Source organism: Salvia miltiorrhiza, chromosome 8 (genome assembly GCF_028751815.1).
Source record: "Salvia miltiorrhiza cultivar Shanhuang (shh) chromosome 8, IMPLAD_Smil_shh, whole genome shotgun sequence".
Taxonomy (NCBI): Eukaryota; Viridiplantae; Streptophyta; class Magnoliopsida; order Lamiales; family Lamiaceae; genus Salvia; species Salvia miltiorrhiza.
Window position 1 is genome coordinate 23,302,270 of NC_080394.1, and position 70,731 is coordinate 23,373,000.

Consider the following 70,731-nt stretch of genomic DNA (forward strand, 5'->3'; position numbering starts at 1 on the left):
ATATATATATATATATATATATATATATATAGGGAAGGCTAAAATAAGAACGCTTATTAAAATATAAATTAAGAACCATTTTCAGCCCTTAGATCATCAAGATCTACGGTTGATTCATCACCTTGTTGGATATATTCATGGTCATGAGTTCGAATCCCAAAGGTAGAAAAAAATTATTTTTTCGATATTCATACCTTTATACAGTTTATTCATGCGTGTTATACATAAAATTCATGCATTTTTGCTGGTTCGTAATTCTTAAAATAAGGGTGGTTTATTGAATAACCACCCCCTATATATATATATATATATATATATATGTGTGTGTGTGTGTGTGTGTGTGTGTGTGTGTCCAATTATATGCTTAATTATGACGGCGACCAGACCACTGTGAAAAAAAAATTGACAAAAAAGATTTAACTGAAATCTAAATTGGTAGCAAAAGCTGATTAAATCAGTAGTTCAATAATTATCACGCTATATTTTAAAATTTGTATGCAAAATCAGAATTTGATAAAAATTCAAAATTTTACGGATAATTAACCCTAATTTTTAAGTAGAAAATATCACAGATTAAAACACATTAAGAAAAATCATTCATAGTACTTCTTTATATATTATGTATTTATTTATTTATAACAATAAAAAAATGTATTATATGTCTTTATTAATACGTGACATTTGTGAAAATTAAATAATCAATACATATTTTGACACCCTCTATTCCTGCAGACTTATCTTAGGGGTCAAAATCCAATATGTAGTATTCATACCATCAAGACATGATCAGACACCAACAAAAACTATAGATATGTAACTAGATTTGACAGTCTTATACAACTTTTTGTGACGTTGAAACTCACATCATAGTCATACACACACATACATATACCAATCTAGTGATCTTTCGGCATATTCCCATAAACACTTAACTAAGTTAACATACACATACCAATCTTACAGCTTCCATGTACCACCACTAGTACCACTCTTCACCTGAGAACAGCCCTTAACAGCAAACTTCATAGAGAGAAGCTCCCAGTTCTTGACTTGCTGCACCCAAAAATATCAAGACATGAGGCGATGGAACGAGTCAGCAAAGGCAAAAAAAACACAGTAGTAAACCAGCAGCACCATGGATAAGAGAGAAGGGGAGATTTTCGCCAATGCGCTCTTGAAATCTGCATCCTTGATGGTCAATGGTACGCCATGACCTCCACCGGACAATGTTGGCCGATCAATGGCGGCCTTAGCAGCTTCTCTCATCTATTGTTTAAAGAAAACATACGCTTATCAGAATTTCCCTCTTACCATATCTAACCAGGAAAGTTATCAAAATATTAAACTGATTTTATCCCACAAAACAAAAGGATGCATGATGTTCTTTTTAGGTTAAACCAAGGAGGAACCGCTGCTGCCAGAGCAAGGGTCAAACATGGCCGCACACCCCAAACATCACTCAAGTACGTGATAACAAGAGCACAAGCTGCCGCTCCACGTCCGGTAAAAACCAGCACACACGAGTCAAAGCATCGAAATAGCTTGCAGCGCCATCCCAAAGCCAACACGGTCTTGCCTGTCATGTGTACACGCCGGCTGGTGCAGGTGAGAAAGCACCAGCCGCCGACAGATGCTGGGGCGCTGGGCGCATGCCAAGCAACCACCTCCCCTTTATAATAGCTTGTAGAAAAAAAAGGCTAGTCACAGCAATAGACACTAAAATTCTGATAAGAATGAGACCATACCAAAGCAGATAGATCGTTGCCACTGAAATTTTCACAAGCGACACCTTTTCCTAGGGCCATCAGGTCCACATTGGCATCTATTGGTTTGTGTCGAGAAAGAACTTCCAATATCGCTCCTCGTTCTTCTGGACTAGGAGGAGGAACATACAGAATCCTATCAAAGTGTGTTTGGATGAGCGAAAAATGAGGCACCATTTTTAGCCAGCCCATATGTCTGCAAGATAAGAGACGACAACATAAGGGCACATGAAACAGACCATGAGCATTTCAGCAAAACATTATCTAGCTTCTTGAATCATGAAGCACCTCGTACCTACTTGTTGCACCAATCACGTAAACACCTCTCATCGATACTTTTGTATCACTGATGAACTCTGACATAAGCTGCAATAGAATATACTATCATCCTTTTTAGCTAAACATGTGCATATGTTGAATGAGAAATGTAATACTAATAGCAAAGGCAACATTGGAGAAGTTCCATTTGTGGACCTGTCTAAACTCTGACAAATGCCGTTTGTCTTCGTCGTCACATGGGGTCACTACGTCCAACTGATAGAAAAGGACACCGGGATAAGAGATAGAAGCCATTCAATAACACTGAGATTAGTTAAGCACTATGTAGCAGACAAATTATTAAGCACTAGGTTAGAGTATTTGCTGTTTGTTTGGTGGATTTGACACTAAAAGTCTAAAACCAAACCAAACCGCAAAATATGGTTTGGTGATTTTAGTAGACCAAACCAAACCGTATAAATAAGGTTTGGGGCGGGTTGGTTTGAGGTTAACAAATATTTTTCATTGTCCTCCCTTAATAACTATGTTAGATGGACATGAGTACAGGTATCCGACAAGGGTGCGGATAGAGTGTCAGATACATTTTGATAAGAAAATTTTAGGTACGGGGACAACGTCCTATCTTTGGATATATGGGGATACATCAAACACAAATGATAAAGAGCATTCTTATCATGCAGTAGCATGTTGTGAACACCCTTTTTCATCATTTTGTATCTTGATCAAATCTTATAGCTTTTAGTCCTAATTTTCTTCTAGGGTGAGTTCACTATGGTTGTAAATTTATCACAAGAAAAGGAGGAATAAAAAGAATATCTTCCTTTAAATCCCTCCTCTTTTTTTCCCTCGTTTTCTATATAAAAATAAATAAATAAATAAAATCACCCTTTCTTATTCCTCATGATAAAAAACATTAAGGACAGTAAAAAAAATAAAAAATAAAAAATTGAGGTCACGAATAAAAAATGGCCAAGTTGAGATCATAAACTACTATTAACCCATCAAAAAAAGCATGCGTCTTTGTATTTGCCAGTGACTCCTAAGATGAGTACATTTTGGAAGGCTTATTGGAAGCATTTGTATATTAGGAATAATAAAATTATCAGCAAAAGGAAACAAAGTAAAAGGAAGTACCTCATCAAAGAAAATTATAGATGGAGGGTGAGCTCTTGCATAACTGAATATATTTCGCACCAATAACCCGATCTCATCACCAGATTTCAATAGTTCAGGGGCCTTTATGGAGAACAAAAGTAACACCATAAGAAATCAATGATCTTTTATGGTTACCAACTAAATTAAGATAAAATGTAACCAAAGAAAGAACCTTGATATGTAGGAAATTAGCTCCTGCTTCATTAGCCAAAGCCTCGACAATCAATGTCTTTCCACAGCCAGAAGGACCATAGAGAAAAAAGGAGGTAATCAAGTTCAACTGAAGACCCTATAAAATGAGAAAGCTTATTAAAGAAAATGCTATCCTACAAGAGTCAGAGCAAGAAAAAAGATATTTGGTCAACTGACTAGTTTCTAGAGATACGAAACTCTACATACAAGCATGCAGAAACTTTACATATAACCTATTCAAGCTTATTTTCACAATTTATAAGTTGGTTAGAAGCTTAGTTTACCAAACACTTCTCAAAGCTTATAAGTTTGTACGAAGTGGCTTAATAGAAGATCAACTATATATTAGCTCAATGAACCCATGAAAGGAAAATACCTAAACAAAGTGTTGTGACGGAATAGGATTAAAGAGCACAATCAAACAGAAAATGTAAAGAAGACACAGATTTAAGTGGTTCACCAATTTGGCTACATCCACGGGCATAGAGGAGAACAGATTTTATTATTCGGCTAGGGTTACAGACTACATATCACAAGTATATATAGTAATGAGATAAAACACCCAAATTGGGCTTAAAGCCCAAAACTGCATACCGTTGGCCGTACATTTTGATCGAAGAGGGAAATTCAAGACATATCAACACAAAGTTCAAGAAACTTTAGAGTTTATACCCCTAAGTTCCTAACTATATGATGGTAATTGAAGGCTTCCGACAAGGTTTTGAAAGGTGTTTTATGCCTCGATACGGTCTGAGGTGTAAATCATTAAAAAAAAACATGAAAATCATAGAAAATATAATAAAATATATGAAAACACATAAAAATCACAACTAGTTATAAGTCTTTAAACCATTTCTCGATTTATGCGTGTCATCCTTGCGCAAGGGCCATGCTAATCTTCTCAGTATCGTTCCAATTTTATCGGATGTCCCCAAAGGGACTTATAAGTCTTTAAACCAAAGCAATATGAAATTATAGAATTAAAGTCTAATTAAACAAATAACTAAAAAAAATCAAATGTAGAAGAAGTTCAAATCATCTCCAACTCCATCTGTCTCCACTCTCTTTATGATCTTCAAAATCATCGCATGAAAGATAGAGAGTGAGAGCAGGAGAGAGTTATCCAGTAGTCTGCGTAGGTTCTGTTCACATTTCTAGACTTGTTTCATACCCTTTATTTTTCTTTTCTTTTTAAGTTCGTAATTAGGGATGTGTAAAAACAGCAAGAATCAGATTAAGGCTAAAAAAATTAAAGCCAACTAATTTTCAAGCATTAAAAGCCCAAAAAACTAGAAAAGGTGACTTGGAAAGCCCTAAAACGTGAGGCGTGGCCTCGGTGCACCTCGACCTCAGAGGCGTTCCGGGCACCTTGCGCCTTTTAAAACCATTCTTCTTGCTATAACTCAGATCAGCAAATAGGAAAGAAAGGAAGTACCTTATAAACTTCAGGAAACTTTATGTGCTTAACTACATGACGTTCAAACTCCACTTTCAAAAATTGAAGGCCTCCAACATCATCCCACTTTGCCAATGGTACAGTGGAAAAAGCTTCCACTTTAGTAGAAGGCTGAACCACCTTAAGTGCATCCTGCCATCAGTTAAATGGAAAAATTACAGGAACATATAGACGACGAAGCGCAGCTCAATCTCAGTTGGTTAAACGGTTCCCTCCAACCATTAGGTTGGGGGGTGGGTTAGAGTAACAACTGAGGGGAAATGGGGAACCATTCCTCCTTTAAGAAAAAGAACAAAAAACTTACGGGAACATCAATCCTCCTTTAAGAAAAAGAACAAAAAACTCACGGGAACATCTCCAAATAAGATTCTTTCGAGGGTACAAAAATGAAAAATAATTTTATATCCATTATCAATACTCAATTCTCTTTTCACCAACTTGTAGAGAGAGTACAAGAATAAGATTACCATGAAATGTCCCATGGTTATGCTGAGGTTCTCTAATTCTTCATCAGAAAACGGTTGCTTGTAACAATCTTTAGACCGAACCCCCACCCTTTGTTTTTTGTAAGCCTCACTTATTCTCTTGTCCATGATTTTATTTACAGCAATCCTACTAGCCTCTTTTACGAGTGCTACCAAATCTCCTCCAACAAAACCCACAGTGCACCTAGCTAATTTTGCAAGATCAACTTCAACCTTAAGATCGCGTGTTATAGTTAATAGTATGTCAAGCCGCCGTGCATAATCATCTGGAACACCTAAATCAATTTCACGATCAAACCGCCGCCTTAGGGCAGGGTCAAGATCATCAGGCATATTGGTTGCTCCAATCATCAGCACATAGCCACGTCTACTATTAGAACTTTCAGAATCAGCATCGTGATTTATAGGTTTGATGGGCCGGTATAGTTCGTCCATGCACGCCATCAACTGGTTCACTGCGCATGGCACTACTCCTCTCTGCAAACTTTCCGTTTTTGAATCCATTGCATCAATTTCATCAATGAACACAATAGATGGTGCTTTCATGTATGCTGTGGAGAGCAACTTTCGAATATTTTCTTCTGGTGCACCTGAACATGGTTTAGAGAAGGCAAATGGGTAGGAAATAGAAACAAAGTATTAATGCTTGTTGCTCAAAGATTAGTTCGATGAAACACAACCCTTATCAAAGTGACAAGTAAGAAAGATTAGTGATATTGAGGTTTAGCTAGCAGGAGATATCGATGTAAATTGGAGGAAGCTACTTTAAAAATAAATAAGAATAATTATCACCTTAAATCCCAAACTATATCCTCTTTATCAAAAATATCCTCAATTATCAAAAATAATTATTTAAATCATGAATTATCAGTTTTGTATAAAAAAAATTCCATGCCCATTGTAAGGCCCCGGAATGTTGACGTGGCTCGTGGATGTATTTTTTTTAAACTGGCATAGTCGCATAGATCATCTAGATTCCACGGACGAAGCAACTTCACCAGATTCTGGAACTCGTTTTCCAGCGCCGCTCGTATGGGTACTTGACGAGCGAGATGTAGTAGAACCAAATCCAATACGGCCGTGTACAGTCGTGACTGATGAAAAAGCCAATGAATATGAGTACGGCCAGGATCGCTTCACAGCACCGAAAAGGAAGGTGACAAAGGAGTTGCCAGCCCGGAACGAGGCGAGGCGGATGCCGAAGTGCTCCAGCATAAGCGCATGAATGATCTCTTTGATAGAACAGCTACTTCAATCCATAAAGGGTTAGCAAATGTCGAAACCATCAACGTCAGCTCACGCCACCACCACCAGGCATCAGCGACTATCTTTACTATTTCAGCCTTTCCTATAATTCTAGAGTAGAATATTTTTAACTAGACGGCAAAAAATGACGTTGCTTTGTGTCATGTTGGTTGAAAGAAATAATTGAAAATTCACTCCATTGCATCTGGTGAACCACGTCAACATTTTGGGGCCGTAAAATGACGTGGGACAATTTTGATACAAAACTGATAGTTCATTATTTAAATAAGCATTTCTGATAGTTTGTGATATTTTTTATAAAGCGATAGATTTATAGTGATATTTACCCATAAATGAATAGATAACTTTAGAAGTTAGCCTAAGTTGAAAAATACAAGCCCTATTTTGTTTATACTTTGGTAGATCTTAAAACATTTGGTTAATCCCAAAAGTGCAATTGATTCCTTGAGACTCGACAATTATCAAAAGGGCTGCAATTTTAATTTTTTTTGTCAGAAAAGACCCCACCGCAGTGCCTTCTATTTCTAATTGGCCATGAACTAGATTCTAGTCATTCTCAACCTGTCCATAAGAAGTGTTCCCTTCTTCATTTGCTCCAGGTAGAGACCAAAGATCTAGAATAACCGATCCAGCAAAGCAACTCAAAAGTTAGAGAAGTACCATTAATTTCTTAATGCTCGTTCCAAGTTTGAAATATCATTTGCACTTGCATTCATGTGATTCCGAATATGGTGAACAATGATGTATAAGACATTAAAAAACAGAGTTGTGTTTGATTGCACAGAGTTCTAGCAAATGTACATAAATTGAGATTTGTGAATAGTTGGCCCAATCACATACAGAATGACCATGGTACCATATAATTCACATGTTCATATATTGCAACTTTCACGCAAATAAGACTCCATCAACAGCAATTATGACATCAACATATTTCTTAGGACATACAAACAAACACATTACACACTTTGCACACCTAACTTATAGTAATTCACATGTTTCTATATGGAAACTTTCACGCAAATAAGACTCCATCAGCAGCAATTACAACATCAACATATTTCTTAGGTCATACAAACAAATGCATTGCACACTTTGCACACATAAGTTATACACAGTCACCTAACACACTACATTCAATCACACCACCATTCCAACAAACACATCACACAATTTGTGCAATCATATTATACCATGCAATCCCTGTACATAAACTGCATTCAATGCCCATCAGCCAACAAACACATCACATAATTTACAAGATCAAGTCATACGACGCAATCCCTCTAAATAAATGCCTTTAGTGGCCATCGAGATTCCAAGAAACACATCAACAAATTTGCACAATCAAATCATTCGACACAATCCGTCTAAATAGACTGCCTTCCATGGCCATCAGGATTCTGACAAACACTTCACACAATCAAGTCATGCAATCCCTCTAAACAGACAGCATCCAATAGCCATCAGGGTTCCAACAAAAACATCACACAATTTGCACAATCAAGTCATACAATGCAATCACTCTAAGGCGTTTTGGTTTGAGTGATAAAGCATAATTGATAAAATAATCCAACTTAATCAAGTGTTTGGTTTGCATGATTGGGCCCGTCATGGATAACTCGGACTCCTCCCTAATCATCCAATTGAGTGATTATTTATCACCCAAAAGTTGGGTGAATTATTTAATCACCCTCCAATCTTATCAATCTTATCTATCCCATCCACCAAACCAAATGCCCATAAATAAATTGCATTCAATGACCATCAACATTCCAACAAGTACTTCATACTATTTGCACAATCAAGTCATACAATGCAATTCCTCTAAATAAACTGCATTAAATGGCCATCATGATGCCAACAAACTCATCACACAATGTGCACAATCAAGTCATACGACGCAATCCCTCCAAGTAAACTGCATTCAATGGCCATCAGGATTCCAACAAACACATTACACAATTTGCACAATAAAGTCTCACAATGCAGCAACCTTGACATAAATAATACTATACCTGAAGCTCCAGACGCCAATTCAGCAGCAGAGATTTCATAGAATGGCACTCCAGCCTCATTGGCAATGGCTCGGGCCAACGTGGTTTTCCCACAGCCCGGAGGCCCATGCAACAGAATCCGGGCCCTGGGTTCGACTCCAAGGTGGCGCAGCACCTTCAACTGATGCAGTGGCATGACCACCTCCCTCTTCAATTCCTCGAGCAATCCACGCATCCCACCTAAATCCTCAAAAATTGGCCGATTACTCCCTAATTCATGCCTCACCCCCAAATCCCCCACAATTTCGTGATTAACCACATCTTCGTTCGTTTCTCCAGTATCATCATCACCATCATCATCACCATCACCATCATCAGCATCAGCAGCATCATCATCATCATTAATTTCATCGTTCTCAGACTGATCGAGTTCCCTAACGTCAGAATCCGACGAGCTAGCAGAGACGGATGCGCTTGAGACCACGATTGCCCCGATCACATTCCGAGCCTCGCCTATTTTTCGCCGTTTACTTGTGACCGGAGACGGAGTAGGGTTGTCCACGGCGTCGCCTCTCCTGCACGGGAGCGGAGAGATTCTCGCGACGCGTTCGATTAGAAGCTTAGTGCTGCGGCGGGAGTAGATATGCGGAAATGCGGAGCGGAGGAGGCTGACCACACGGGCGTCGGTGAGGTTGATTTTGCCGGCGGCGGCAGAATTTATGTGGCTGCGCAGCGTTGCATCTTCCCACGCCCGGAGAGTCGCGGGGCGGTCGCCTTTTACTCGCACCATGCCTGAGTGTTTCGGTGAGTAATGGCCCCGTGGGACGCTCTGTTGTTGTTCGAGGTACTACTCGGTACAAAACCTTAAAAATAAATATTTTTATATTAAAATTATTATTTATTCTTATATTAAAATTACAATTTTTTTTTAACGAACCCAAATTTGATCGTAAAAAATTCTCCTGTGAGACCAACCTCGCCCAAGAGACGGGTCCACCCGTGCCCGAACCTGCTATTCTGACCGCATCTCTTGCCCACCTTAAACCCTAATTTTCAATCATTATTTCACCACTCATTTCCTCTCCCCTCTACCCTTCTCAACCCGTTCGCCACCCCTTCTTCACCTGTCTCTCCTTCCTCCGCCACCAACAACGTGGACACGACCGCCGCCTACCGCAATAACCAACACCACGAAACGCCTCACTTCTGTTGCAGTTGTTGCGACTTTCTCGACACGATCGATAACAAATGCTTCTGCAAATTAAGACCCCGCAAAAAAGAAATGTAGATAAATAGGCGGTGCTCTGATTTCTAAAAGTGCATCACATCAACTCTGACGCCACCATGAAGCAGATGCAACGTGTGCATCTTTTATATATTATATAGATTTTATTAATATACCTATATAAACCTCTAATCCTACCCTAAGGTTGCATTTACTTTGATGGATAAATTTATCCATAGAAAATGAAGGATACCAAAAATTTATGCCTTAAAATGTCTCATTTCTTTTCCAACATTCGACATATAAAAGAGATGTTCACCATTTTTCCTTTCTTATTTTCACTTCAAGATTGTGTGTCAAGACTCAAATGTTGGAAAAGAAATAAGACATTTTAAGGCATAAATTTTTGTTATCCTTTCTTTTCCATGGATAAATTTATCCATCAAAGTAAACGCAGCCAAAACCTGAAATCCAATTTCCTCACTCTCTCCACATGCAGCTCTCTCATCCGCTGCCTCAACTCCTCTCTTTGAAAACCTTGATTTGGCTTCAGTCTTCGGCGCCGCCTCCACCATCTAGGCCCCTCTTCAATGACTTTGCGTCGCCACTTTCTACTCCACTCCACTCATCCTAGTTTTGCCACATGGCTCTCTCATCTTGCGACATCTACTCTTCATTTTCGAAAATCCTACTTTGGGTTAACTCACTGGTGTCGCCTCCACCATTCTCAACCTTGCATCGCCACCCTCTATTCCTCTCATCCCGCCGCATGTAGTGTACTCTCATTTCGTTGCCTCTACTCTTCTCTTTCGAAATCCCTAATTTAGCCGTCGTCGTCTATCCCATCGATTTCGTTCCTTTCGCTGTCGTGGTGAAATGATATGGGAGGGTTATTTGAGCGGCAACTTTGTTCCAGACACCGAAGACTCGGTGTCGAATTGAGGCCCAATGCCGGATGTGGAATTATTATGATTACTTTATGACTAATATGTTGCCCAAGTGGGAGATTGTTAGGAAATTATATATTTCCTATTGATCTGATTATGGGTAACATATTATTATGTAATTATATTAGCTATTTATTATTTGTGGATTTACGTAATCTAATATGAATAAACTCCAAAGACTATGTGATTGATATGGACTCATGAGTAGAGACCTAATACAACTCTAATTAGTTGTTTATGGGTAGCCTAATTAAGTTATATATATAGCTCCACACGGAATCATTCATAGTTATTCTTCTCCCCATCTGGAAGAATATACGCAAGTCCCATATCAGAGGAATAACACGATTTAGTTGATGAAGATCATACTGCCAATCTTGTTCGTAATTCTATCTGTGATTAGGGGTTCCAGATATTGTTCCTGAAGTTATTCCGCATCTAGAAATTCAATCTCGATGGATCCAGGTATTCCGATGATCTCTAATAATCGAGTGCAATGCTAAAGTTATGTTATATGCTTATGTATTTTTCTCCTGTTTCTTCGAAAGACTTTCTCTCCTGTTTCTTCGAAACTATTTATATGGTGCAACCAGAAAACTTTGTAGTTGGTGATTCAAAGTAAATGGTTTGCAAATTAAAGAAATCCATCTATGGTCTAAAGCAAGCATCCCGTCAATGGTATCACAAGTTTGGTCAAGTCATTACCTCTTATGGATTTTAGGCAAATGTCGTTGATGATTGTGTATATTGTAAGTTTAGTGGGAGTAAATTCGTCTTCTTGATACTATATGTCGATGATATTCTTATTGTTAGTAACGATATAGACTTATTGAATAGTACGAAGAGTTTTTTGAAGAGTAAATTTGAGATGAAAGATCTTGGTGTTGCCTCTTTTGTATTAGGTATCCAAATACTAAGAGATTGTTCTCGAGGTATCCTTGGATTATCACAAAAGAGCTATATCAATATGGTTTTAAGAAGATTCGGCATGAAAGATAGTAAATCACTAGACACCCCTATGGTTAAGGGAGATAAGTCCAGCCTTGCTCAATGCCCCAATAATGATCTGGAGAAGAAAGAGATGCAAAAGATTCCTTATGCCTCGGCAGTGGGAAGTTTGATGTATGCTCAAGTTTGTACTCGTCCCGACTTAGCATTTATAGTGGGAGTTTTGGGCAGATATTTGAGCAATCCAGGAATCTAAAATTGGAGAGCAGCCAAACGGATAATGCGTTATTGGAAGAGGACAATAGATTACATGCTTACTTATCGGAGATCAGAAAGTTTGGAGATCGTTGGGTACTCTGATTCCGATTTTGCGGGATATCAAGATAGCAAGCGCTCCACATCTGGATATGTATTCATGTTGGCAGGAGGAGCTATTTCTTGGAAGTTTGTAAAACACACACTCGTGGCTCCTTCGACAATGGCAGCAGAATTTATTGCTTGTTACGAGACATCGATTCAAGCGTTGTGGCTGCGAAATCTTGTCACTAGGCTGATGATAACATAGAGATGCCGCTGAGGATTTATTGCGATAACAATTCAGTTGTGCTTTACTCCAATAGCAACAGAAGCGCCACAAAGTCAAATTTCATTGGTATTGAGTATCTCGTTGTTAAAGAGAGAGTTCAAAATGGACAGATTTCTATAGTACACATAGGAACAAATGATATGCTAGCAGATCCATTAACTAAGGCTTTGGCACCAAAAGTCTTTCACGAGCACACTGCTCATATGGGTGTCACTCATGATGTTGCCTTAGTTTAGTGGGAGTTTGTCTTCTATGTGATACACTTATTTATTTACTTTTCAATAGAATAAATTGATGGTTTTGATTTCATTTTGAATTCAATTAAGTTATCAATTAAGTTATCAGTTTGTGATGTTCTATATTACATTTATAGATTGATCTTGAAATAGACTTGGACCAGTTGGAAATAGACATGATAAAGATTACATATTGCATGTAGTTTCCATGCTACTCACCATATTTGATCTATATCATTAAGTGTATTAGTGTGGTGATTATCGGAGTAAACCCATGATTGTCTAACATGGTAAATTCTGTGATAGTTCCATTACTAATATATAAGATGGACCAGATTGTTAAGGCATAGTCTGAAAATAAATAGCATACAGTTGCGCAACTAAGGAATTATTATGATTACTTTATGACTAATATGTTGCCCAAGTGGGAGATTGTTAGGAAATTATATATTTCCTATTGATCTAATTATGGACAACATATTATTATGTAATTATATTAGCTATTTATTATTTGTGGATTTACGTAATCTAATATGGATAAACTCCAAAGACGATGTGATTGATATGGACTCATGAGTAGAGACCTAATACAATTCTAATTAGGTGTTTATGGGTAGCTTAATTAAGTTACATATATAGCTCCACACTGTTATGGTCCCCAACACACTAAATCATTCATAGTTATTCTTCTCCTCATTTGGAAGAATATACGCAAGTCCCATATCGGAGGAATAACGCGATTTAGTTGAGGAAGATCATACTGCCAATCTTGTTCGTAATTCTATATGTGATTAGAGGTTCTAGAGATTGTTCCTGAAGTTATTCCGTATCTAGAAATTCAATCTCGATGGATCCAGGTATTCCGATTATTTCTAATAATCGAGTGCGATGCTAAAGTTATGTTATATGCTTATGTATTTTTCTAACACTACATCCCCGATGGCCTCTGTCGTCCTTCTCTATCTCTCTGTGGTCAAGCAAAGGCAAATGTCGTCCCAAAAGGCGGTGCCGTTCCTCTGTTTTTTAACAGCAGCGCCACCCGCATGAGCAGCTCCTCCGGTGACTCTAGTCAGTCACCTGAAGCTCCTCCTCGCTTGAAGCAGCCCCCTCCAGATTTTAGGGTTTTCAAATTGTGTTTTAATTTCTATTTCTAATTTTTAATGAAACAACATCGTTCTGTCTAATAAATTGACACATCAATTTCGATTTCGCCACGTAAGCGACGCATTAATTTCGATTTCAACGGAGGCCCTCGCCGTAAGATAATTGCAAATAAATTTTAAATTGATGTATCTATTATTCAAATTAAAAAATGATGATATAAACTAAAAAAAAGGAAAATTAATGTGTATTTTCCGGCTATTACCCTAAGATAAACATGACATCCCAAAAATGTTTCTAAACAACACGAATCAATTAATTATTAATAATATTACTCCCTCCGTCCCGGCTTTTGGTATCCAGTTGAGAACGACACAAGTTTTAATAAAGTGATTGATGTGTTGTGAGTGGAATAAGGGTCCCACATTTTATGTGAGAGTTAAAATAATTAAAGTGGAGTAAGGGCCCCACCTACTTTTACCAAAAATAGAAATGGATACTAAAATGTGGGACGGCCAAAAAAGGAAAGTTGGATACTAAAAGCTGGGACGGAGGGAGTACATGTTTTCCTCTTACAAAAAATATATATTAAATAATCAGACCTTTTTACTGTGCATCTCTGAACAAAAATGATATATTAAATTGAATTTTATTGAAGAAAAAAAAAAGAGAAAAGCAAAATTCTAAGAACTCCTTAATAGCATAATGACGCTAGCAGAAGAGTCGGGCCTCATTAAAATCTTTCTGGCGAAAATCTAGTGGAAAAAACACAGGCAAAGAAAAAAAAATACCCACCTGACCCCACTAGAACCAAATTCTAGCGCACAAGGCCTCTGAACAAAAATGATGCTCCCTCATTCACGATATCATTTCCACATTGTGGACAACACAAATTTTAAAAAATTGGTGAATAGTAGGTGATATTGGTGTGAGTGGAGCTTGGATCCCACTATAATTATGTGGAAAGAAATAAAGTGTTATGTGAACCCTACTACTATAAATGAAAGTGAAAATAATATTGTGATGAACCAAAATAACAAAAGTGAAAACGATATCGTGAACGAAGATAGTATAATTCAACGTTAATAATATATTTATTGAATTAATTAAATATTTAATTATAAATTATAATTCAACTACAAAATCGAAGTACGTCTATAGATTTACATAAATTTTAAAGACAATTTTTATCCAATATATAATACGAAATCAAATGGAGTACTATAATGGCTAATAAGATGAATTGACTTATCTATCCATGACATGACAGCATCATATCAACGGTATACATGTTTACTCATTCCCAATTCCCAACGGTGAATGCTGCAACGGTTTGATATAGTACAATATTAACAATTAAAAACACAATAACGATACACTATTAAATAAAAACCTTACACTCATGTTCCTCTAGTTACATACACTTTCTAACAGTTTCAGAAAAAACAAGTATTGATCCCAATGGCTTCAACAACAAGAAAAAATTATCGACCCCAAGAACTAACAATATAACTTTTTATCCAAAGAAAATGCAAAATTTCTCCACCAAACCTCTGCTAAAAGAACCTCTTCCAGAGGATGGATTAAAGAATCAAAACTATGCTCTCATTCGGCTTTGAAACTTTTCGATAAAAGCTTGTAATACTGTATTTGCTGCACCCAAAAATAAATACGCAATTAAATATGAGGCAACATAAGCATCACAAACGCAAAAATTGGAAGAGATGCAGTTAGTAAAACAGATGAGTACCTTGTCAGACACAGATGGAGAGATTTTCTCCAACGCGCTCGTGAAATGTGCATCTTTGATCGTCCATTGTATGCTGCTACTTCTATCCGTCGATGATTGTTTATCTTCTAGGGCAGCCATAGCAGCTTCGTTCATCTAATGTTGGATTAAGACGAAAACTCTCATCAAAATGCTTTCTTATCACCAGCAAGCATCAAACTTCTTAGCCAGAAGAGAGATATAGAGCCAAAACCCAACAACTATTACACTCCTTATGTGTAGGATAAATAGGGCTAAGAGGGTGTATTGTTGATCGTATAAACTCTTGAGAAGTGTTTAGCAAAATAAGTTCCTAAACAGTTCATAAGTTGTAGAAAGAAGCTCCAAATGCTTATAAGCTGCAACACCTAATAAGCTCCCTAAATAAATAAGTTCTTCAACTTCAACTTATTTTTTCATTATCTTATAAGCAATAATCATTTTACAAAAAATAACCCTACCATGGTTTGTTATTTCCATCATATACCCTTTCAGTTTCATCTCTTTTTAATTTTCTCTCTGGTGCACAATTCTTTCTCTAACTTATAAGATCTAGAGATATTACATCTTATAAGCAGTTTAAACATCTTATAAGTTATTGGGGCTTATAAGCTCTATAAAATAAGCTTAGCCAAACACCATCCAAATTGCAGCAGGATGCAAATGCAGTATGCTTCATTCTGGCTTTCACATGATCAAAATTTCAGCAACACTAATATGTATTCTCTTTGTGCGACAGAAGAAGTAGAAGAAAGCTAAAAGGGGCATACCAGAGCAGAGAGATCAGCGCCACTAAGATTGTCACATCTACTGTCCTTGGCTAGAGCCATGAGGTCCACATCTGCATCAATTGGCTTCTTCCGAGCAAGAGCTTTCAAGATCATTCCTCGTTCGTCTGGACTAGGGAGGGGAACATACATAAGCTTCCCAAACCTTCCTGGTCGGAGCACTGCATCATCCATCACCTCAGGCCTGCCAATCACTCACCAACCTTAGATATGTCAAATAGGGGCAAAGGATAATATATTCATACCTATTTGTAGCACCAATTACATAAACGCCTCTTCTCTGTTCTGAGCCATCCAGCTCTATCAATAGCTGCAACAGAAGAAATCATCTGTTTTAGATAGATTATAGATATTTGGAATAAGCAAAACTTGCACTAAGTTCTATTTACTAGCCTGGTTCAGGAGTCGTTCAACAACCCATCCACCTTCTTGACCTCGTTTTGTTGTCAGCGCATCCACCTGACAGAAAAAGTATGTACAGAGATAAGAGATAACAATCCAATTACCAAAACATACAGAGACAAAGCCGATAAGCAGAAAAGTCAGGCAAAGTGCAGTTCAGGTAAGGTAACTAAACTCAACATTGTGAAAGTTTACCCTATGCCAAACAAGGAAACAATGAAAAAAAATGTCTTGATATATATCGAGAGAGGCCATTCTGCCTTAAAACAGTTTGAAGGATTTTTTATAGTTTATCATGTGCAGATTATTTAGTAAAATTACTCTAGGTTTATAGATTCACAATTTAATAACTTTGATCAAATTTCCAATGTTTAACATTCCAAATTTTGCTAGGTGTGAAATAATAATTAAGGCTGAATTTAAATTCCCTCTAAACGTGTCTTGATTCAACCAGCACTTGTAGGCGTAGCAACAGAACGGTGTACTAGACAAAAGTGTACGAAGAAAATGGATGCCTAATAAATGATGTACTTGAAACATTATATCAGACATGTTGGGACTAATGTCTAATAGTAAAAACAAAAATAAAGACAAAGGGAGTACCTCATCGAAGAAAAGTATGCATGGAGAGCATGTCCTTGCTCGACTGAATATTGTCCGCACTGCCAACTCGCTTTCACCCACATATTTATTCAAGAGTTCAGGACCCTTGACAATAACAAAATGTCAATAAAACGGTATATTTGTTGTCCCTGGTTAAATTTACGTATATATAAACCTTAATGTGTATGAAATTAGCTCCTGCTTCATTAGCCACAGCCTTGGCGATCAACGTCTTCCCGCAGCCAGGAGGACCATAAAGCAAAAAGCCTGTCGCTAAGTCCACTCCAAAATCCTACAAGTAGATAAAATTATACAAAACAACAAACTAGTGTGAGTTACTCAATAAAAGACAATTAGGAAATGCTTTTGCAAACAAAACCTCTTCTTTGACAGGTTGGCTGATTTTTAATTATTTGTAACCAACTCCTTTGTCAAATAGTTTACATGAATATTAAAAAAATAGATTTAACTCACAAAATCCACTTTTCTCAGCTCAATAAGGTAGGAAAAGAAACAAATTTACCTCATAATCTTCAGGAAACTTTATACGTCTAACTATATAACGGTCAAACTCCTTTCTGAGCAAATGAAGACCCCCAACATCATCCCACTTAACATTTGGTATGGCAGAAAATCCCTCTCTTCTAGAAGAAGGTTGAACCATTTTAGCAGCTTCCTACCATCAATTAGAAGAAATGATCGAGTGCATCAATATAATAGTATAAAAACAGAATTATATCAAAATCAGGATTTATACACAGAAAAAAGGATGATGCAAAACACCATGCACTATAACTGAAAACGAAAATCATTACATTTACTTACAAGGAACTTTTTCATTTGGATTATGTTTAGCAATATGGTCAAATCTTGACACTTTGAAGTGATTCACTGATTTTCTTTAAGGTGTGCAGCACACAATGATATGTGGTGTTGAACATATGTCTATGGAGATGCCAAAGCTTTTGCAGATACAAAAGGAAGGTTTATAGGGTCCTTCGCAAAAATTAATACTCCCTCCGTCCCTGAAATAAGTTCATCTTTTTCCTTTTTGGGACGTCCCCCAAATAAGTTCCTCTTTCTTTCTTTCCATTTTTGGACAACTACCCCACCACTAATAATACTTTATTTATTCTTACTTTTCACTTTTTCACCACTCTCAATACTAATTATAACACTTTTTCACATTTTCACCATTCCCAATACTAATTATAACATATTTTTCTCCACTATCAATACACTTTAACATTTTTTCTTAAAACCCGTGCCGTCCCCAAAGAGGGACTTATTTTGGGGACGGAGGGAGTATATAGATACACTGTAGAGGTATATAGACAGATTTAGTGATTGTGTTATGCAAGTTATAAGGCCTAAGTACATGACGCAGAAACGAGAGACAACTACAAACTTTAGAAACCCTACCAGCAAACAGCTACAAAGCTAACTACAAGAGGGAAATTCAAATAGTCAAAAAAATAATACTAATAACACAAGATACCAGTGTTTTTTGTCTATTATCCCATCAGTATTTTCAGAGCTGGGAAGTAAAATAGGGGATTATAAAGTCCATTATCATATTTCCACCTCCAGCTATGTACCACTTTGTCAACCAAAAGACACGATAAGGGCCTCATGTCACAAATATTCTTTTAAGGATGCAAATCCTACCCCCAAAAAAATAGTTCATTAAAAAAAGACAACAAAAATTTACAAAAGAAAATCTTAAACCAACAATTTAACACCTTCAACATTTCATAAACTTGTAAAGTATAAATGAGTACAAATTACCTCAAAATCAGCCATGGTTATATAGAGATTCTCCATTTCCTCATCTGACCATGGTCTCTTCAACCAATCTTCGCTATGAACCTTGTCCTTCTCTTCTTTGGACAGCTCATCCTTTCTCTTGTCTACAATTCTCTTCATTGCAAGGTTACCCGCCTTGTGAGCTAGTGCTGTCAAATCTGCTCCAGCAAAACCAGGAGTCGATCTAGCTATTTTCAGAAGATCTAAAGCACCTTCAACTCTAAGATTCTGTGTTAACACGGACAGTATTTCAATCCTGGCAACTTCATTAGGAACACCTAACACAATTTCACGATCAAATCGTCCAGTCCTCCTCAAGGCAGGGTCCACAGCGTCTGGTCTATTCGTTGCTCCAATCACAAGTACATAGCCTGGTTTGCAATTAGAATTTGCAGAAGCTGCATCATCACTGGCAGGCTCTACAGGCACGTGTGATTCATCCATACTAGTCAACAACTGTGTCACAATGCGTTTCTCCATTTCCCTCTGAGAGTTATCCCTTTTTGAAGCAATTGCATCAATTTCGTCAATGAACACAATAGATGGTGCTGTCCTGTATGCTTTTCTGAACAACTCTCGTATATTCTCTTCTGATGCACCTGTACAGGTTCACAAACAAAAACATAAATTTCTGCACAACTCAACCTCAAGAAAGGTGAACTACATCCTTGGAATCCTTGAAAGGATATTTTCTAGATTCTAGACTACAAACAAGTAAGAAACCACAAAAACAAAACAGAAAAGGATATGAATCCTGGCAATGGAGCTATAAATACATAGAAAAACCTCATGGAAATATATCCGTGAATTCTATCATTGAAGGATGCACCCTAAACTCCAGATTACAATCAACTAAGAAACCAGAAAACAGGACAGAAGAGGATATGAATCCTCACAGTGGAGCTGTTATTTTCTACATAGCAAAACCTCAAGTGAATTACGTCCATGGAATTTTATCATGTAACGATACACTCTAAACACTAGACCACAAACAAGTAAGAAACGAAAAAAAGAAGAGACATGAATCCTCATAATGGAGATAGTCCACAGAATTCTATCACTGAGGATAGACTAAAACAAGTAAAAATCCATACAAATACAATAACCTAAATGTAGCAACAATGCATCACTACAACAAACAAAATTAGAAGTTAACATGTCCAAGTTTGATTTAATACCAGAAACTCCAGACACCAGTTCAGTGGCACCGATTTTGTAAAATGGCACACCCGTCTCATTGGCAATGGCATGAGCCAACTTCGTCTTCCCACAACCCGGTGGCCCGTGCAATAAAATCCCCGCCATAGGCTTCACCCCGAGGTGGTGAAGCAGCTGTGGATGATACAACGGCACAATGACCTCCATCTTCAATTCCTCGATCACTTCACTTATCCCACCTAAATCCTTAAACATTGGCCCATTAATCACATTTCCATCATTCCCACCGTTATTATTCCTGTCATTTTTATCCAATTTTTTTCTATAATTTTTATTCACACTGTCACCTAGTTTAGATTCCTCATTCATCAAATGCACCTCCTTCGTACCCTTGTTATCTACCACCTCCAACTCCACAGCTTCGTTATTAACAGCTCTTCCTTTCTCCAATTTCTTTGATTTCCGACGCAAATCCTCCCGCATCATCGACTTCATCAAATCAAATTCCGGCTCGAACTTCTCACCGTACACGGCGTCCTCCGACGTCGACTCCTCTTCATCCGAAGAACCGCCACCTCCCGAAGAACCAGATGACGCCAGCGAGGACGACGAGCAACCGCCGCTATTGTCGCCGCTCCGACGCCTCAAGTGCTCGGCTTCAATTAGCTGCAGTTTCTCCTCTTTATCGTCTATCTTCCTTCGTTTGATCATGATTGGAGTATCGCCGTCGTCGTTGTAGTCGTCCATGGTGTCGTTGTTTTTGCTGTAAACCGTAAACACTCTTTCCACCTGCTTCGTGAAAGGCCGAAGCTTGTGGCGGGCGTAGTGCGGGTAGGAGGAGCGGAGGTGGTCCACCAGCTCGTCAACGGTCGAGTAGTTTTTCCCGGCGGCTTCAATGTGGCGCCGGAGAATTCGGTCATTGTTCGAATGCGGTTTTCCACCGCTGCCGCCGCCGCCGCCGCGTCGCCTTCCCATCGGTGGTTGCTGGAAGGAAAGGGCGTTTCGTGTTAGAAGTAGGGTTTTAGATTATAATTTAGGATTTTTTTTATTTTTTTTTTAGAGACGGAACTTTGGAAGTTTGATAAAAAAATAAAGTGTTAATAGACAAAAATGTTTTATTTCTTATGTTGTACTATATGAAAAATATTTTATTTTATAAATTTAAGTATTTTATGCACAAATTATAAAGTACTTATTTTACTTTTTGATGTTGATGAGTTTGTTTGATTTTTTGTGAAAGTCTTACACATTTGATCGATTTGACACTTATCATTCATAAAAATCAATTTGACAATTATCAATTAAGAGTACATATGACCGACTAGATAAGAGTGCATATTGATACTAATTGCATAAGATTATTTGAATAACTTGACTATTTTCATCTTATATCGATATCTCGTGGGATGGAATCAGTGAATTTGTACTTGGTTAAATTAGTAATCACTGGTTCGTATTTGATATAACTAGTACATTCGCTCGTGCGATGCACGACGAACATATTTTTGCATCAAAATTAAACGATGTAGCGTGTGTATCGATTAAGTGATTAGGGGTTAATGTCTAAAACCGAAGGTCTTGGGTTCGAGCCCCTGTGGCGCAGCCTTTAAATTTTTTTATTTAATCATGTTAATTTATCAAAAATAAATAAATTAAATGATGTATCAAATAAATAAAAAATAAATATTAAATATAGTTAGAATATAAGTAAATGTAAATTATTTTTTCTTAAAAAATAAAATAATCTACACCAATTACTCAGTAAAGATCCTTAATTTTATTTTATAATTTTGAAAAGTATTATTTTTAATTTTCCATCTATTTGATGGAAAACTTTATTTTCTTCCTTAAAATTATAGAATAAACACATCATTCAAATTAAAATAAACGAAGAAACAATAAAAAAAGAGTTTTCACATCACAATATATAGTTTTAAAACATAAGCTAATCATGCATAAAATTAATTTTTTCTAAGTTAGCTCATTACCTATGTCATCTTATTAGAAAAGTAAGAAAATAAATTATATTATTAGAATTTATTAGAATACTAATCAAAGAGTTGAATAATTATTTGATACCAAATCAAAGATCTTGCATTCATTTTTAATTTAAGATATATATAGAATATTTTTTATAAATAAAATTTGATTTTTTTTTTAAATCATCAAAATATGAAAAAGAGAATATGAGAGAAAGAGATAGAGGGAGAATAGAAAATTGAAGAATGCGTATGATGAAAGAGAGGAGAGAGAAAATATATGAGATATGGGATTTATTGAGTTTTATAAATACCCTTTGATTGATTTTTTAATTACAATTTTGCCACAAACTGTCATTTCATATGATAAATAGATTATTGCATAAAAATACTTGACATCGGCAACTAATCTACGATACACGAAAGTGTTCACTTTTATTAGTGTGTATAAAAAATGTCAATTTTTATAAAGACAAATATTTTATGCTCAAATTAAGTGAACATACTTAAAAAAACTTAGACGTGGGTGGCTTTGCATCATTTTTTGTGTGAAAGTTTTACATATTTATTAGCTAAAACAATTACTCCCTCCGTCCCAATAATCTTGTTCCACTTTTCTTTTTGGTTTGTCCCAATAATCTTGTCTCATTTCCTTTTTAGGTAAAGTTTAAAGCTAATTAACTCTCACTTAAACATGATTCTAATTAAACTTCCCCCTCTAAATTACATCTACTCGCCCCTCTCTCTCTCTCTCTCTACCATCTCCCTCATTCCCCCTCTCTAAATTCGCTCCACCATTTCCCCTCTGCAAATCCACCGGCGCCGCCGCTCACTTCCCCTCTGTTCCGTCAGTGCCGCCTCCCTCTTCCCCCTCTGTTCCGCAGCCGCCGCCTCCGCCTCCCCCCTTCCCCCTCTGTAAATCCGCTCCCCCATGAATTAGGGCTCGTCGCCACTTCTCGCCGTCAGGTCGTCTCTTCTCTCCTCCACCATTCATGGTGCTTCGCCTCTGCCTCTCTTCTCACGCCGCCTAATCCAATTTTCCTTGTCTCACGCTGCCTCGCCTCTGCCTCTGCCTTTTTATTTTAGGGCCCTCTACCTCTTGCCTCTCTTCTTACGCCGTCTCTCGCCGTCAGGTCGCCTCTTCTCTCCTCCACCATTCATGGTGCTTCGCCTCTCCTCCTCTGTTCCGCCTCCGTCGCCGCCTCCCTCCTTCCCCCCCTGTAAATCCGTCGACCACAGATCTAAGCCCTAAACTCCCTCTTCTCTTGCCTCGCCATCAGCTTCCCTTCGACGATGCAACAGCGACAGGCTGCCGTCTCCACCTCTCTCTCCGCCTCCGAGCCCTAAATCCCCAAATCCAAACGCCACCCCTTCGATTTCGGCGACTGTACAGCCATAGGGCTGGCGCCGTGGTGCCTTCTCCTAGTTAGCGAAGACGATGAAAAACTTGTTGAAGAAATTTGGCTTTTCTGTTCTTGGTTAACGATTTGTTGAAGAAATTTGGCTTTTCTATTCTTGGCTTTTTCCGGATTTTGTTCTTGGTTAATGAAGATAATGAAAAATTTGTTATTGGTTTTTTTTTGTTCTTGGTTAGCAAAAATTTGTTGAAGAAATTGTTCTTGGGCTAAAGATTTGATTTTTATTCTTGTTCTTTTGCTTGATTCTGTTCACTGTTCTGGATGGAGAGAGGCGGCGATGAGGCTGTGCTGATGCCGGGGAAGGAGGTGGCGCAGGTGTGGCTCCGCCTACTGTTGCCGTCGGGAGGAGGTGAAGAAGAAACAAGATAATTTTAAGCCATACTTAATTTCTTCTTAAACATGTGGGACCTTCTAGTTTAGAACACTAATTTCACACTCCTTAATCTCCGTGCCCAAAAGAAATTGGACAACATTATTGGGACGGAGGGAGTATTTCATAAATATGTAAAGTGAATTACTTTTTTTTTCAGGCGAAAAAAAAAGTGAATTATTTGATAGCAATCAATCAAAATTCATCTAGTTGGCGGCTAAATCATTTGACCGGCTAGTTGATATAGCTACCGAGTAGGTAAATTTTGACTGATTACAAGTTGTTTACTTTTTTGAAACATGTTAAAAATATGTAAGTTGTTCTCTCAAATACGATAATTTTGTCTATTTGAATATAAAATAAATATATTTATAAAACTATATTTTTTCATATTGATTTAGTGTACGGCGTACATTTTTCATTTACATACATAAACGCTTGTAATCAATCAAATACTACTTATCAATTTTTGATAATTCAAGTCAGCCTCATCATTTTTGACACACCTAACTAGTTTCCATACGACAGGCTGGCCAAGCCAAACCATTGTTTTGACAGCTATACTAATACACAATCAATAGCTAGGTTTTATTTAATTATTAGTATTACATTCTTTTCATGTCATGAAATACAGAAACAATTTTAGGCAAGAGAGTAACAAATTCACTTGTCCATCCAAATCACACACCTTAGGCTCTTTCCTTGGATGAGTAAATCAAAAGCTTTATTGATGTCCTCGAAACCCACCTCATGCGTCACAAACTTGTCCAGTTCCAATTCCTACACCAACATAAACACACTTTTTAGGTCCATATTTATATCCGATTACGATAGCATGGATAAATAAAAACAACCACATACTTTCATGGATTGTATAATTTTTTTATCTAGTTCGATCATCTAATCCTTCAAATATGCACTTACTAAGAGGGATGCAGACATCTATCAACTACCTTGTCCGTGTACTTCTTAATAAGAATCGTTATGTCGGTCTTGGGTTTGAGGCCTCCAAAAAAGGATCCCAAGATAGCCTTTCCACGATGAAGGACCTCATACGAGCTAAACGTCAGCTGCGCGCCAGGTTTGTCCACCCCAAGCACCACTGTCTTACCCCATCCCTGTCAAACACGAGCGGGAAAATGAGACGACTCTTGCCGTCTTCTTTTCTAAGCTGGGGACGACAAAACATGCATGTGCAATGCTAAGAGTCTATATATTGAAAACCTTCCGGCAGCAAGCGTAAGCTTCCTCAACTATGGATGCTTTTCCAACGCATTCAAAGCAATAGTCTGCTCCCCCACCGGTCATCTCGTTTATCACCTGAAAACATATTGCAGAACACAAGATGATCAACTTTTCATGCTTGCAGAAGTAGTGAACTATCAACACTTGGATTGGATGAGAAACTACCTGGCTTACTCGTTTTTCTACACAGCTTGTCGAGTCAACAAAATCGGTTACTCCAAATCTTTTGCCTAGATGGTGGTGCAACGAATTTTAGTACATTTTGCATAGTAAAGGAATTTACACTATCAACAAATACAATTGAATTCACAGTCTGAAAATTGGGAAAATTCTTCCAAACATCTAAGATGAACTCACTTATTTCCATCTTTTCCGGGTTCACATCAATGCCAATGATTCTAGCAGCCCCACATAATCTTGCCCCTTCTGCAACCTTCAAAGAAACTCTAGTTTTCATGTTGTTTCACATCCAATTAAGATAATTTTTGTAAAGGCAAAAGGAGAAGGAAAAATAGAGCTTCTTACTGCCAACCCAATTGATCCCAAACCAAAGATGGCAACAGTAGATCCTGGTTTAACATCTGCAGTCCTCCACGCAGCTCCGACACCTGAAAAATACTTCATACTAAACTTTAAAATTTTCTATTAAGAAATCAAATTAGAGGGATGACATTTCATTTTATCATTGGGAGATCAATAAAACAAAACTGCATAGCAATTGGCACATGAGTTATCCAATCTCAACCCTCTGTGCAGCATAAACCTTTGTTTAATCATACATATTTTAATGAAAGATTGTCACCTCAGCCATGACATACATGTCAACAGAATCCTAAATTAGATTTCGAGAGCATATGCAATAAATGAAAGAATTCAATAAGAAAGCTAACTAATCTTACTAGACTGGCCATGCTCCAAACTCCTAATAAACATAAATGATACTAGAAATTCTACTTAAAAGTAGGAATTTCACTCACAAAACCCACAGTTGCAACAATGTGGATTATAATAGCTAAATGGTTGATTCTAAGCAATATCACTACAGCAGATAAACCGAGGACTCACAACCACAACCACGTGAGCAAATTTAAGTTATTGAGCAATAAAACACAAGCATTGCAGGATCCACCATACCTGTCGACACTCCACAACTTAGGAGACAAGCCCTGTTTGGAGGGATTGTTGAATCAATTTTGGTTACATTAGCAACATGCACGACTGTGTACTCTGTGAAACTTGACACGAATAGGAAGTGATATAAAGTCTCTCCGTTGAGGTCTTTAAATCTGCTCGAGCCATCGTGCATCCAAGGATCGATTCTGAACGGGAATTCGGTACACAGGTTGCTCTTCTCAGATTTGCAATCTATACACTCCCCACAATCCGGCACGAATATTGGAATAACCATATCGCCTTCAACAAGCTCGCTTACACTATCGCCAACACTCTCCACCACACTTAAAATGTGGAAACATTCAACAGTTAGAATGCTGCATTTTTGGATGCTAATTTCACACAATTGGCACACAGCCTCCTTATGACATCCAATAAAAGATATACACCAAACATGCTTTGACTAAGAGGGTGTTTGGCTAAGCTTATTTTAAAGAGCTTATAAGCTCCAATATAGCTTATAAGAATGTTTCAAGAACTTATAAAATATAGTTTTTTAAGAGCTTATAAATTGTTAAAGTGTTCGGATAATTGAGCTTATAAGCTAGGGAGCTAATTTTTTTGCTAGAGAGAGAAAATTGAAGAGAAATAAACTTAAATGATATATGATGAAAATAATAAATTATAGTAGTTGAAAATATTTGTAAAATAATTATTGCATATAAGATTATAAGAAAATAAGTTGGGGTAGAGAAACTTATTTTTTGGAGAGCTTATAAGCTTTTGGAGCTTACAAGTTGTTTAGAAACTTATTTTGTCAAACACTTTGAAGGAGCTTATAAGCTCAGCCAAACACTTCCTAAGTTCATATGAAATCTAATAGTACTACATAGGAACCCAAATTTATTGCAAACATTTAAACTAGTCACGTGTTTACCAACTTTGATGAAGACCCATTATCATAAACATGATTGTGGCTAAATCATGATTTTTTTTGTAGAGGAGATTATTCAGTAATCGGAACTCAATGGGCATAATTTGAACATAATATGATATCAAAGTTATTTAACAATTTCTCCCCCCCAAAAAAAACACTTTAATAGATTAATACAGAATATAATCCCTTGAAAACAAGAATTTCCAATTTGTTAAAGCCCAAAATCTTTTAACAATTAAAATGCGAATTGTAAAACGATTACCCGACGGCTTCATGTCCCAGAATTCTTGGAAAACATGCCGGAGGGTCCTTCAAAAATCAAAAGGGAGGCAAAGTACATTAATAAATAAATAAATGATACATAAAAATTCATGGATGAAAGAGTGGTGACAGACGTTCAAGTTCAAGAAAGTAACATCGCTGTGACAGAGAGAAGTGCAAATAATTTTGATCCGAACTTCGTGGGATTTAGGAGGCTCCACGATCACGTCTTCTATCACTAGGGGAGCCCCAGATTTCCTCGCCACCGCCGCTGCAAACAACCACAGTTGACCACACGCACTGATATATGTATACTGTAAATAGAGATTGTTAGAAACAAGTTAAAAAGGTAGTAATTTCAACCTCGGCATTTTATGGGTTTGCCGGCATTTTTGCTACAGTCAACGCCAGCGTCAGCCATTGCAACCTTCAGAAGGAAATTAAAGTAGAAAATGATTTTGGAGATGACGAAATGGTGGGTTGTTGATGGATGTTTCAGTGTTTGAGCACCGTTTGGCCTGGCACTGCAGCAGGATGGAGACAGGGAAAAGTTTCTCGAGATAAGCCCATTTCCATATGTATAGTACTCCAAAAGGAAATGTCCTCCTTCTTTTGGGCACGGTCATTAAGAATACATAATCTGCCTAATCTAGTGAAATATTAAGGAAAATTCAGTTTCTACTAGATTAGGCAGCATATAAGATTCAATGACAGATTATGCATCATTTCAGTTTCTACTAGATTAGGCAGATTATGCATCCTTAATAACCGTGCCCAAAAGAAGGAGGACATTTCCTTTGGGACGGAGGGAGTATATACATTACCACTATATATATTAATTTACATAAATAAAGTTTAATATTAATAATATTTTATTAAAAAAATAGATTTAAAATAATCTCTCTCCTATCCTCTCCACTGCACATTGACCGTTACAGTATTTCCCCCTTCAACCTCCACCCACCCAGCTCTTGCTTCCTCCTCTTGTCTTGGCTGAAGATCCATTAACAACCAATATAGAAAGCTAAAAATGTCTGTGATTCTGAGCTTCTTCGGCAGCCGCTGCAACAACATCTGTTATCCATTTTGTCTCGATATATGGGATCCATTGGAGGGATTTCTTCTCTCCAACCTCCCCTCCACCGCCCGTGAGACCACCGTGGTGGGCCGGTGGCCGACGCCCGAATCAACTGGAAAGAGACGATAGAGGCCTGCCCATGTGTTCAAGGTTGATGTTCCAGACTGAAGAAAGGTGGAAGTTGGAGATTGTGGAATTTTTAAGATTAGTGGAGACTTGGCTAAGTTTACCGGGCACTAGTTTGAAGTTAAAATTGTTCTCAATAAAGGATTTTACGAACCAGTGATATTAGAAAACCAATTAACGGTCTGGTTTTCAAAAAGTTGAATTCAATGGGTTTAAATGGTGTGACACGTGGTATAATCGTAGCGGCGATGTGTAGTGCGAAAAGTGTAGCTTAGACACTTCCGGGCTATAATTGGTGGTCTCACGTTAGAGTCTTTTCTTTCCAATTAAGAAGTTCTAATTTTCTCATTTCTATTTTATCTCATTTTTATTTTATTTAATAGAAAAAAAAAACATAGCGCTTATAGCAAGTCTATGGGTTGCAACAATTGTATCTATTCTAACATGACAAACATTAACATAATCTGACTTATGAGCAGTTGTTTGTAACTATAGATGATATCCCCAAACTCGTAACTATTACTTCTACTTGATACAAAAGCATTTGCCACCAATTTACTATGTGTAGCAACTTCCACCATACTTAGGCTCATGTCCTTGATCGAAGATAGAACTTCCCATCGCTTCTCCCTCAACCCCTTCCACAGACCAGCTCACTTAACAACCTTTGCACCCACAAACTCCCCATTTGAGTTCTGTAGCACAATGCCCACTCTCGTGCAGCTATGAGATGCGAAGAAAGCGGCATCCATCGAGCATCTGTACCACCCATCGGTCAAATCATGCCATCCTCTACACAACTGTTGAGGTGAACGCATGATCTTCTCGCTGATTAAGAGAGAAAAAGAAAGAATCGTGCAATCATGCGAGCACGTGAAATTCGCGCGTTCATGTGAATGTGCAAACTTTGCATGAACATTGAAGTTCGTATGATTCTCTTGTTCGTGCGAAATCGGTTTCGCAAGATCGCATGAACTTCGAATTTCACGCAAACAAGAACACGAAATTCTAAACCTAGATTCAGAACCTATACTATTATAAAAACATGAAAATTAAAATAACATTGCTCTAAAACAATTACAATTTTAAGTTTAAAAAATCTTAATTCAAAAAATAATAAAAAATAACTAAAAGGATATTTTTTTGTCTATTTATTACTAAAATGGCTAGAATATATATACCTTTTAAGTTTTGGTTACAAATGGTCATTTTATTCTTTTCTCTTTTCTAAAATCCATTCCTTCTATTTGTTGTATCGTGTGATTGCCAATGGAAGAATAGTTCGCATTTTGTTGTTTTATGTTTCCTGAATACACCGTTCCTTCCATTTGATCTACTGGCTTTCCATTATGATGGACATTTTGAAGTTGCTGAATTGATTTGTTAGACTTATGGCTATGTTGGACTGCTCTGGATCATATGAACTCCTACGCAAAGTTAGAACATGATCCATGAATGGTTATTTCTTCCAATTTTGTGTTTTTATGTTCCATCATCTTTTTATCTTTGTGCAGTTTTTAGTTTAATTTTGTTTATCAGTAGTTAATGAATAAGAAAAATGACACATTGGATGATGACTGGTTCGATCACTTGGTTGACATTAATGATAAATACATAACTATGAGATGCAACTCTAAATCCCAGTATTATCCCAAAGGTTTTGTACCTGAAATAGATAACTCCCGCATTTAGTATAGTTAACATGACACCATGTTGAAAATGTGAACAAGACCTGATCAGTGTGATTTGTGCTTCATGCCTATGATATAATGAATTTAGTCTTTTAGTAACCATGCTTGCAGTTTATTTCTGTACAACATGGTGTTATGATGTTGTAGTGTCTCTTTTTATGTGTTGATTGATCTACAGTCCTCAAGAGTTGGGTCTTAGGAGATTTTGTTTCAAAGCATAGGTACATTTTAATTTTCCTTCGCCTGGAAAATTATACCAATCAATTCTGTGACTGCATAACAATTATTGTTCAGGCCACACATATACTTGTTTTTGAAATATATTCTTGGTTAACGTCTTGCCAAAAAGTAAGCTCAAGAGTCTTGTCTTATATTGTTCAAATTAATCTCAACATACTAAACTTGGATATCAAGTCGTGAAGTACATTTTTGCCTTTGTCAGATACTTCTACAGATGGAAAACATTGAATTACATCTTGTGAGGCTTTGTTGAGTTTTACTATCAACATTTAATTCATGAGCTCATCTTACCAATTTATCACAATAATGAGACTCACAACAGTTCTACACCCGAATCTTATGATGTTTATTGTGTCCCGATATATAGTGACCTTGAAGTTACATGGCTGAGTCGAAGCCTTGTGATGGCTCTAGTACAAGTAATGTCTGTGGTGGAAGTTCTGAATCAACTCTTCAGCTCAATGTCAAGACCCTGGATTCCCGAATTCCCTGTAGATAAGAATGTAATTTCCTATATATCCTCTGAATCTCTGACTACTCTACAGACAATTTAATTTTAGATATAGATTAGGGAGATTGGATTCATATTCTGTTCCTTCTTTCTGAATCAGCCATACTATATAATATCTATTCCAAGTAAATATTGGAGGTTCTATCAAATATTGGAGGTTAATATAGCGTTAACTCCTTATGAAAAGGAGAACTTTTTAAGAGAGCTTGAGAGAAGTTTTTATTAGGCCATACCATAATTGTAGCTTGTTTTTGGTCATTTTGCGTTGTCATTGTCTAATTGGCACCATTTCAGATGGTCCGTATCAACATTTAAGGATAAAGTAGCAATTCAAAGCGGTGTGCCTGTTGGGCAGCAGCGTCTAATTTTTAGGGCCAAGGTGTTGAAGGATGATCACCTTCTTTCAGAATACAGTATCCTACCAATTGGTGCTTGTGTCATATATACTTCCTTATGAACTGAAGGCATGTCTATCATTACAATTTAATATAGACGATTAGTGAAGAGATTGGGAGGTATATATATATGGGAGGGCTATAATAAAAACACATTTTATTGTATAAAATAGGAACCATTTTCAACCTTAGATCATCAAGATCTACGGGGATGAATTAATAGTTATGAGTTCGAATCCCATAGGTAGCAAAAAAATTAATTTTTGCAATTCATACCTTTATATAGTGAATTCATACGTGTTCTGCATAAAATTCATACATTCTTGTTGGTTTGTAGTTTTTTTTAAGAGCTGTTTTTACTGTAGTCCTTCCCTATATATATATATATATAATGTGTTGAGAATTGAGAATGCGTCTTAACTTTGTCGAACAGGTCAACAATTTTGATGAACAAGTCAATAATTTTTATGAACAAGCATTTTGGTATGAGTTCGAATCCTGAAGGGAGCGAGATTTTCATCATATTTAAATAGATATGCATGTTCATCGGTTTTATTGGTTTATTCAAAGAATTTATTGATTTGTTCATTATTCTCAAATCTCAACACATTTAGCATTCTCAATAGAACCACACCCTATAGTGAGAACTCTTGCACTGAACATATAAAGTAAGTGCTATTGATCTATAAAGTAACTGTACAAAACTCTACACTCAACAAATATTGCAAATTACTAGTAGGTTCAATGCAGTTACTTTATAGGTTCAATGCAAGAGTTATCACAATGGGAAGTTTTTATTTGAACCACACCCTATATGTGAAGAATCCATGTTTTGGTCTTAATAGTTTTTCTTATATTAAGTTCCTAAACTTTTATTGTGTTGCATTCAGCCAGTAAATTTGTTTATTTAGCCATGAAGCAGATTTTTGTGGAACTTCTTTAGCGCGTGCCATTTGTTTCGTCAATAACTATTTTACTTCTCTAATAGCTTTTGTCAGTCTTATTTGTTTGTAACATCATTAATGCATGAATGCAACACAATAAAAGTAAAAGAGTTACACCTTTATGATAGTGTTGCAACAAAATTTGTTGCAACACTCTCTCCCCCAATTTCATGCCCTGCCCTTTTGAGAATGACACAGGTTTTAATAAAATGGTTGAGTGTGTTGTGAGTGGAATAAAGGTCACACCTTTATGATAGTGTTAAAGTGATTAAAGTGGAGTAACGGTCCCACCTTTTATGGGGTAGTGTAGAGTAATTTTACTAAAAATGGAAAGGGGCATGAAAATGGGGGCCGGAGGGAGTATGCTAAAATTTATTAGTAATACCACCACAAGTCTTGTAGCTCAGTGGTTACCTTTATGAGGGTGAGAGACTGGGGTTTGAACCCCAATTCCCCTCAAAACCAAAGTTGAAGGGCTCTGCACACAAAAAAAAGTTTTTGAGGAATAAAAGTTTGAGGGGTTACTTAATAGTTCAATATCCAGAAACACAATACATGTCATGTCATCTTCATTGTTTACACTTAACAATGTACTAGACGTGGAAAATGAGGATACATTACATTTAGTTGAAATGCAGCCACAGCCTTCTACTGGATCTAGCTCTGGAGAGGCAACTTCAAATAATGGCATTAGAGGTAGTAAGAAATTGCATTATCCTTTGGTTTTACCTGTTTTGTTGGTCTGTACATCTTCAAGAGGTTTCTGAAGTTTGTTTTCTCGCTTCCTTTTTTTAATTATTATTATTTATTTTTTTCTGGTTTCAGGACAGGATTCTGCTGGTGGGTCACGCCATTGCATTGGGCCAATTGCTCAGACTATTGTAATGGGGACCTTAAATGTTGGGGATCCTGGTGAAGCTGTTGTGCCAGATCTAAGCCGGGTATGTTGGTGTTGTTATGCATGGTTTACCAACTAAAACTTGATGGAACTGTGTATGTTGTATCACTCATGCCAATCCACTGAATTTGTCTGCTTTTTAGGTGATTGGGGCTGTATTGAACAGCATTGGGATCAGTAACCTGACAGGAGGCTTGCAAGCTGGGCCTCCGGTATTAGTTTCTTAATTCTTTTAGTTTAGCTCTATTTTGGTGCTTTCATTTTCTTAACAAGTGCTTTGTATAATCGTGCAGTTTCTTGTAGATGCTCGTGTAGTGGGTTCTATGTAATGTTTTTATATATGCTGCCTGTATTTTCGACTATTGTGTTCATGATATAGGATATGTTATCTGTATCTGTGGGTTCTCAGTTATGTGGTCCCTATCACTGAAAATTCCTATAAGCTGAATAATTTGGTGACCTGTATCTTGATTTAGCATTATCCATGAGTTGTTTCCCTTTTTCCCTTTTCTATTGGGGCTTTATTCATTGGGAATTTGGAATTGGAATTCCTGTCTAATTTTGTTCTGATTTAATTAATCTGTTTTCTTAGTTGGTGCATGTGCATCAGTTTTCTTAATGGGCACTATTCTATTCTGCTTGTGTTTGCATTGTCGTTGCACAATAATTGGTATTAGCAATTGCTGATATAAGCCTGCTTTGCCATCTGATTTGAGTTCATCTATTAATATAAGTTGAACCTTAGCTCGTTTATGTCAAATTTGAAATTACTGCCTGTAATGCAAGCTACTGTGAAAAGTGAAGTATATACATACTCAATCAGTTCACTCGGGACTATCTTGACGTTTTATCTCCAAAAACAACCTATGTTCGTAAAGGCCTTCTCAGTCCACCACCTAATCAAAGTGGATTTTGATAGATACAGGAAAATGATGATGGGAACATATTGGTTATTCCATCATAGATGTTCTTTAATGTGTGTTGGGTACACTGTGAGAGGGATTATAATTCCATTGAATTCTAGTAATGGCTTCCCCAACTATAAAATATGCTCTTCTTTATCATGTTTTCTCTGTTTCATTCATTTCTTACACTTGCCAGTTAAAGCAGTTGTGAACAGTTCCTTCTCATTTTCAGGCTTCTCATGGAAATGCCTCAGAAGGGTCACAGGGTGATGGTGGCATTGAAAATCAGGGTGGAAATCAGTCCATCCCATGGCAAGCCTTCCATGGCCCATCTGCATCCCATGCTATGCATATCCCATTGGGAGCGGCAGTTGCTATTCCATCTTTGAACATGGTAGATAGATAATCTGTCTTCCAATGAAGCCTTGAATAAGATCTACCTTTTCTTCTTACATGAAGGTTTATTTTAGGTTACACTAATAAGTAAATCTTGCCCTTTCACAGCCAGTTCCTGATTCATTGAGCACACTTGTTGAATACATGAATAGAATGGAACAAGCATTCTTGCAAAATGGTAATAACATTGACATCCTTGTGTGCTGTCTTGCTTTGACAAAATAAAATGATAAAATGTCTTAAAAGAATTCCTGTGATTTAGATAATCAACCAAATCAGTCCGCTGCTAGTGGTAGCATACCCGCTACTGTATTGCCTCCAAATTCTCATGGTTTACCAACAGTTGAAGGCCTGAGCGTTGTTCTACAGCATGCCCAACGTCTCCTTAGTGAACATGCCGTCCCAGCGATTTCTGTAAGTAGTACTCTGTGAGATTATATTTCTTTTCTTCATTTAGTGCCAGTACTGTAAGACCTTGAAGTTTCTTTGCTCAGATGTTTGTGATTCATATAGTTTTTGAATAATTGACATCACTATGATTCTGGCTCATGCATAGATACATGCATTTATCATGTTACTTCTTCTCAGAGTCTTGAGTCTTTGTATTCTACATATGACTGGAAGGCTGCCGTTTGAATGACTCTAAACAAGATGGCCAAGTTATTTTTTATTGAAACGTCATTCAGCAATTGGAATCAATGGAAAAGAAAAGGAGATCATTGCTTTTTTGGTTATCGGTGCCTGGTGCCTTTTGACTTTCTGTGTCTCAAACAAACCTTTTCTTTAGGCCTGTGTGAATGTGATGTTATTCATCTGGAAGGAATTATGCTGTTGGAATAGGCATTTATCCTTAAGTTGTATGCAGCAATCCTACTTGTATGGAGAGAGGTATATAGTCATTTGATAATTGACTAAAAACAAATGAAGAAATAATTGTTTTTCTGGAGTATCTTCATGGGTGCCCTTGAAAAGTTGAACATTTGACCTTTTAATTTTGATCAGATGTATGCCAAAGACTACCTGTTTTCTGTTGATCTTATGGGATAGTCTAGTGAGTTGAACTGATGTGATCGACAACGGAGTCTGAACACATTACGTTAAAACATCAAGACTTGATGTAAGTTGAGAAGAGATGCTGCAATAGCTGGAGTCAGGCTTGAGCCTGTTCAGAGTTGAAGATTAAAATTTATTAGTTTTAAATAGATGTAAATTTAAATTCTTGAGATTAAAAAGGAGGGTGGCAGTATAGAACAAGGATTTGTCAAGAACTTAAGGAGTTTAGGTTTAGTATCTTATTCCTCAAGTTATATTATTATTCGTGTGAATGCACCTCATCTATAGAACTTGTGTTATTACTTTTCTAGTTCATTTGTCATGGTTCTGATACTATTCATAATCTGTGCAACTTTGTAGTGAACTGCAGTTCGTTTAAATCAAGAAAGGGGTTCTAATGATCCTACAGTAAGGGGGCAAGTACAGACAGATACTATTCAGTTAGGCATGGCCATGCAGCGTTTAGGTGCTCTTTTCCTAGAGCTTGGGAGGACTGTTTTGACTCTGCGCATGGGAAAAGCTCCTGTTTGTCTTTATGATTCAAATCAAACAGTTTCCATATCCTAAATGGCAGTCGCTAACATTATCCTTGTATTTATGTAGGCTGACTCTTTCGTGAATTCTGGGCCTGCTGTCTATATATCTCCATCCGGGCCTAATCCAATTATGGTCCAGGTTTGTTATTAAATACCTGTCTGAAAATTATAGTTCCCCTGCATGCTGATCAGATTGTGCACAGTACTTGTGGGTTTTCATGTGCCACAGCAAAACATTATGGCTGTCATGGGAAATTGGACCACAGATCCACAGTTTAAAATTATGTTTGTTGACTTTGCCGAGTTCGGTGATATATTGTGAACTTCTATCTGCTAATTTTGCGTGTACTCTAATGAAAATTCAGATTCTTGTTTTGGTTAGTAAGGAATCAACCTAGTTCAGCTTTGAAGGTCCATACATGTAACTTCTTTTGATGCTTATCAAATTGAACATAAGATTTTTGGTTTTTTTGTTTTTTTTGACAAATTAACAATTTAACAAAGAAAATAAAGACCGCGGCATGACGGACTCAAACCCAAGACCTTTGGCCTTAGGCATTAACCATTCTACTGCTAGGCCAACAGACGCACATGATTTTTGGTCTTAATAATTCTAAAACTTGCTGATATGGTACTACTGTACTAGGCAAGTGATTCTGACAGTTAATCATCTTCTGCAGCCATTTCCTCTCCAAACTACCTCTCTGTTTGGTGGTTCATCTGGTGTCTCAACAAGTCATGTACCTATGGGTCCAGTTGGTGTTGCCACAGTTCCAAGGAATGTAAATATTCACATCCATACAGGTATATTGTATTTAAGAATGCGCTGGTAAGAGTTCTACAAAGGGTAGTACTGACATCCAATTGTTAACCAGGGGCAGCACTGGCACCTACAGCCTCTACAGTTGGTAACAGAGCTCCAAATGGAGAAGGAATGCCAATGCAACTGCGCCTGCTGATTTTGGTCAAGCTCTCACAACCTATCACATTTTCTGCTTCTGGTGCTGTACCAACTGGTACTGTTGATCAATAGTCTCCAGAATCTAGATCTATTTCTTCGACTGTAGCTGAAATCAACTCCCAGATTAGAAGTTTACTTCTTAACATGCAGGGCGAAAATCATGCACCATCAGGTATACACCTTCAGAATATGCTTGTTACATAGTGTTTTGTATATTGAAGAACACCTATTTGTGAAGGCCAATCAGATAGTTCAACCAATCAAGAGGAATGTGCAAGTTCTGGTGCCAGAGATACAGACATGGGAAGACCTGGTGTCATGGCTGCTGAGACCAACAATATATATGACCAGAAGGTGAGAATTATAAGCAATATGATTTTGTTCTGATATACATCCTATACTCGGCATATTTCTTACTCAACACAAACCGACAGGTCGAAACTACCTACCACCAACCTGAATGTGAGGCTTCTATCGGTGCCGGTGGAAACTCACATGAAAGGTCAAGCACATCCAAGCAGGGTAACAATAGCACTGGTAGTTCTTAAGATGTTCCAATTGGATTGGATGTCAGAGGTCTTTAACCTAAGGTAAGACATAAACATTTTTCCCATTTGTTGTCTTGACATGGTCTTTGGTGATTGCTTTGAACAAAGTTCATGTTCTTGATGTATTTGGACTTAGTGTTTACTTTTTTGGTATGAAGTTTTACGTACCTTAATTGGAAGATAAATGGATGATGAATCTGAACAAATAAAATTGAACCTTGTTTCTTTCAGGCGCTGTGCAGAGTCTACTGAAAATAAATTATTATTGAGACATGCATTTATTTTTTCATAGTTATTTTCAAAACGATGACTCAGAAGTAGAATGTTATTGAGAGGACTAAAACAAAGAATTTGAGTGAGTTTGTAAGACTGCTGATAGGAATAAGACACTTTCAGTTAATGAGAAGAAATGGACTTCAAACTGGCACATCCAGTTCCAAGAGAGTAAAAGTTATGTGAACCCTTTCTCGAAAAATATGTTTGATGTTTCACAACAAACAACCTAGATTTCTGAAACCTGAACAAGTTAAAGAAATGAAAGAGTGTTTTGAGTAGGGTTTAGGGCATAAATCCAACTTTCTGAAAATATTAGCCTCCATAGCTTTTTATGTGTTCAGTAGTTCCTCTTTTTTGTTCTCCCTGTACACCAATCTCTTAATTGAACTTCCTTCACTACCTGATGTCGCAACCAGACATTTCTTGGCATTTGGTACGGCAATGTCACAACTAACCTATTTCCTAGCATTCTGGGTTCTACATCTTCTTTCCTAATCAGTACTTGCTCTACCCACCGAGATGCAGATTACCAATTTTGATCCTCCCTAATCCCTGTCTTTTTAACCTATGTCAGAGTGGGTCCAATCATTTTTCTTTGTGTGCGTGTGTGTATATCTTTTGGGGTCCTGGATGAAAGGTCTAATAATTTTAGAGCTATTAGGCGAATTTTGTCGTGACCTCCTGTTGTAGCTTGGTGATAGCTACTTCCGATGTAGTCAGTTGCCCAGATAAATTCTGTATGAGTTCATCATGATTGTTTGGTAGTGGTGCTTATCTTTTATTTGTTTCTCATGATTACTTACATAATTTCTGCTTATATTTGTGGTAGAGGCGAGGTAAGCAGCCACGAGCACAAGCCAAAGACATTGATAGTTCATGTGCTGATAGGACCAGCAAGCTAGAGCAGTTGGTCAACACGTCTCTTTCGACAAGTGGAAATACGAATCCTTCACCATCATCACAAACTCCTAATATTGGCAGGGGTGTGGAAACTAGTCTGCCAGGCGAAATGTTGATGGCCAAAATGATATGGCAGATGCAATGTCCCAGATTCTGCAAGGTCCTGCACTGGATGGCCTATTGGCTGGGCAGACTGGGGTTGGGTCACCAGATATGCTGAGAAATATGTTGCAGCAATTCACTCAAAATCCTGCAATGACAAGTACGGTAAATCAGATTGCACAGCAGATGGACAACCAAGATCTTGGAAGCATGTTTTCAGGTTTGGATGGAGGCCAGGGGGGAGGGATTGATTTGTCAAGAATGATGCAACACGCTGGAGCCTTAGGAGGTATTTCATCTGGTTCTCAACTAATGCCTCCAGCAGAACCTGTACTATCGGAGAGTAGGTCAAGAAGAGGGATGACAACAACTATTCATGACCCTCAGGTTTGTGTAGAAAATTATAACAATGTGTTTCAAGTGCATAATATGAATCATACATGGTTGAAATGGTACAGTGGATATCAAGATGCTTTGATGCTGCATATTGATGTCCTAGAAATGCAATGATCTTTTGGGTGTGTTCTCTTTGATGGAAAACATATGTCTTCACCCATTTTCCACTCTTTTTACATGTTCTGTAGGGAGGATAATTTTCCCCTGGCTGGAAGGAAAAAAATCTGGGCAGCCCCTTTTCCTTCCTTTTCACTCAAATTCATGATAATATTATCATGGGTATTGATGTGATAATATTTTCCAAACTATGTTTTCCACCTTAGAGAACATGGGATAAAAAATGTGGAGATGATAAAATTCTCCCATCTTGTATCCCTCTGCAACCAAAGAGAATGCACCCTTAAGTATAAACTATGAATTAAATCTTTTTGGATGTTCCCAATATTCTGCCAGATAATCAATATTGTAGACTAGATGATTTGAGAATCCTTTTCTATTTCTGTCTAATCCTACATAACTTAAGATATGTAGTTTCTTAGATTTCTCATGATAAAATGTAGTTTCTACATTAACCAACCCCTATATTTGTATAAAAAAGAATTATATAAGAAATAGTTCAAATGAGAATCCTTAATTATTTTGAGAACTGAGAACCATTATTAGCCCTTTGATCATGCAGATCTACAGTGAATGCATGCATTATCTTGTTGGATGAATGCATCACTTGAGTTCGAATCCCATGAGGGGCGAAAATTGCATTTTTCTCGAATGCATTAAATTTAACAGGGAATGTAACTTTATAGGAAAGTGCATTGTTCTCACATTTTCATGAAAAATATAGTTCTCAGTTATCCCTACATGGAGAGAGAGAGATTATCGCTACATTTGCCATGCGAACTTCTGTTGGTGTTCCCTTTACCTTGGAATAGCTTACAGTCTCTATCTCCCACATGAATATTCTTCGTATTTCATTTTTATTCTGACAATATTTGGTCTGAAGCAGCAGATTGATCTCCAACAAGTAGTTCAAAGACTTACAAATGATGGTTCATCTTCCAGTCTCTAGTAGATGGGGCAGTAAACCTTTTGAGTGATGGCAACATCTTGCAAACGAGCTGGGCAGTCAGGAAGGTGCTGGTTCTTTCTTTGCGGAAAACTTACTATAGTACCAGAATATAGCTTCACTGTTGAGTTCATGGAAATGTTCCACCGTCATGACACAGGATCGTGAAAGCTCCTTGTTTGGTTGATGGAAACTAACTCATTTGTGGTTTGGTTTCTCGCACATCCACCTCAATTTCAAATAAACTTACCACCAAGTCCAATAAAACAAAGACATTAAAAATATATAACCTCAGTTTAAAATCCTCAATCAAAGGATAAGAATATCAGCCATAACTCTTCCTAAATCCCTAATTTTCACAAAATTATTAATAAAACTCTATACAAATCATTCACCAAAAACAGCGACCATTCATAAAATCAAGCTTATTTAGAGGGAGAAGGAAGGGGTGCATCATTCATCTCCGAGGAGGAGGCGAAGCCTAGCTGCGAAAGCTCCTGTGGGCTCGGCTGCGGCCTCAGCACGTAGACTCTGCTTGATGTGATTCATGCGAGCAATGATGCTCTCTTGCTCTTCTTTGAGGACAACGGCATCCTCCGTGAGCTCGTGAAGGCGGTACTTCTGGCCGAGAGATCCTATGCTCATCACTAGGACTCCACACATAATGTAGAGCTGCACAAAGGTTGATTTGTGTTTCTTAGCAGTTGTGAGGAAGCCAGGATACTTGAGGCGACCGTCAGCGGTTCGAAAACGGACGGTGGCCGCGGGGGTTCTCATTTTCTGTCCTCAAATAACAATTCAACAAAAGAGAGAGAGAAATTTAGCCAAGAGATCAAAACTACATACATAGTGATTAACATATTCAGACATTATTTCAAAAAAAAAAAAACATATTCAGACATCAAAAGGTGACAATTCGAGCTTCAATGTTTTGACTACATAGGGAACGAGAAAATGACAAGTCACATATCATTACACCACCTGCAATTGTTTTGACAGCAAACAACTTCGAAAAAGATGATTTGGGAGTTGCGACTGAAAAATGTGGTCCCAAGCCCAATTGGTCAATGTTCTGGGCTATTTAGGCTTCTAATTTGTTCACTCTTAAATTGGGCTTCAAAAATAAAAATATACTCCCTCCGTCCACAAAATGAGTACCCATATTTCCTTTTTCGTCCGTCCACGAAATGAGTACCCATTTCCCTTTTTGGAAAGTGTACCCCACACATCTCTTTAATTAATACACTCAAAAAGTAGGACCCTTAAACTATTCACACTACACTCCATACATTTCTTAAAACCCGTGCCGTCCACAAATGGGTACTCATTTCGTGGACGGAGGGAGTACAATCTTAAATTGGGATAGTCTAGACTAGGGCACTTATTACTGATAAAAAAAAAAAGACTAGGGCACTTATTAGTAATAGTCTTTAACCTGTGTACTTCAGTTGTACGAAAAACTAGATAATTCGTTATAAGTCTGCTTGGCACTATAACACAAGAAACTTTAGGGTTGAAAGAAATTCATTTGATTGGATTCGTAGACGTATGAATTCCAAGGTGAAAAGACAACTGTGTTAAAATATTCTTATAACTATTCAACTTAATAACTTCATATTTCTTGTTTATATTCTTCCCAAGGTTGCATCCAAAACATTTTTTACAACATAAACCTTACCTGAGTTGCTCCTAAACCTTCTGCCCACTTTGTATTGATCTGCAATTGAAAGCAACAAATGCATTTTAACATTCTGGCACATATACAACTCCCAACAGAACAATAACACAACATTGGGTTCAATTGGCAGAACGTAAATGTGTAACATAACCCCATCTATGATTTAATTCCATTATTTTCAATAGAATTGTCGTTTTCTAATGGCTATATTGATCAATGTGCGAGCCAATATGCAAATGTTTCAATTACAAATCAATTTCAATTTATAAGTAATTAAAACTCGTTAGAAAATGGGCATATCGCCATATTAGATTTCAAAACCCAGAATTTGAAGAACACTAACCATTTTCTGGCAATTTAAAACATGTAAATACACCTTAACCCTAATTTCATCTATTTAATCTGGCGAATATATATAATTTCCCAGTTTGTTAAAGAAATGAACAATCGATTGGGTCATCTTGGTCTTTACCATTTTGCGGACGAAAAATTGGAGGCTTCGGTCGCCGGAGTACAGCAAAATCACCAGCAGAAAAACTGAAATACAAAAAGCACCCAACAGAATACGATTTAGATTTTTGGCTACATATATGCATATACCCTAGTACAGATAAAGAATTTCCAGAAGACATTTCACTTTCCAGCTCAAGATTCTGATTCGCCGTCAATTTTCAGGAGGAGCGCCGATGTAGAAATGGGCAAAAATTGATTTCAGATTACCAAGTAGGACGTAAGGGTAACCAGTGGAAAGTAGACCCCACTTCTATACTTCTATACTAAGAGCATTGGCAACGCCCTTACTCGAGCGCTTACTCGAGTAGAGAGGTGCACTCGAGTAAGGTGTTGCAGGGGCTACTCGAGTGATACTCGAATCTTCGAGTATGCACGATGGGGGAGAGGGAAGGCGCGTGCAATTTAACTAAAAAAAATAGAGAAATTTGAATTTTAAATTCAAATTTTGACTGTTTTTCTCGATCTTCGTGCTTTGACCGACCGTTTCTAATTTTTTTTTTCTTCTTCTTCTCCTCTTTAAAAAACCCCTCCTCCTCCATATCCTCACATTTCTTCTTCTCCAATTTTCTTCTTCTCCATTTCTCTTGTAATTTTCTTCCTTCATGGATCCACACAACCCTTTCTATGATCCTAATTGGTGCCCCGATCTCTCCGCCGATTATCACCCCGATATGGAGGAAATCAACTTGGAGGAGACCCTAGCTGAGGAGGAACCAGTCAGTGCAGAGCAAAGTGCCTCCAAACCAAAGAAGGGCGGCCGGAGGAAGGAAATGGCCAACAAAATCAAGCACGACAAGGAAGTAAGGATCCGTCATACTTACCTTCCCGAGCATACAGATCTCATCGTCCAAGTTTGGGCGGAGGAGACGAACGACGCCATCCGTGGGACGGATCAGAAGGGGGGGCGTATTGGGGACGGATCCGCGAACGTGTCAACCCCATCATCGGCGTCGACCTTAAGATCCGGCAACTTCAAGGCCACTGGGCCCGAGTGAGCGCGGATGTGCGTCTCTGGGAAGCTATTTGGACGGAGACGTGCAACAATTGGCCTTCCGACCATTCCGACGATATGCTCCGGGACAAGGCCCAAATCCTCTTCAAGGGTTGAAGCCCACAAAAGGCCGCATTCAACTATTGGAATGCGTGGAGAGTTCTCCGGAACAATCCCAAGTTCAAGTCGATGTACCTCGCCGGAGACGTGCACGCCTTCAAGAGGACAAAGACTACGGAAGAGGGTGGCTTTACCACCTCGACGTCGGGCGAGGAGATCTCTTCTTCCCGGCCTAGCGGCGGCGTCGCAGACGAGCTCGGAGCCTCCACCCGAAATAGTGGAGAGGTTGGACAGGTCCGACCAACAGATGAGGGCGTTCACCGCCCAGTACACGCGGAGGAACGATATCAAGGAGAGGGAGCTCGATATGCAGCTCCTGAGTGCGGATACGACGCACATGACGGACGCACAAAGGGCATTGCACGCGTCCATGGTCACGGACGTGCTCAGGCGTCGTGGTCTAGACTAGGATTTTAATTATGTAATTTTAATGATGGTTTTAGGTGTTTTTAATTTTTATGTGATTTTTTATGGTGTTTTAGTTTAATGGCGTATTTAACTATTAGAAAAATATGTCATTTAAATTTGAGCAATTAAATTTAAATGAAAAACATAAAAATCAAAACTAATGTTATCAAGTAGGCTATCAAGTAACCCCAATGCAGCACTAGTTACTCAATGTGGTCCCCCACTATCAAGTAAGCTATCAAGTAGGCTATCAAGTAAGCCCATTGCGGATGCTCTAATATCTATACTAATATTAAAGCCAAGTTTTTGCCTACAGCAATTTCCCGCCAATCCCAGCATCATTTTATCCGGTGAATGTTTTGGATATCTGATTCAATGTAGTTTTGGTTCCAATTTGTGGAGCTCAAATTTAAATTTGAATATGCTAACTGAGTTTTACCCTCTATAAATAGAGGCTGATTAGCTGCTAAATTTTCACCTTTCCATTGTGCATTTTTAGATTTGTAATAATTCTCTAATCTTTTTCGCAAGAATTTCTCTTATTTTTCTTGAACAAAGCCTGTTGTTTCACTCCCACATTTCTAGATTTGCATTTGTTTACTTGCTATTAGTCGTTGGGTTGGGGAGGCGTCGACAACTGCTACAGAGTCGCCGGACCAATGGGCCTCAACCGGTCACTGATATAGGCAGGGGCGAAGGTTGCTGCTACGGGGCATTCGAGGTGAAGCGAGGCGGGCGACGCTAACCGGAGGAGGCAAGCGACGTCGACCGACGGGAAAGAGAGAGAGGTTGTTGGGCTGGGGAGGCAGAATCGCTGGACGAATAGGCCGAGATCGGAGGAAGTGAGACGACGAAAAATAATGGGTTGCGCCTGATTTTGAGGTGAAGCGAGGCGGGCGATGGCAACCGGAAGAGACAAACGACGTCGACCGGTGAAAAAGGGACCGGCTGAAGAGAGGAAAAATGCAAACTATCTTTTGTAAACTCTAGATAACAAAATGCAATTTCAAAAAAATGAAGCGTGTGAGCAGAGAAGAAGATGAAGAAGAATGCAATCATCGAGTATTTTCCCTTTTATATTCTTTTCATTTTTTCCCCCCTAATTTCTTATTGTGAATTTTTGTATTTGTATATGTTTTTTTTATTAAATGACGATTTTATATAAAAAGAAAAGAAAAAAACCTAAAAAAAAAAACCCCTTGAAAGCACAGAAAGAGCAGACTAAGGGCCGAGTCTCATTAAAACCTTTTCACGGAAAACCCAGTGGGAAAAACCGTGAATAGGAAAAAGAGTACTCGTCTAGACACAAGACGAAAGTAGGGAATAGCGAAAGGAGATACAACTCCGAGATTCAGAATAACAACGAAAAAACAACCACCCATCAATCCCAACTACCGTTTCTTACGCAGATGGCTATGCGAAGCCATGTCAAGGCGAACCGCAGCCCTAATCTCCTCAATCTCGTGCGGCCACCACCCTTCTGAACGTTGTTGGTTAGCCATAATATCTGCCGCCTTGTTTCCTTCTCTAAAGATGTGAGAAACCTGCAGCGAGAAAGCATCTAACATCTTTAAAGTCCTATTCCATGCCGCCTTAAAACGCCAAGGCACATTCAAAGAACGAGTATTAAGAATTGATATCACGTAGGTGGAATCGGCTTCAATCCAAAGCTTGTGCCAATCACGATTGTGAGCAATTTGAATCGCCGAGATAACAGCCAGGAGTTCCGCTTCAAAGGCAAAACCCGAGCCACCTTTGAAGTGAAAACAACCACGCACCACATTCCAGTTATCTCTAAACACCCCACCTGCAGCAATAGTGCCCGGAGCTCCCGTCGCTGAGCCATCAGTATTCACTTTGATCCACGGTGCCACCGGTGGCCACCAATACACCTCTACAAACTCCGGAGGAGGAGCACTCCTGGTAGTAACACCCACTGCCCGGAGAATTAGATAATCCGACCAAGAATTCGACATGTAACCTAATTTAGGAAAGTTATCATCAATCTCTTTGAAAGCAACTTTCACAGTGTGGATGACACGACTTGCTTCGAACTTTTGATTATCAAAGATACAATTGTTTCTCTGCATCCAGATGGCCCAGATAACCGTGATGATACCCGCTTTCCAGAAATTACCGGTGAGGGGACTAAGTTTATACTGCCAAGCTGCCACCAAAAAACTATGAATATCATTCTCTTGCAGCCCTTGCGTGAAATTAAACCACCCAAGAAACGTAGCCCAAATATTCTGCACACGCTCACAATTCCAGAAAAGGTGATCCTGAGACTCACTTCCTTTTAAGCAAAGCAAACAGACGTTAGGCGTGATCATACCGTAGCGGATAAGGCGATCATAAGTCGGTACTCTATTATGAAGAAGACGCCAACAGATCAAAGAACGTCGAATCGGAATAAAAGATTCCCAAAGCCAAGAGCCCCAAGACACCTTCGGAAAATGATGACAATGCTTGTTGAATGCCAGCGCAGTAGTGACATTCCCGTGCAACGAGGGTTTCCAGAAACGCACATCTCCCTCAGTACCAAGAGGAGTGAGTAAAATATCACACACTATCTCAGGAAAAGCATTAACAAAGGCTTGCGTGAAATGCCAGAGGCCATCGTAGAAATAATCAGCCACCGATTGAGTAAGAAACGGAAGCATGAAATGCGGAATACCGCATTTATTCATAAGATTATACCCAAGCCAGTCGTCATACCAGAATGAAGTAGAAGCGCCGTCATAAATATACGAGTACGAATCCGCCACCAAACCATCAATTTCCTCACGTAAGCTCATCCAGACAGAAGAAGCAGCCACCAGAGATTTACAACGCCCAAAGCGATCGAGATATCTATCTCTAATCAAATCATATCCGAACTCACGCCCACCAACCACCTTCCACGCCATTTTCATTAGATAGCTCTTATTCATGAGCTCGAACGACCTAACCCCGAGACCTCCCTCCTCCTTAATCGAGCAGACCCTCTTCCAACTCACGGGACAAGATGGCGTCTGCTTGATGTTGCCAGTCCAAAGGAAATTACGGCAGCACGCATCGAGCTCCTTAATGAGAGCAGTCGGCCATCTATAAACCATCATGGAGTGCGTCAGGGAGCTTTGGATAACCGACCTGATCAGGCAAATCCTCCCAGCCATCGACAAGTGTAATCCCTTCCATCTCGCGAACTTGTTGATCACACGATCATGTATCGGTCGAAGATAGGAGGCATGCACACGACCCTTAAAGATAGGAACCCCAAGGTAAGTAATCGGAAAGTTGCCCTGAGAGAATCTCAATATGCTCCGAATAGCCCTGCAGGTCTGAGAAGGAACTTTGCTAGTAAAAAAAATTTGCGACTTATCCGGGCTCACAATTTGATCAGAAATTTGACCATAATATTCCATAATTTTCTGAATGGTATTAGCGTTCCTGACCGTGGCGTGACAGAAAACCAGAATATCATCCGCATATAAAAGATGAGTTGGAAAATTAATTCCCTGTCTCATTTGCATCGGTGTAAGGGTGCCCGCGCTAACACAATTTGCAAAGAGCCTACCAAGAACATCCTCGGCGATTCCAAAAAGAATCGGTGAAAGAGGATCGCCCTGACGAACACCCCTTGAACACGCAAAATAACCTTTAAGCTGACCATTGTACAGAATAGAAATCCTAGCCGAGTGAAGCAGAATCTCAATCCAACTAATGAACTTTGAATCATAGCCAGCAACACGAAGAACGTTAAGCAGGAAATCCCAGCTAAGAGTATCAAAAGCTTTTTTGATGTCAATCTTGCAAGCCATGTTTTGACCACGGCTCGTACGATGCATACAGTTCACGCCTTCAGACCCAATTAGAATACAATCGTGAATGGAACGGCCGCTAATAAAACCAAACTGATGACGGGAAACATAAACAGCAGCAACCTGGCTCAGTCTAGACGCCAACACCTTAGTAATAATCTTGTAAAGAAAGTTGGACAAAACAATCGGTCTCAGATCCGAGACCGAATTGACGACATCTTTCTTAGGTATCAACACCAAGGTATTAGAATTGCAGCCTTGAGGAAGATAAGAATTCCGGAAAAAAGCTTGAACAGCACACCAAATATCCACTTTAATAATCGACCAACAATGCTGAAAGAACTTACCCGAGAAACCATCAGGCCCAGGCGAGCTGTTCGGCTCCATCTGAAAAACCACAGCAGAAATTTCCTCTTCATCCGACAAACGAATGAGCAAATTATTATAACGATCTTCGACCATCTCCTCAATAACCGCCTCAACCGCCGTAATATCAGTATAAGTATGACTGCTAGTCGAAAACAAAGAAGAGAAGAAATCCACGATATGATCCCCAATAACCTTCTGGTCGTAATTCATATCTCCATTGATCTCCAAGTGAGAAACAATGTGAGGTTTACGACGAAACCTAAGCATCGCATGAAAGAACTTCGTGTTCCTGTCTCCATCTTGAAGCCAAGACACCCGGCTTTTTTGCTGTAAAAGCGAGCTCTGCCTGGAAAGCGCAACATTGATCTTAGCTTGGGCTTCCACTTCTTTATCAAAGAGATCCTCCGTGTAACCATCCCTGGCAATCTGATCTTGAATCTCCAAAAGCTCTTGTTGAGTATTCATGATACAAGAATCAACATTTCCAAAAACATTCTGATTCCACGCGCGAAGAACCTGCCGAAGACGCTTTAATTTATGCATAACTTTAAAAATCGGGCAGCCAATCTCGGTATCCATCTGCCAGGACCCTTCCACCGTATGTAGAAAATCCAGATGTAAGATCCACATGTTAAGGAACTTAAAGAAACGATGGCGAGGAGGAGCATCCACCATGCAATGAAGAACAAGCGGAGAATGATCCGAGGTAATACGTGGAAGAGCTTGAACAAAAACCGAACTCCAGAGATTTGCAAAAGAGTCAGCAAAAATCGCTCTATCCAGACGAGACTCCACATGGGTAGGCATAAATCTACGACCAGACCACGTGTAATGCAAACCAACCGTAGGCGCCTCAATGAAACCAGTGGCTTCAATGAATTCACAGAACTCCGCACAAGCAGTAGAGTTAGGCATACAGTCACTACTTCTTTCATGGGCGCCTTTCACCGCATTAAAATCGCCAATAAAGACAACATTACCATCAATATGATCCAGAAGATCCAACCACAAATGCCGTCTGCCAGCATACGTGTTAACGCCATGCACCACCGCGATTTTGAAATTCCACGTCGACCATCTGCAGTTCATGATAACCACCTGCTCCGAGGAGAAAATCACATCATGAGTAACAGAAGGATGAGAAAAACCCAAATATTCGAACTCATGCTGTCTCTTGAATTTTGAAAACAAGGAATAAGATTCAGAGAACGCCAAAATCTAGAAAAAGTCTTCTTGAGATTCGTCTTAGGCTCAATAATCCCAACAATAACAGGGGAGAAGGAGTCGCAATGCTCCTTTAAAACTCCTTTGGATTCGTCCGTAAGGCCCCGGACATTCCATACGAGGACATTCATCATAAAGACTGAGGATTCGTGTTCGGGTTTTCACCCGATTCCACTTCAGCTGCCCAACTCTTGGCCGCCACATTATTCAGGGCTCTATCATTCTTCGAGCTCCCAGATGTAATAATGAAATCTCTAGGTTTATCTCCTGCTTCCCAAGCTTTGTAAAGTTTATTTTTGATGAAATCTTCAGCCTGTTGATTGGGTTGTTGGTTAGGTTGCTGCTCCACTGACTTCCGGAGACGACTCTTGATATTATCTTCCTCAAGAATCCTCGGTTTCCTTGTCGCCAAATCTTTCGGCGGTCTCCCCCTTTTTTGCATCTGCGCCTCACAATTCCTGAAAGTTTCTACTATCCGCTGAGCTTTGATAGCGCTTTCCATCATCCTTTCCTGTTGCTCACAATTTTTATCCCAATTGACCGAACTTTCAAAAATGACGATCTGTTGTGAATCTGCTTCAGCCCGTGTCTTGCCATCATCCGACTGCCCATCAGACTCCTCTCCCGAAACAATCTCTTCTGTAACTGGCACAGTGATCGCCTGTAAGATATCCGGACCCGACGTAAATCTATCTCCATTGACATCCTCAAAATCAACATTCCGATCAGTTAAAGTAAACGACTGATTGTGGTTATTTGTTCCCCGCGGTGTCTGAATCTGCTCTTCTTCAACAGCAACCTGTTCCAAAACCCCCAACTGATTTAGAATCTGCTCTTCTTCGACAGCTACCTGTTCCAAAACCCCAAACTGATTTTCAGTGATAATCTGCGGTCTGTGAGGTTGGGCAGTCCTATTCTGGTCCCAAGATTTTGGCTTCCAGTTAGGTACCCTAACCTCCTTGGCAGCTTCCTTATTAATTATTTCCTTGTCTTTACCCAGCGACATATCTTTGGCCTTCCCATTCGTGCTGTCGTCCTTGGATTTGTTCTTCATTTTATTGCAGTTATCAATAGAATGTCCAGTGATCTTACACTTAGAGCAGAAGGCCGGGAGTTGTTCGAATTCAAATTCGACGTGAAAGGAACGTTCTTCCCAGTCAACCAACAAAGCCTCCGGAAGAGGACGCGATAGATCAATTTCCAACAAAATTCGAGCATAATGTCCAGCAGCACCACGTGCAGAAGCCCCATCAACTTTAATAGGCGATCCCATCGCCCTTCCAATACCCGTAATGACATCCAGAGTCCAAAATTCTAAGGGCAAATAATAAATGCGCATCCAAACTTCACAAAGTGAGGAAATTTCTTTATAGGGGTCGAAGAATCTTACCCATTCGCGTAACCGCATGGTTCCTGAAGGTAACTCCCAAGAAGTGCTTTTCTGAACTAACGCCTTGTCTTCAGCGATATTAAATTTAATAGTGTAGAAGCTATTTCCCATGGGGATGATTTGCCAATCATTGTCAATATTCCAAGCCACCTGAAGATCACGTTTAAGGTCCGTGAGAAGACGCGGCTTCTCTCCTTTCCTAAGAAGAAGACGACCAATTAAAGCATGCTCAAATTGATTTATTTTGGGCAGCAGATGCTCTTTTGGGACCCTAAGCGTGGGTATTTCACCAGAGAAATCCGGTTGCAGCGAAGTGAATCGATGAACAAGCACATCCGGCGTACGTTCAATTTGTCGGGGTCTCCTCAGAAGTGAAGCAAAAGTAGTGGTGCTCGGCCGGTGAAACTCCATTGCCGATGGCTTCTTATTATTGTCTGCAAAAGACGTCGGCGTAGATTCCTCAGCCACACCCTTTGAAGATTCAACATCAAATTTCTCTTTGTCGTGACGTTGAGTAGATAAATTATTGGAAACTTGCGGCAGATTCAGCCCTGCCTTATCAACCATAATCGGATGTTGGTTGATTTGCATCGTTGGCGTCGGTGGCTTGCTCGGCGACGTTGGCGGCATCGGTTGGAGGGCGGTCGACGGCGTGCCGGCGATCTCAGCAAAGAACTGCATTTTCCTGAAGCATAAAGAGATCCCTTACAGATCGGCAGCAGCTGCAGAGGTTCTTCAGCCGCGGCGGCGGGAGCAGACCTTCTCCAGTGGCTGCAGGGAATCGGAGGTATGAGAGAAGCCGAGCTCTCCCGCGGGGGGAGGAGAACTGGATCCGTGGCGACGTCTTCTGCTCCGAGCACAGGTTCTGGTGGCTGAGGCTCCGACTCGAGCTGCTGATCCAGGCGGTGGCTGACAGGCTCGCCGCGAGTGGAGGCGCCGGTTGAGGCAGCGCCGAGGGGCGGCGTGGTATCTGGTGTGCGTCTTGTGCACCCAATACGCCGCCGGGTGGACACCTGGTAGGGTTGTGGTCACAGGGGCTGGGCTGTCGGCGCCACCGGCTGGAGAAGACGATCTGCCGTCCGACTAGAGCTGGACGAGCTGGATAAGACTGTCACGAGAGATGAGCCGCAGATCGCCTTTTACACTGTTCCTCGTCAACTCTTCTCAGATAGCAGCTTCATGGTGGTGGGGGCTGTCGGCACCACCGGCTGGAGAAGACGGTCTGCCGTCCGACTGGAGCCGAGCCGGAGAAGACGGTCACGAGAGAGGAGAGACGCAGATCGCCTTTGACACTGTTCCTCGTCAACTCTGTTCTCCAAAAATGTATTGGACTCCCTTTTGTATTTGTATATGAAATTCAATCTGGGCCATTTAGTTTAATTTGGGCTATTCGTTTGATTTATTTAATACATGTCCAAAATGATTAATTTTAGTTTGGGTCATTTGTTTGGACTATCAGTTTTTTCTTTTATTTTGCTTCCATATTTTTTTGTTAAATCTAATTAATTTTCTAACAATTTTGCTTTTAATTTAGAACTATTAATTCAATTAAGAGTTCAAAATTATGATCATATTTAGTTATAAATTATCATATTAATTTGAATTGTTGATTCCTATAAAAAGATGTGTGCCATTGAATATTATGCATTATTGTTTATATACATTTATTGATTTTATTGCTTAGTTATTATAGTTAATTTTACATATGATAGCTAATTTCTATATAATTTCTTTATCGCATTAAATTAATATTAAATTAATTGTAATTTCTATTTCAAAATTAAATCTTTAGTTTGATATATAATAAATTACAATGTATGAAAAATGTAATGTAAATGAGTAATTTTACATAGTTGTGTGAAAAAATTATTGGGTTAAATCAGTATTCAAATTAATTGTAATTTCTACTTTAAAATTCAACATGTATTTTGACTATATAATAATATATAATTATACTGCATAAAATTATAGAGTAAAAGATAGTTCAAGAATAATTGTAATTTTTTAATTCTGGACCGTTTGATGGATCATGATCAATGGATGAGATTTTTCTCACTTATTTAAATATTTATCTTTATATATATATATATATATATAGGAATGGGATCATGTAGTATCCAATGCTTATAATAGATCCGTAGATCCAAATTTAGACCACACATTTATGACATGTGGTGCATCAAGATGGTGACACGTGGCAAGACATTTCAAGGCAAAATCTGGAGAGGGGTAAAATTGGAATCTAATTTTTGAAATTAAAATATATATATATATATATATATAGAGTGTGGTTCTAGAGAGAACTACATTATTTGTGAGAACGGGAGAACCATCAAATCTAATGCATCCACTGTAAAAATTAATGCATTCGCTGTTAAAATTAATGCACTAAAAAAATTAAAAAAAATGCTCCCTTCAGGATTCGAACCCAAGATCTGCATTCATCCAACAAGATGATGCATCCACCGTAGATCTTGATGATCGAATGGCTGAAAATGGTTCTCCGGTCTTCTTTTATTTATGGTTCTTTCCTGAACCCCTACCCCCCACCCACCCACCCCCCACCAAATTTTTTTTCTCAAAAACTGATTTTCTGACCACTGACCCCCCACCCCCCAAATTTTTTTTTTTGAAAAATTGATTTTTACATGCATAAAAAATTACATGTTTTACATGCATATACTTTCGCACAGAAATGCATATACTTTCACACAAAAATGCATATAATTTCACACAAAAATGCATTATATTTTTTGAAAAAATATAATTTTTTTTTGGGCTGGAGGGTGGGTGGGGGGTCAGCGGTCCGAAAATCAGTTTTTGAGAAAATAAAAAAAATAAAAAAAATGTTGGTGGGGGGGGTGGGTCAGCGACTCAACAATCAGAAAATCAGTTTTGAAAAAAAAAATAATTTTTTTGGGGGGGGAGGGGTGGGGGGTCAGTGGTTAGAAAATCAGTTTTTTTTAAAAAAAAAAAATTGGGTGGGGGGTGGGGGTGGGGGTGGGGCAGGGGTGGGGTGGCGAAAATACCAGATTTATTAAAATGAAATGCATTTTTTGTATAATTTAATGCATTTTTATGTAAAATCTTTATGCACTTTTGTTTGATTTTATATCCATATGAAACACGACTATTTTGGGGGGTGGTAATGGGGAGGGTTGGGGGGTGGTGTGGGGTGGGTTGGGGGGTGGTGTGGGGTGGGGTGGTGAAAATACCAAAACTGTAAAAATCAAATGCATTTTTCTGTTCAAAGTCATGCATTTCATGTGAAAACTTTATGCATCGTCTTTGTGTGAAACTATATGCACCTAAAATATATCTATTTTAAGAAAATCTAAAAAAAATATATTCCGAAAATTACATTCCAATTTTACTCCTTTCCAGATTTTGCATTGAAATGCCTTGCCACGTGTCACCATCTTGATGCGCCACATGTCATAAATGTGTGGTCAAGATTTGGACCTACGGATCTATTATAAGCTTGGATACTACAGGAACCCAACCCTATATATCATATATATATATATATATATATATATATATATATATAGATAGATAGATAGATAGATATCATTTTAACTTTGTTTTATTAAATTACATAGCTTTATATATCCATGTGTATTGATACATATATTATATATACGTATCATTATAAATGGGACGCCCAAAAAAGAAATCATTATAAATGGGACGCCCAAAAAAGAAATTTGGGACGGAGGGAGTACAAAATTTATACTACAAAATAGTATTTTCATTATTCTAGCAAAAAGTTAACATTTAATTGACGAATATAATTGAGATTAATATACTCCCTTTGTCCCACATCAAATGACCCAATTTTTATTTTGGGTTGTCCCATTTCAAATGAACCAAACCAAATTTAGAAATAAAATTGGGCATTTAACACTATTTTTTTGTTGTCCCACCACCACTTCACACCTTTATCATACTCCCTCCGTCCATGATTCAGTGCCCCATTTGGGTGTGGGCACGGAGTCTAAGAAAAGCTGAAAAATGTGATGTGGATAAAGTATAAGGGTAGTGATTAAGAGGTTAGATGACTTTTACTAATTTTGTGTTAAAAGAGTGTTTTTAATTTATGAATTTATTTTTAGCACCATTTGGGTTTATTTTTGTAATTTAAAATTTTCAGTTTATTAAAATTCATTTTTCAGGTTATTAAATTTTATTTTTTATTCCAAAAAGTTTCTGCCATTTATTTTTGTTTATTTTTTTAATTGAGATACATTTGTTGCCTTATTTCAATTAATGGAAAAAGCATACACAACTTCACAATAAAAGCTGGAGTACAAAAATGGAGGCAAAATGAATTTTATTCCAAAAAAGCTGACAGTACAGTGTTTGGTGGAATAGATGGCAGCGAAAATGCTCCCTCCAAAAGTTTGGAGGGGAAAAGGTACACTTCACTAAGCGGGGCAGCCTATAAATACACCCATAAATTCGCACCAGCATTCAATTCTATCAAAAAAAAGGGTCATACATAGAGCTAGAATCGAGGATGATGAAAGAAATAAGCTAGCACAGTGGCTTCTTGAGCATAGCCTTTGAGGGAAGCTAGAATTTGGTGCCAAAAAAGAGGCAGCTCTTCTCTTCAAAGTGGATTTGAAGGCAATTTGGAGGATTTGGAGCCAAGTGTCAAAGCAAAAAGCTTGTGGTGTACCTGTACAAGTAAAATCCATTAGAAAAGGTTGTTCATACAAAAATAAGATGCTTGTAGATGTTGAAAAAATCAAGAATCTTTCTGTGCTTCAAAGGTCATCAATGACAGTCATGTCTACAAACCTAGGTGTGTCTAAATCTTTGATTCACAAGTGGGTGAAGGAGAAAAAGCTTAAACCACACACAAATGCAATAAAACCCTTTCTTACCCCACAGAATAGGCTGTCAAGACTGAAGTGGAGCTTAAATAAGCTTAGTTCAATAACTGAAGATGGTTTTATAAAGTTTCAAAGTATGTACAACACCATTCACATCGATGAGAAATGGTTTTACCGTACCAAAACCAATGATAGGTATTACATCCTGCCGAATGAAGAGGAACCATATCGTACATGCAAATCAAAGAGGTACATTGAAAAGATTATGTTTATGTGTGCCGTTGCCCGACCAATATTTGGCCTAGATGGCAGATGCATCTTTGATGGAAAGTTTGGCATATTTCCTTTCACAACCATGGAAGCAACACAACGGAATTCAAAAAACAGAATGAAAGGTACCATGGAAGTGAAGCCAATCACAGCAGCTACTAAGGAAGTGATGAAATGTTGCCTTTTAAAAGAGGTCAGCTGTTACTTTTTCTTTTTATTACTGTCTGCTATCAGAAACTGTTACAGTTTCATCATTTAGCCCTTTATCTTGGCAGATGATCCCAAACTTTAAAGCTAAGTGGCCAGTGGGAGCAAACAAGCACATATATATATCCAACAAGACAATGCAAAACCCCACATAAAACCCAATGATCCAGACTTTTTAGCGGTTGCAAATACTGATGGTTTTAAATTCCAACTAGTATGCCAGCCTGCTAATTCGCCGGATACAAATGTCAATGACCTAGGGTTTTTCAGAGCAATACAGACATTGAAAGATCAAAAACCAGCAGGGAATGTGGAGGAGTTACTCAAGAATGTTAAAGATGCATATGATGAATACCCACCAGAGAAGTTAAATCATGTGTTCATTACTTTGCAAAGTTGTTACCATGAAATCATCAAGGCAAGGGGTGGGAATGACTACAAAATTCCACACATGAACAAAGAAAGACTCTCAAGACTGGGGTTGTTACCAGATTGCATTCAAGTTGAAGAAACACTTGTAAGGGAAACACTACAGTTCCTGGAGTTGGATGCAAGTGCAGAGGGAGAAATTTACAACCTTGGAGCAGTCATAGAAGGGCTGGAGCAGGTGGACATTACTGAATAGGCTGTATAGATTAGGGCAGGGTTTACACATACAAACATAATGAACAATCTTTTGATGTGTTTGTAATGTAAATCATTTTTTGTAAGCATATTAGTCTCTACCATTTCTTTAGCATCATTGACTGCAGAATTTTGTTTATATTCAACCTCCAAGAGTGAATTGATGGCTGAATACAAACAACCCTCAGACTATAAAGTCATCACAGGGTCAGCTTACTTATACAGACTAGAGAGATACCCAATTGGCACCAGAGATACACAAATTGGCACCTTAGATGCACAATTGGCACCACAAACATACATTCGGCAGCAAATCCCTACCAAAGACAACACCAATACAGCAAACACACATTCGGCAGCAAACAAATCATAGATACACAGATAAGAAGGCATCACCAGCCAATCCCCATCAAAGCACAACAACATAGAATAACAAGGCATCACCAGCCAATCTCACCAAAGAAAACAACAATCACAGAACGAAATCACCTTAATCTACTCCGATTCAGAGCGAGGGAGGGAGGCTGCCTCGGTTCCCAGCAGCATCCATGGCGCCGCTTCGGATTCCGGTGGCGACGACTCCGATCCGGTGAGAGGGAGCAATCACGGCACTACACACAAATCGTAAGCCCCAGTTTCAGTTTCAGGCACAATCGACTCTGATCCAGAGAGAGGGAGGCACGCCGCTATGGATTTCGGCAGCAACCATGGCGCCGCTTCGGATTCGGGCACGAAATCAACCGATTCAGAGAGATCGGGAAGAGGAAATTCAGTTTCTGGCACAATCGTCTCCCGCAAAACAAATCCATCCAGATAATCCATAAAAATGCCCTCCATCGACGAAGATGGAGGAGATTTGGATGGAGGTGGATTCATGAATCGAGAGTCTCAAGATCGGGAGAGAGAGGAAGCGGCGCTAGGGTTTTCAGAATGGAGAGTGAGAGAGGAAGCGGCGCTAGGGTTCGAAAGAATGGAGAGGCCAAAAAATAGGGTAGAATACTTAAAATAGGGAGAGAGTAATTAGGTGTTAATCAAGATTTAATTAACTGTTTTTAAAAAAGGGGTGGGGTAATGAATGGCAAAGGGTAGCAATTTTAATTAAAGAGGGAGGGTAAAAGGCTACAAAAAGCAAAACAGGGCATTCAATTGTGGACACTTTTTTAAAGGCCAAATAGGGCACTGAATCATGGACGGAGGGAGTACATTTTTTAATCTTCGTGTCCAATTATTTTGGATAGGGCTGGTAAACCGGTGCAGGTTTTTCTGTTAAAACCGTAACCGAACTGAAAAAACCGGTTATCAGTTAACCGAAAACCGGTTTTTCCCGGTTCGGTTCGGTTATCGGTTAGTACTCTCACAGTAAACCGATTAATCGGTTTAACCGGTCGGTTAATCGTTTAAATTAAACCGATTAGCCGTTTTTTTAAAATTAATTAATTTATAATTTTTTTTGGTTCTAAATAAGCATAAAAAATTAGTTGGTGGAGTGGATAGGACCTCATCTTTCTTTGAAAGGCCAAGGTTCGAATCCCACTTTCTACAAATTCATTAATTTCGAATTTTTTGGGATTAATTCGGTTATTCGGTTAACCGGGTTAACCGATTAATTCTGGGCGAAATTAAAATCACCGAATTAATCGATTTGACACCGAACCGGTTATTCGGTTAACCGGTCCGTAAATCGGTTCGATTTCCGGTTACTCCACAGGGCTAATTCGGTTACGGTCAACCGGTAAACGACCGGTTTACTAGCCCTAATTTTGGATAATTCAAAGTGGGACGGAAGGAGTAATATGAACTCTATAACATCAAACTAAATTAATTAAACAATAATTATATACAAAAATAATACTAATATAAATAATTTGAATCATAATTTAAAATTTAAAAAATAATTGCATTATACAAAAATAATACTAATATAAATAATTTGAATCATAATTTAAAATCCCGTCGAAATTTGACGGCTTATACACTAGTTTTACTTAAAATTATAAGGAATAGTCAAGCGACTCCTATATTTTTGGAAATTTGGATAACCCTCATTTCCCATTCCCGCCCCCTCCCTCCAATAAAAGGGGGCCAAATTGAAATTTTGGCCAATGATTTCATTTCATTTCACGATATTCAGAATATTTTTTAAGGAAATTAGGGTTTTGTTTTGTTTTCTGGAGCATAATTCTCCAATGGCGGTAAATCGAATAACCGTCTCCAGCTGTGAACTCATTTGTGTGGGCGAAGTATTTGTAGTTTTGTGTGAATATTTTCGAACAGAGATGTATAGATTGAATTTGATTAAGCATCTTATTTTGTGCATACATCTTTCTGTATTTATGGGCTCATTACCTTACGGTTTTCTGTTTGTAATGGGATTTTTTTTCTTGGGAAATTGGATTATATCTTTGTGTATTTTGTGTGTGCAAATTCAGAAACCATTGATGCATTAAGTGTATTATTGCAAATATGTTGCCCTTGTATTTTAATTTGATTGAAGAAACTGAATTTATCTGGAGATACTGTTTGTAGTCTATTAATTTCTTTCTCGTGATTGTTAATTATAGTTGCTCTTACACGATCACCCTCCATTATGTAGGTGTTGGATGTACGTGTTGGAAATGTGCAAAAATCATGCCTGTATAATTATTGCTTATAGATAAGGATATTCTATGTGTTTATTTGTCTTCCTAATTTGGATTTTGGTTAGAAAAGATTCTATATTTGTATCTTATAATTGCAAATTCACACTAATTGTGCTTATGTACACACTTATTATGTATGACTGCTTGTGCATAGTAAACAACCTTCTTGTTATAATAATTAGTTTGAGGGGGCAAGCTCTGTTTTGGTGGCTTCAGTGTGGAATGGTTCCTGTGATGATTGGCAATGAAGAATTAAGTACACTGAAACACATATAATGTGAATGAGAATGGTGAAGATTGATGTAATTTTATTTGTAAGGGGTGGTATATGAAAAGAGAAATCGTAAGAAACAAAATAAATTTGAGATATTTGTAATATTGTTGAAGATTGGGCAAATTTGTCACATCCAGCACAACAAATTAAATGGTTTTAAATAAGTTTTTTCAGACTCAAACAATCATCTACTACTCTTACAGATGCCTGATGGAGATTAGGGGGTTCGAGGACCCCTTTCTCATAATCCAATGCATTTTTGAATTGGATTATTAAAAGTAACATAGGGTTGTTTGGAATAGTTCAAATATTTCGCTAGCAAACACGGAATTTGAGCCTTTTTTGGCTATAAAGCGCCAACTATTACAGCAGTTTAGCGCATCTTCCGCATATTGAACCTGAGCTTAATAGCTTTTTATTACTTGTCGTTATATACTTTTGACAAGATTATAGCTGTATCTGACGAATCATAGTTTTTGATTCAAAAACCTGGTCTAGGAGATATATTTCTGTGCTAAATTCTAGTTTTAGAGTTTTGGTAGTGAAAATGGCTAGAACAGAAGTAATGGTTGGTGAGAGTATCCAAAAAGGCAAGGGCGTGAGGAAAAGGCGTCAAGAGGGAGGAAAGTATGCTCGATACTCAGAAGATCAGATTGAGGTTCTTGAGAAAGCTTATGCTGTGTGCTCAAATCCAACCCATTTCCAGCGGCAACAGATTATGCGTGACCAACCTGCTCTGAGGGGCATTGACCACAAACAACTTAAAGTCTGGTTCCAAAACCGCAGGTGATTTTTTTTTTCTCTTCTGGTTTTTCATCTTTCCTCAGGTAAACAATTTACTGATGTTTTTCCTTTTGCCATCTCATTCATGATTCATATATAGTTATGATTTATCTATGTTTTTTTTTATATATTTGATGATTTTAGAGCAGTAGTAATTTGGTTATGCTGATTCAGATGAGATGCTTAAATGCTGGCCAATCAGCCTTAAATTTTCATAACACATTTATGTCATTGTTGACTACCTTTATTAGTCATCAATATATTCCGCGGTTCATGTTAATCTACCAGGTCATTTGAATATTGCTCCGAGTATTTCAGATAATCACATACTTGGAAATATTATTAAACTAAAAACTTACCAGTTTGACAGTGAAAGGTAACTTCATCATTCAATGTTCAACTCACCGAAGCCAAAAACATTTTAGGATGCTGACCCAGTACGGGTTACATAGCCATCTGCATTTATAACTTTCTGTCAACTCTAGAAAAGCAACATTCAAATTTTATTTTGGAACTCATTTCAAATATATTTTTCTGTCCTGGTTTGTAAGTGTTAACAGATAGAGACTGATTGCAGGAGGGCTATTAGTTTCCTTTAAGGACTGAATAGTGTTCTCTCGAGTTTCAGTCAAGATTAAACTTAAGGTAAAATACTTCTTTGACTGGTTTTCTCTTTTCAGATGTCGCGAAAAGCAGAAGAAAGAAAGTGGTGATGTTGCATCAGAAAACAGGCGGCTGAACGAAGCGAACAAGATGTTAAAGGAAGAGAATGATGGTTTGCAGAAAAAACTAACCCAACTAATAAGTGAGAATGGGCAGTTGCGGAACCAAGTCCTCGGTGTATGTTATAAATTACCTAAAATGAGCACTACATATACTGAAAACATCTTTAAAGTTACTATTTGTTGGTGCAAAATTTAACTACATGACCTCTCTAACTAGCTAGTAATCTGTCTGAGACAGTATTATGCGTATACTTTGAATTATGTAATCAGTTTTTGCAGTGAAGTTATATGTCCTTAAGTTTATATATGATCTGGAACTTATTTAAGGATCAGTACCAATTCTTTCAAAATTAGCAAATGATCTTGAGGAAATCTTTTCTGATACACCTCCATTTGACTTGCAAAATATATCATTATATATCTATGAACTACTACCTGATACCAGATGTGTTAATTGATAATAGTTCTCTTGGTTAGACATGAGTCATATGGGATTCATGGGCACCTCAATGGCAAGCTGATTCTCCTCATGGTTTTAATCTCTTTCTCTGTACTAGGCTGACACAAGCAGCTATAGCCAGTACATTAGATTTGTCACTATGCTGAAAGATCAAATGTTCATCCTCCCATGTAACATGGATGTTGTGTTGCTATTCTGGAATAAAGTGGTCATCTTGCTTGATATAGTTCTATAAAGTGGAAGTCAGTTTGTGATCATACTAGGATGGTTATGTGATTGTCACACTTGATTTCAGAATTTTATTCTGTATATAAAGTAATTGAAACTCTATCAGCTTCTTATCTAAGAATAACTTTGGTGCAGTTAACTTCTACCATTTCCACCTACCAATTGGGCCATCAGCCTGAAGCTAGTAATCCTCAGCTGCCTGTTATTGTTGCTGATAAAGGGTACTACGAGCACCATTATAATTTGTAGATTTAAATAGTTGTCATATTGCACTGATTGCACTTTTAATTTTATGATCTTATAGCCTTGTCTCACTGGCTGAGGAAACTAGGAAAGAGTTCCTCTCTAAAGCTATTGGGACTGCTATTAATTGGGTCCCTGTTCCATGGCCAAAGGTTTTGTCTCTTAGCCTTTTATTGAGTTATTTTTAAATCATGTCCTGTGCTTCTTGATCCATTCATTAGTTTACGTTTCAGCTGCAAAGCCCTGTTTCAGCTGGCATTATCTACACCTCATCCTCTTGCATTGGAGTGGCAGCACGCGCATATGTTACAGTACCCCTTGAACCTTTTAAGGTAAGACCTGTTATACCTAATAGGACTCGGTAGCTTTATTTTAGATTAGCCTCTTTCTATTTATTCTCTCAATTAGTTATTGAGAAAGACATCAAGAAACTGAACAAGAGAGATGTTCAGGAGCTGTCCTTTAACTTAACCTAGTGCTGTTCTCCGTCCACGAAATAAACTCCTACTTGCCCTTAAATATTTGTCCATGAAATAAACTCATACTCTGCTTTTTGGACAATTATACCCTCCCTTATTTCCTACATTTATTATTTCTTACTATTCATGGGCCCACCCCACAACACCTTTATCATTTTTATATTATATATTTACTTACATTTACCATTCATGGGCCCACACCACATTACCTTTATCACTTTTATATTCTATATTTGCTACTCTTTATCACTTATGGGCCCACACACAACACCTTTATCACTTTTGGTCAACTACCCTTTTATCTCACCCACAACACATTTTTCAGCTTTCTTAGTCTCCGTGCCAAACCCCAATTGGGAGCTTATTTCATGGACGGAGGGAGTACTAATTTTGGCATGACCTCACATCAATCCCATAAAACGAACTTCACTTCACTTTAGTTTGCGATTTTCTTTGCTTCATTTGCTTTATATGCAGATAATTGAAATCTTCAAAGACCGGGCCTCCTGGTCTCGACATTGCCGTAATATGGATGTCATTGCTCGATTTCCTGCAAACAACGGGGGAACCATTGAGCTAATCTATACACAGGTAAGCAAAAAGTGAATATTCACTAAAATAATAGCATGAATGATTTTATAATGAAATCTTATTTTGAACTAGTATTTTTCCAATTGACCCTTGTGTTCAGTATTATGCTCCCACTATGATGGCCTGTGCTCGAGACTTCTGGACATTAAGATACACTTCTCTTTTAGACGATGGCTGCTTTGTGGTAAGACTGCTTCCTTGTAGTCCAACGATAATATGTGTTCATCAATAAAGTGACTAGTAAATTAGTAATTATATCTGCTTTAGATCCAGATTATAGCATTATGTATCAACTGTTAAGACCAATATAAGGTGTACCATAATATGCATCTCACATTTCACATGTAATAGATACAATAACTGTCTCTCTGTCTTGCTAAATATATACTTTCTGTTGTTATGTACTTAATTAGTCTTAATTTCTTATGTTTTCTTATAAGATATGTGAGAGATCAATTTCTGGTTCTGATGCTGCCCCAAGTTCACCTGCTGCACTAGAATTTGTGAGAGGGAAGTTGCTGGCTAGTGGCTGTATGATTCGCCCTAGTGAAGGGGGATCAACCATATATCTCGTTGAGCACTTGGATTTGGAGGTATTATTCATTTCTTCATGTATATGGCTGCACAAATTACACGTTAGCTATTAGCTTTGGTGAAGGATATGTATTGAAGGCAGAAACTCGTGGCAGGCTTCGTCTGTTCCAGAGGTAGTCCGGCCTCTTTATGAGTCATCTGAAATTGTGGCCAAGAAGATGATTCTTTCTGTAAGTTTTATCGTTTAATACAATTTGGTTCTCTAAATGTTATGTTATATTGAATTATTGTTGAAATTAAAATAATGAAAAATCAATGTATCCATGATTCTTTGAATTGAGCAAAATTTTGGCTAATTAATTAATTTCATCTTCTCTTTTTGCCTAGAAAATAGAATGTTTGCAATTATTAAGATCAATAGGTTTTATAAACTATGTGTTTATGAATCATCTGATGAAGACGGAGAGTTTTGCTTGATGAAATCAAAGATTGGCCACAATTTACTTAATTGAATCAACATTTTTGATGACTTGGCCGAAATACAAAAGTTGCAAAAGAATTTGAACATTTTTGGCTGTTAGGCCTATACATATAGGTGTCTTGTGGCTAATTTCTTACCACATATTCTTACTTAGCATAAACTCACAGCCCATTCATATATATTAACTTACAAGTGAATTTAATGGAAAGACTTTTGGTTTTTTCTCCATAACCTGTAAGTTTTAATTCATATAGTTTATTGTGCTGCAATTTAGATTTTGACAAATGGAGTACAATGAAGAAAATAATGCTTCACTTGTTAGAACTGAAAAAATTAAAATGATAAATGCATCATTAATTATAAGCTGTGCAAACAAAGTGAATCAGAACTAGTAATTTGTTATATGTATTCATTTTGTTTCCTGAAATTGTTGGAGAAACTGAATGTTAATGCAATTCCTAAGGCAACCATTTTTTTTTTTTTTTTATATTCTTTTGTTACTAGGCATTACTTGAAACTTTCTATTTGTTTAAATGTTCCTTTATGCCTATGTCTAACTTAATTTGTACAATAACATGGAGTTATTGGTTTAAATTAGAAACATGCATAGTTGCAGCTATTTGTAGAATAAATATTCCAACTCTTGTATTGCAACATCATATTGATGAGTATTAGGGAAGATAGGCACAAGAAGTTTTGTGTCAGTAGATGTAATTAATAGAATCCAACTCTTGTATTGCAACTCTGATTAAATACCTGTGATAAAAACTAAAAGTAATAGTTTGAACAAAATAAAATTCTAATTAATCATAACACTATAAATTTAATCTAAGAAACTTGTAAGAATTTCCTTATCTTTTTCAAAATCTTATATTCTTATTTGCCAAAGGTTTATAAAACTTCCATTTTGGGAAGTTGAATAGAAGATCCATTTATTTGATTGAATACCGAGTTATAGTATAAAAATGTCGTACTTCTCAATGCAAACATTCCAACTTTTAAGAAGTTAGGAATCTAGAGAACTTGGCCCATAACCTGCAAGTAATTTTCAATCAGATGAAGTAAACCCTTCATTGGTGGGAATGAAGTTCCAGTTTTTAAATGCCATAAGTGCACTTTGAAAGCATATAAATTCTCAACTCAAATAAAATTTGGCTAATCTTTTTCTATAATAAATATGTGCTCCTAGCTCAAACTTTTGCTCAATGTCTCTTTTGTTTAAAGGCAAGACATTTGTTTCTCTATTTACATTTTCTTTGAGGTAGTATCCCTTTGTAATTAGTGAATATTATGTTGTACCACACATAGTATGTAAACATCATTGTTTAAATAATCGTATAGAGTTAATTGAGTTTTGTTTCCTCTTTTTCCTTATGCAGGTACTCAACTATATTGACAATGTGGTCAATGAGAAGAATGGCATCCAGACACTTGATCCATTTGAGGAGCCTACTTTTCGGAGGTCTTTCAGTCACAGACTTAGTAGGTAGGACTCTTGAATCCACACATGTTAAATTATTATCCTAGTTTATATGTTACACACTTACACACTGCACGCATGGTTTAAAAAGGCGTTTTTGAGGCGTGGCTCGGCGCAAAGCGCCTGAAAAACGCATCTGAGGCGGCGTCTCACCTGCTGTGAATGAGGTGAACCCCTCATTTGAGTGCGCCTCATGTTTCAGGTTCCAACTATGCGTTATTTTTCTGCTTTTTGGGTTATTAAGGCTCGAAACTCAATGGGCTTTAAGGTTTAAGCCCTAATTTGAAGTGAGCTGTTTCATAAAACCCTAATTAAGAAATTAAAAGAAAATTCATGTCTAAAATAAGGAAGAAAAACCTACGCAAATGCAGACTGCTCCCTCTGTGTGTGTGTGTGTGTGTGTATTGCGCACTCCCTGCCCTCAACCTCTCCGGTGACTCAACTTATAATGACTTATAACTAGTTATAATTGGTTTCATGTGTTTTATTATATTTACTATGTTTTTATGTGTTTTATCATGCTTGCTATGATTTGCATGTGTTCTTATGATTTATGCCTCTGGCGTACGCCTTGTTGGGGCCATTGGAAAACGCTTTGAGGCTTTAAATGCCATTTAAACCTTGACCGCACAAGAAAAGGGATCCTGTACCACGCAGTTTTTAATGTGAAATCCATAAAAATGCTAGTGATTTAAGTTAGTATCTGATAGCACCGGCCACTTCAGTTTTTATTAATTGGAATTAGTTATTAGTTCAATTAGGTTTTGTTTGAGTCAAGCCCGTTGGGCTTTAGTTATTAGGGTTTCATATCTCTTTTCTTATTTAAAGAAGTTGAGGCAGTAGAAGTCAGTCGTCTAGGATTTTGGATTTGTTGGGACGGTTAATTCCGTAGGGCCTCTTTGAGGATTCCTGTTCACTTCATATTTATTAGTTTTCCAGCAATAAATCACCTTTACTCTATCAATTTAATGATAGCACCGGCCACTTCAGTTTTTATTAATTGGAATTAGTTATTAGTTCAATTAGGTTTTGTTTGAGTCAAGCCCGTTGGGCTTTATTTATTAGGGTTTCATATCTCTTTTCTTATTTAAAGAAGTTGAGGCAGTAGAAGTCAGTCGTCTAGGATTTTGGATTTGTTGGGACGGTTAATTCCGTAGGGCCTCTTTGAGGATTCCTGTTCAGTTCATATTTATTAGTTTTCCAGCAATAAATCACCTTTACTCTATCAATTTGGTGCGGTGAACTCGGCGATCACACCCTCCCACGATGGTCACCAAAGCCCAGTTTGAGCAGTTAGAGAAGGTGGTTTTTGAGTTGCAAGCCACGGTGGAAAATCTGCAGAAATCACAGGCCGAGGACCGGATTTCATTGAACTCCAAGTTGGAACCATCCTGGCCAAACTGTCGATCCCGGATCCAGAGACCGAAACTCTAGTGGACGGCCCCCATCCATCCCCTCAGCCCCTCTTTCCTAAGATGGATTTGCCGTATTTCGACAGCTCTGATGCCTTATTGTGGTTGGCACGTGCCGACCAATATTTTCTGGTCCATGCGACACCCAAGGATCAATATCTGAAGCTTGCCCTGATAGCCTTGAGCGGACCAGCGTTGGCTTGGATGCAGTTGCTGCTGCGTCGCTGCCCTATTCTGGACTGGTCCGGCTTTTCACGGGAGTTGCTGAATCGCTTCGGCGACAGCTCCGCCATCAACTGCTATGAGGCCTTGATGACTTGTAAACAAACCGGCTCCCTTGAGGACTATATTTCGGCTTTTGAAAGTTTGATTTCCCAGCTACCGCCGTTCTCAGACGCACAATACCTTGGTTTTTTTTCTTGGAGGATTGCAGAGCAATATTCGCATGCAGATTCACGACTCCACTGTCCAGGACTATTCTACCGCCATACACATAGCGCGGAAACTTGACCATGCAGCTCGCCCCCGTTCTGCTTATCGACCGTCATACACTCAGCCAGTCGCGCTTCCTGCTGGGGTGCGCAGCTCTTCTTCGCCACTGCAGCAATCCCCTGTTTCGAGCATTTGTCCCCTAGTCCTATCCGGGGCCCTCGTCCATTCCGCTCCTTGAGTGATGAGGAATATCGACGTCATTTGAAGGCGGGTACATGTTTTAAATGTGGTCTAAAATTTAGCCCGTCTCATCGTTGTTTCCCATCAACTTTGAATGTTCTAGTCGGAGACACTGAGGACGCGGCCCGTTCGTGTCGCCTACTGTGGAGGATTATTCCCAGCCTTGAGGACAAGGCTGTTTCGACCGGTGCGGCAATTGATAGCACCGGCCACTTCAGTTTTTATTAATTGGAATTAGTTATTAGTTCAATTAGGTTTTGTTTGAGTCAAGCCCGTTGGGCTTTAGTTATTAGGGTTTCATATCTCTTTTCTTATTTAAAGAAGTTGAGGCAGTAGAAGTCAGTCGTCTAGGATTTTGGATTTGTTGGGACGGTTAATTCCGTAGGGCCTCTTTGAGGATTCCTGTTCAGTTCATATTTATTAGTTTTCCAGCAATAAATCACCTTTATTCTATCAGTATCACAAAGTATTTCTATTATGACAAAAAGAATTCATTCGATCATCTCATTTCCGGTTCCGACTCTTCATCCTGAAGCAATTTTAATGTCAAAAACCTCATCTAATGTTATGCTATATTGATATACCATCTAGCTGCGGTTACTGGTTAAAACACGACACATTAAGTATGAAGAGGGTGTAAGAATATGTATTTTTATATTTTGAGTTTTGGTTGGTAAACCTATTATCATAAGAGAGTGAGTATTTTGTTTTTTACCACATTTTTTAATGTCATAAATGTTCATTTGTACTTGAGGATTTTCTCCATATTTTGGAGAAGCATGTAGGAGGATATTGCAGTTTGTTGATATTGCTTAATATTTATGGCTGTTTTATTTAGGGGCTTCAATGATGCTGTCAATTGTTTTTCTGAAGATGGGTGGGCATTGATGAATCCTGATGCCTCGGATGATGTCATTATGTCCATTAGGCGAACTAAGCCTTTTGGAGTCTCTGCAAATTTCGATAGCATAATTTGCGTGAAATCCTCTCTGCTACTTCAAGTGAGTTGTAAACAAATTCCCTTATATGTGGCATTTAACATTCTACATCCCAGAACACATTCAACCAATTTGGATGATGATCTAATCATTTTTTACTTGTTAATGACTATTTGAAAAGTCCCCTCTGGAACATTGTTTTTTTTATTAATAATGATGACATGAAATTTTAATCTGGTAGTCAAGATTATTATGTAGAAACATGTAAATAGACATTGTTGATTAAGTTGAATAGTCTGATTAAGTTGAATTATTTGGTTGCTTATGAGGGGGAGTCTGATTAAGTTGAATTATTTGGTTGCTTATGGGGGGAGTCAGACTATTTTGTCAACTACCATCAAATTCTACCAAAAGTAATGTTGTGGTTATACGAACTTCTCATCAAAACTGGATGACATTTATAGTGAAAAAAAGGTAGCTGCAAACTGAAACTTAATGAGATTAGCAAAAGTATGACAAAATGTCAAAATGTGTTCTACTATGTGACTTACTTACCCTTTATGAAAGATATGATAGAAAAAACATCATAGTTTAGAGAAGCAATATGTTAATAATTTACCCCCACAAGCAGAGGGAAAGATGATGAAGTGATTCAAGTGAATCAGAACGTTTTGTGCTTTTATACCCTTTATTAGAGATTTAATACAAAATCACAGACCACAGACAGAAGCAAATTACATGGCTAAAGTTGATCACATTCACTTACATGTTTATTAAAACTGAATGTGATGGATGATATTCCATGTCAGTAATTTACATATAAAAGTACATAATCATCATTTGTAAAAGTAGATTTGGGAATAGATTTTGATAGGTTATACATGTATGAAAATACTGCCACATTGTTATATTCCTGATGTCTGGTATTAGTTACTTCTACAATATTGGATATGTGGTGCTGATTGTTGTAGTTTCACACTTACCAAGATCCTCGATTTAGTCAAAAAGCTTAAACATAATTTTGTTGTTCTTGAACATCGCTTGGACCTCTAACTCAGAAATTATATTATGTATGAAATAATCTAGTTGATGAAGTTGTATTCATGAATCTTTATCGATCATTGTATGGGCATGGCAAGAAGTATATTTTGTGTGGCAGAATGTTTTCCCTGCAAGTATGGTGAGGCTTCTGAAAGAGCGCCGGTCAAATTGGATGAATTTCGACTTCACTAGCCATTCTGTAGCATTTTCCAGAGCTGCCTGCTTTGCATTTCCAGGAGTGGGTACTCACAATTTATCTGAAACTGCGGTTTTGCTTGGCCACACCAATCATGAGGATGAGGTTTGCTTGAATTTTACTATGCTTTTGCTATTTCATATTCTAAATAACTGATTTTCTTTGGAAATGTTGGATTAGAAATTTAGAATGATACTGCCATTGACTGAGTTGTCTGTGATGTATCAATCTGTCTCTTTTCTTTGTATTCCCATGCCAGATACTGGAAATTGTACGATTTGATAACATTCCTGATCGTCAGCATAATGCTTCTTCAGGCGATTTGTATCATTTACAGGTTAAGTCATACTCTTCTTCTTGCTGTCCATTCTTGACTTTATGTTCCCCTAAGCAAACCCAATCTATTTTTGTTCTTTGGTGGTGATTTTTATCTTTTTTGTTCTGTATTTTAAGTGCATATATGCATCAAAAGAGGAGAAATCATATTTTTGGGTTAGTTTTTAGGATAATCATTAGTTATAGGTCCTGTTTAAATGTGAGAAATATGTTCAGAATTTATCACTGAAGTGGAGCCTATCTGGGATCACAGATAGTTCTGATAAAATATTTTTGACCTT

General features: G+C 38.0%; 6 protein-coding genes, 1 non-coding gene and 1 pseudogene across 11 annotated transcripts in view; 3 read left to right on the forward strand and 5 right to left on the reverse strand.

Annotated features, from left to right (window-relative positions):
• Positions 1-650: 650 nt before the first annotated feature.
• LOC131001968 (cell division control protein 48 homolog C-like) lies at positions 651-9,443 on the reverse strand. 2 transcript variants are annotated; one of them, XM_057928630.1, is made up of 10 exons: positions 8,615-9,443; positions 5,313-5,920; positions 4,825-4,977; positions 3,370-3,426; positions 3,177-3,278; positions 2,238-2,297; positions 2,059-2,129; positions 1,746-1,959; positions 1,135-1,266; positions 651-1,053 (listed from the first exon to the last, which is right to left on the reverse strand). In XM_057928630.1, exons 1-10 carry the CDS (start codon positions 9,381-9,383, stop codon positions 958-960), a joined length of 2,262 nt encoding a protein of 753 aa, XP_057784613.1. In that variant the 5' UTR covers positions 9,384-9,443; the 3' UTR covers positions 651-957. The 2 variants fall into 2 exon arrangements, with proteins under 2 accessions (XP_057784613.1, XP_057784612.1); XM_057928629.1 differs by having other exon boundaries at positions 3,370-3,486; positions 8,615-9,442.
• On the reverse strand, positions 4,228-4,330 carry LOC131002088 (U6 spliceosomal RNA). The gene has a single exon (XR_009094167.1). It is a non-coding gene; the product is annotated as a U6 spliceosomal RNA (small nuclear RNA).
• A 5,549-nt stretch (positions 9,444-14,992) lies between the features above and the next one.
• LOC131001969 (cell division control protein 48 homolog C) lies at positions 14,993-21,329 on the reverse strand. The gene is made up of 10 exons (XM_057928631.1): positions 20,182-21,329; positions 18,986-19,602; positions 17,721-17,873; positions 17,373-17,489; positions 17,198-17,302; positions 16,586-16,651; positions 16,438-16,502; positions 16,175-16,376; positions 15,387-15,521; positions 14,993-15,289 (listed from the first exon to the last, which is right to left on the reverse strand). Exons 1-10 carry the CDS (start codon positions 21,134-21,136, stop codon positions 15,242-15,244), a joined length of 2,463 nt encoding a protein of 820 aa, XP_057784614.1. The 5' UTR covers positions 21,137-21,329; the 3' UTR covers positions 14,993-15,241.
• Positions 21,330-24,296: 2,967 nt separating this feature from the next.
• Positions 24,297-27,982, reverse strand: LOC131001971 (alcohol dehydrogenase-like 7). Its single transcript, XM_057928632.1, has 10 exons — positions 27,848-27,982; positions 27,619-27,755; positions 27,486-27,532; positions 26,308-26,630; positions 25,699-25,781; positions 25,531-25,606; positions 25,339-25,403; positions 25,153-25,248; positions 24,882-25,046; positions 24,297-24,708 (listed from the first exon to the last, which is right to left on the reverse strand). Exons 1-10 carry the CDS (start codon positions 27,903-27,905, stop codon positions 24,592-24,594), a joined length of 1,167 nt encoding a protein of 388 aa, XP_057784615.1. The 5' UTR covers positions 27,906-27,982; the 3' UTR covers positions 24,297-24,591.
• Positions 27,983-31,263: 3,281 nt separating this feature from the next.
• Positions 31,264-40,708, forward strand: LOC131001970 (ubiquitin-like domain-containing protein CIP73; annotated as a pseudogene).
• A 29-nt stretch (positions 40,709-40,737) lies between these two features.
• On the reverse strand, positions 40,738-42,941 carry LOC131001972 (uncharacterized). 3 transcript variants are annotated; one of them, XM_057928635.1, is made up of 4 exons: positions 42,823-42,921; positions 42,654-42,718; positions 42,182-42,220; positions 40,738-41,283 (listed from the first exon to the last, which is right to left on the reverse strand). In XM_057928635.1, the coding sequence occupies exons 2-4, from the start codon at positions 42,654-42,656 to the stop codon at positions 40,957-40,959; spliced, it is 369 nt and encodes a 122-aa protein (XP_057784618.1). In that variant the 5' UTR covers positions 42,657-42,718; positions 42,823-42,921; the 3' UTR covers positions 40,738-40,956. The 3 variants fall into 3 exon arrangements, with proteins under 3 accessions (XP_057784618.1, XP_057784616.1, XP_057784617.1); XM_057928633.1 differs by having other exon boundaries at positions 40,738-41,288; positions 42,654-42,941; XM_057928634.1 differs by having other exon boundaries at positions 42,654-42,933.
• Positions 42,942-55,781: 12,840 nt separating this feature from the next.
• LOC130998210 (uncharacterized) lies at positions 55,782-56,939 on the forward strand. Its single transcript, XM_057923640.1, has 2 exons — positions 55,782-56,300; positions 56,538-56,939. Exons 1-2 carry the CDS (start codon positions 55,782-55,784, stop codon positions 56,937-56,939), a joined length of 921 nt encoding a protein of 306 aa, XP_057779623.1.
• A 2,024-nt stretch (positions 56,940-58,963) lies between these two features.
• LOC131001974 (homeobox-leucine zipper protein REVOLUTA-like) overlaps positions 58,964-70,731 on the forward strand; it is a 14,430-nt gene continuing 2,662 nt past the window's right edge. Inside the window, exons 1-13 of one of the 2 annotated variants that reach the window (XM_057928636.1) lie at positions 58,964-60,637; positions 61,315-61,474; positions 62,183-62,268; positions 62,352-62,442; positions 62,524-62,622; positions 63,247-63,360; positions 63,461-63,544; positions 63,801-63,953; positions 64,050-64,124; positions 65,755-65,861; positions 68,778-68,940; positions 70,037-70,219; positions 70,374-70,451. In XM_057928636.1, coding sequence (XP_057784619.1) covers positions 60,399-60,637; positions 61,315-61,474; positions 62,183-62,268; positions 62,352-62,442; positions 62,524-62,622; positions 63,247-63,360; positions 63,461-63,544; positions 63,801-63,953; positions 64,050-64,124; positions 65,755-65,861; positions 68,778-68,940; positions 70,037-70,219; positions 70,374-70,451 — 1,632 coding nt within the window. In that variant the 5' untranslated portion in view covers positions 58,964-60,398. The remainder of the gene's footprint in view (positions 60,638-61,314; positions 61,475-62,182; positions 62,269-62,351; positions 62,443-62,523; positions 62,623-63,246; positions 63,361-63,460; positions 63,545-63,800; positions 63,954-64,049; positions 64,125-65,754; positions 65,862-68,777; positions 68,941-70,036; positions 70,220-70,373; positions 70,452-70,731) is intronic. The other variant, XM_057928637.1, reaches the window with a different exon arrangement.

Excerpts from the sequence above, each read along its gene's own strand:
- LOC131001971 (XM_057928632.1), bottom strand. The coding sequence starts at position 27,905 with ATGGCTGACGCTGGCGTTGACTGTAGCAAAAATGCCGGCAAACCCATA. Across the intron at positions 26,631-27,485 it reads CTGGGACATGAAGCCGTCGG|TGTGGTGGAGAGTGTTGGCG; the intron begins GTAATCGTTTTA and ends CCACATTTTAAG. Across the intron at positions 25,249-25,338 it reads TAGAAAAACGAGTAAGCCAG|GTGATAAACGAGATGACCGG; the intron begins GTAGTTTCTCAT and ends ATATGTTTTCAG.
- LOC131001972 (XM_057928633.1), bottom strand. The coding sequence starts at position 42,813 with ATGTCTTCTGGAAATTCTTTATCTGTACTAGGGTATATGCATATATGT. Across the intron at positions 42,221-42,653 it reads AATTTTTCGTCCGCAAAATG|ATCAATACAAAGTGGGCAGA; the intron begins GTAAAGACCAAG and ends TTTCAATTGCAG. Across the intron at positions 41,289-42,181 it reads AAGGTTTAGGAGCAACTCAG|GACAGAAAATGAGAACCCCC; the intron begins GTAAGGTTTATG and ends TTGTTATTTGAG.
- LOC130998210 (XM_057923640.1), top strand. The coding sequence starts at position 55,782 with ATGACAGTCATGTCTACAAACCTAGGTGTGTCTAAATCTTTGATTCAC. Across the intron at positions 56,301-56,537 it reads AATGTTGCCTTTTAAAAGAG|CCTGCTAATTCGCCGGATAC; the intron begins GTCAGCTGTTAC and ends CTAGTATGCCAG.
- LOC131001968 (XM_057928629.1), bottom strand. The coding sequence starts at position 9,383 with ATGGTGCGAGTAAAAGGCGACCGCCCCGCGACTCTCCGGGCGTGGGAA. Across the intron at positions 5,921-8,614 it reads ATTGGCGTCTGGAGCTTCAG|GTGCACCAGAAGAAAATATT; the intron begins GTATAGTATTAT and ends AACCATGTTCAG. Across the intron at positions 1,267-1,745 it reads GCAACGATCTATCTGCTTTG|ATGAGAGAAGCTGCTAAGGC; the intron begins GTATGGTCTCAT and ends TTTAAACAATAG.
- LOC131001969 (XM_057928631.1), bottom strand. The coding sequence starts at position 21,136 with ATGGGAAGGCGACGCGGCGGCGGCGGCGGCAGCGGTGGAAAACCGCAT. Across the intron at positions 19,603-20,181 it reads ACTGGTGTCTGGAGTTTCTG|GTGCATCAGAAGAGAATATA; the intron begins GTATTAAATCAA and ends GAACCTGTACAG. Across the intron at positions 16,652-17,197 it reads GCATACTTTTCTTCGATGAG|GTGGATGCGCTGACAACAAA; the intron begins GTACTCCCTTTG and ends TTTTTCTGTCAG.